Source organism: Lactuca sativa, chromosome 4, assembly GCF_002870075.4.
Source record: "Lactuca sativa cultivar Salinas chromosome 4, Lsat_Salinas_v11, whole genome shotgun sequence".
NCBI classification, from domain to species: domain Eukaryota; kingdom Viridiplantae; phylum Streptophyta; class Magnoliopsida; order Asterales; family Asteraceae; genus Lactuca; species Lactuca sativa.
In genome coordinates this window covers 33,535,041-33,600,864 of record NC_056626.2, presented here as the reverse complement: position 1 = coordinate 33,600,864, position 65,824 = coordinate 33,535,041, and the positions used below count along the sequence as shown (strand labels likewise).

Here is a 65,824-nt window from a genome sequence, read left to right as displayed (position 1 = left end):
ATTGCACATAATTCTAATGATGCTCATTTCACAATTCCAAATCCTTATTACAAGTGTAAGAATTTCAAATTCTTGTCACCACTAAATGTGTTAGAGTCTAACCTTACATGTAATATCCTTTTGTGATGACGTGGTGTCAAAGTCACCAAGACTTAGCCAACGACGTCACAAAATGCTCTATCGAAACTTTGTTACTGAAAACAATTCCATTCTAATGAAGTATCAAATTCAAGGTAACTCCTTGAACACCTTCCTTGCATCAAGGTTCCCTACTCACATGTAGACTCAATAACCAACTCCTACTATGAAAAAATTTCCATATTCGCATATGACTATCAATTCTGAACATTTTGGACTAGATAAATCTTTTTTTCTTTTACCAAAAAGTTAAAGTTTATATTTTATAAACTTGGGTTATAAAATATAAAACTATAGCCTTTCTTTTCTCTTGCAAAATCCGAAACTTGGGTTAGAGATAAGAGGTATGGCCTTTTGACTTATTTAATGTAAAGTAATTAGAAGCATGGGGAACCATCTATCTAATTGGTGCATGGATGCTTAATGGTTATAGACCCATAAGTATTGTGTATACTATATACATGAGAGTGAGGCTTTCATGTTTTAGGTATTAACCATACTAAATATCGTAACTTGTATGTGTGTGTGTTTCTCTCTAGTTTTTGTTGAAGATTTGAAGATCACACTCTTGCTTATGCTCTCTTTATGTTCTTATTTCGAAAAGAACATAAAGCTTAAGAGTCTAAAGAATTTTATACAAAAGAACTAGCATTCTACATCAAGTTGAGTCATTGTTGGTGTCTATAAAGTTCATCATTCTTCATCAACTTCCAAGCCTCGTAAGAGGACCCAAAGAACTACAAAGGTTGTTATCTCTTCATTTCATCTTGTTTTGGTGTTTTAATCTTTCTACAACTTGCAAGATGACCATAGTGACATCCCCAATTTCACGGCCAGAAAAGACCGGTTTAATTTATGCTTTTAAAATAATTTCAGAGTAATAATTTGATTAAAAGTGTTGCGGAATTTGTTCCCAGAAAAACATAATAAATATGTTATCAAATCATTTCCGAAGAAATGTATTTTATTCACTTAAACCATTGGGATGTCATTGTCAATACAAAAACATAAGCATAAACAAAACTTACATTCATTTACACTAGTGATCTACTTCTCTTTTAATCTCTGAGTGTAAAGAAACTTCGTATCGATACCTGTGATACAATTAAACCGAGTGGGTCGGGCTTGGGAGCCTGGTGAGCATATAGGGTTTTCAACCCACAATAAATAATAAACTTATTAAGTTCTCAATCAACAATAAATTTATTAAATCCATCAACCAAAATAACCCTAATTACCCATTCCCATTATCCTCACTTTACGTCCCTAAAACAACTATCATAAGGGACCTAGCCTAAGGATTATCACTAAGGGTGACAAAATTGCTTTGGGGGTTCCTCAGCAAGTTATGTCAAATAAAACAAACATCGAGGCGACAACATTGCTTTCCCTCAGCAAGTTATCTCAAACAAGACATCCTAACATAAAACAACCAACAAGGTGACAACATTGCTTTCCTTCAGCAATTTATGTCAAATAGGCACGAATTCACATCGTCGCCATGTGCTAGTCCATAGCTCTTATTCATCGACGGTATTTCCCATGGATGTTCACCCCCCCCCCCCCCGGCAATACATGTCAATGGGTTTTCCATACAGCTGATGAACATACTTAAGGGGTTTCCGCAGCCTTACATGCCCTAAAGGCACTCATGAGGGGAATAGAGTACAACGAATGAAACACTTAATCCATTAGCAGCTACAGGTTACGAGCCTGCTAGTGTTCCACAGACCGTCAAAACAGTCCATGGTTGTCATCCTTACTCAACTGAATGATGGGGGTCAACTTTGGGTAAGGGTTTTCTCATATTGCACCACTCACGCCAACATTTGGGTAAAAGCTTTTCCCATATTTCACCACTCACTTTCAACTCATGATCTATATCACTGACCATCTCATCTATCCAATTCACTTTTCATCACACACCCACTATTTAACTCATGATCTATATCACTAACTCAGGAAGCTCTTCCGATCACTTCATAAAAGAACAAAGACTCCAAAGCTCTTCCAAATAAAAGTAAAGGAAATACTGATAAAGTAATCTCGTACGCTCCCGTACCCCGACACGTAATAGTGTCAAAAGGAAGAACTAATGGATGAACACATAGTTCAAAAATACCTAATGAACATATAGTTCAAACATACGTACCGATTACAAGTCTAATAACGTTCCACTGGGCTATCTAAAATAGTCTGTGGCCGTTGTCTATACTCTGATAGATGACTGGATCATCTTAAACATCGATACCTCTCATCACTTTTATTTCATCACACATCATCTAATTCATCTACCCATGTTTTACCCAACATATTTGTAGATATATATATATATATATATATATATATATATATACATACAGTTTAAAACTTGTATAAAACATCAATTCAACAGTTACCTCAAAGAAACAATCAATATATTTACACATAGCACGTATTTTAAGGTAAATACTTCGTATCTATGTGTAAGGTGAAAGTGACTATACACTCACCTGATTTAATGAAAATCAGGCAGGAATTCGTTTCCTAAAATGATCGTTTCTAATAAAACCGGGAGTTTTATTGCGAAACCGGGCTCTGCGAGTGTCGGGCTTCGAAACCGAAAAAATAAATTTTCCGGGCTTCTCGGGCACTTCGTGGCGTATTCCGGGGGTTATAATCGATACCGGGGCTTTGGGAATGTTAAGATGAAGAAAATATGAAGAAAGGGGCTAAAAGTGGCAATTTCCCCGTTATAGCCGAGAAGGCTCGCATGACCCTTCTATTTATAGGGGGTCCGAAGGTCGGTTCAGGAGGGGAGTCATTAGGCGAGGGCAGGTGGCATCAGGAGCGAAGGCCACACGGCAGCAGCTGGGCGAGGGTGCGCATGTGCTCGCACATGGTCTGCGCGTGCGAAGCCTCGCTGTCGCCTCCTGATTGGACCGCGACCTAGGGTCCGAAGTAGGGGGTTTGTGGCACTCTCGCAAAGGCTCAGACACGTGAAAGAGAACACGCGTCGAACAAGCATTGGACTGCTTCGGATGACTCAGCCATTTTTTCGAACACGTGGCATGCTCTAAGCGAAGGTGACGTGGCAAAAACGTGACTATGCGAATTTTCTCGATTCTTGTGCAAAAACTTCTAAAATCCATAACTTTCGCATACGACCTCCGTTTTTGACGTTCTTTATATGCACGTGTAGGTAAAATTACGCTCTACAACTTTCATTTAGACTTTGTCGGCTAATTTTGACTTTAATTTTATATTATTATTTTTAACAGAACGGGACAAGAAATCCATTAAAAATTCATAACTTCTTCATCTGACGTCTGTTTTCGTCAGACTTTTTACCGTTGAGCTACTAATGACGAGACCTTCGATTCTCGTTTAGGTCGTGTCGGCTAAAAATCAATCGATCTAAAATTCGAGTTTTTAGCTGTCTACTGCTAAACTGAAACTTCGAAAAATCATAACTTCCTCATACGAAGTCAGATTTTGGCGTTCTTTTTATCGAACTTCTCAGTTTAACGAACACTACGAGTTTCGTTTAGATCACTAAGGCTAAAAAGTAGTTTATCAAAAACTCACTTTTTACGACATTCAGCACCGAACTGGTTTTGTCGTGAAACTTCGACAAGTCATAACTTCTTCATTATAACTCGGATTTCAGCATACTTTATATATCCATAAGCCTTGTCACGCCCACTACAAGCTTCTTAATAGATATCGGCTTTATCTAAAATTTAATTTTTGACGCTAATTTCTATTCTTAATTAATTAAACCCTAATAATTAAGCATAAAACACATAATTCACATAATATTCACATAATTCCTTTTCATTTCTTCTAAATGAGTTACAAAGGTTAACCTAGACCATTATGTCAATATTAATGCCTAGCCTAGAAACACGAGCGTTACAACTCTCTCCCCCTTAGAATGATTCTGTCCCCGGAATCACACATCAGCAAACAAATATGGGTAGCGACTCATCATGTCACTCTCCGTTTCCCAGGTGAGATTTGGTCCATCCGTATGTTTCCAATGCACAAGCACTAAATTGACCACTTTGTGTCACGACTTCTTAGTCTTTCGGTCAACGATTTCCTCAGGCTCTTCAATCAACCTCTTGATTTCATCCAACCTTAATTTAGAAATGGGAATTATGTCGGGCACATCTCCCGTAAATTTTCTCAAATAACACACATATAAGGTATTACGAATACCCTCCAGTTCTTATGGTAATTCTAGCTTGTAAGCTTGATTCCCGATCCTATGAAGAACTTTAAATGGTCCAATAAATCTTGGACTCAACTTCCCCTTCTACCAAATCTTATAAGTCCCTTCCACGGTGAGACTTTAAGTAAAACCGAATCTCCAACTTTGAATGATATCGGTTATCTTTTCTTGTCAGCATAGCTCTCTTGATCAGCTAACATCCTTTCCCTAATCACTTTCAACTTTTCAACAGTTTGATGGACTATTTCAAGTCCCATAAACTGCTTTTCCTAGCTTCCAGTCAACATGACAGCATTCAACACTTTTCCCCATACAAAGCGTGATAAGGTGCCATCTAGATGTTCGATTGGAAACTGTCATTATAGGAAAATTCTACTAGAGGTAAGTGTTTACCCCAGTTACCTTGGAATTCCAGGGTACATGCTTTCAACATATCCTCCAATGTTTGAATTGTTCATTCGTTCTTACCATCGGTTTGTGGATGGTAAGCTGTATTCAAACACGACTTGGTACCCAATTCCGCTTATAGACTCCTCCTAAAACCTTGAGGTAAAACGGCTGTCACAATCGGATACAATCGTTAACGAAACACTGTGAAGCCTTACAATTTCCTTCACGTAAGAATTCACAAGTTTATCCATAGACCATTTCTCGTTGGCTGCTATGAAATGCATACTCTTAGTGAAGCGATCAATGACCGCACAAATCATGTCGTGACCGTTCCTTGTTCTGGGCAGTTTAGTCACAAAATCCATGTGATATCTTCCCATTTACCCATGGGTACAAGTAAAGGATCTAAACTCCCATATGGTTTCTGATGTTGTGCCTTAACCCTAGCACAAGTTACACACTCAGCCACATACTTAGCAACATCGAGCTTCATCGTCGGCCACTAGTAATAGGGTTTTAGATCCATATACATTTTCGTACTGCCGGGAAGAATCGAGTACATGGTCTTGTGAGCTTCTTCCATCAGAACATCTCTTTCTCCTCCCATCTTAGGTACCCAAATCCTACCTTTGAATACGTTCAGTCTTTGACCGTTTGTATCAAACACCAACGTTTTATCCCAAACGTTCCTCCTTTCGGTCATTTTTCTCTAAAGCTTCCTCCTGAGCTTTCTTTTATACTTCCCATTTGTAGAGACAACTTCAATTCTCAACGCTCTTGGCCTCTTCCTTTCAAGATTCACCTTTCGACTAAGAGCATTAGCAACAACATTTGCTTTACCAGGGTGGTAAAGTATCTCACAGTCGTAGTCCTTGAGTAACTCTAGTCAGCGCTGTTACCTCATGTTCAATTCTTTCTAATTAAAGAGATATTGAAGACTCTTATAATCAATGAAAAGTTTTCATTTAGTACCATAAAGATAGTGCCTCCCTATCTTTAAGGCAAATACTACCACTGCCAACTCCCGATCATGGGTGGGGTAGCTCTTTTCATGCTCCTTCAATTGCCTCAATGCATACACTATCACTTCATCCCTTTGGGTCAGAATACAACCTAACCCAACTTCTTTAACAACGAACGCGATACTTCTATTGATCGCTTTGATCATCCTTTACTTCGATTTGACTTAAGTCAAATACTACATCAAACTTGGTTCTCTGAACCACGTAACAAACTCATCATAGTCGGACTCAATTTGATATGACCACTAGGGTCGGAATAACAATCATCTTCTTAGTCATTACCGAAACGATGGTAACGACAAACTAGAATAAGACGGAATCAATTACGAGTTCCTTGGTAACCTTGTGACTTTCCCTGATCTAAGTGTGAGTCATGTGCTTCCAGTAGTATAGATCTCTACTACTATCCACACTTACTCATACTCGTCCCAAGTACTGTCTCGCAGTCCCCAAATCCTAAAATCACAAAACAATTTAACACATACGAATGTGTCCAATTAATCATAGAATTTTCCTAGACTCTACTAGGACTTCTTCCATGCATATCTTCAGTCATCAATTCTACTTCAACTTAGTTGGTGATGGAAATTTCAGACGATGGAACAACTTCAAGAATTACACCAACCATTCCATCGTACTTCAGACGTACCGTACCTCTCCAAACGTTCTGTTATTTTATTAGATATATTCTAAAGGAAAGATACCACTCTTACAATATCTTCCGATAGGTATCATTCACTATCATAAGCTTTTCATTTCCTCCATCCACTCAATTCTCTACCAGTCTTTACCATAACGTTTTGTACACCCAAGCAGACGTTCGGTGTACCGAGCGAGAATTTAAGATAAGAAAGCTTTAATTACGATAAACGTATAAATCTCCTTATCACTTCGAAACATTTCCATGTTAGTTCTAATATCGTAATCGTACGCTTAGAATCCTACACACATAAGGTTTCTAGATCCGGTCGGCAACAGACCATAGATCCGAACAAATAATGGAATATATGGAAAACATATAGCATTTAGCACATAAAAGCATTTTAGGCATCATTCCTAAAATGAACTAGTGCTCATGTCTAAATTATGGTAGACACTCATTTCACAATCATCACTTAGCATTTTAAGTTTAAGTCTAGAAATCCTACAAATTTCTAGTTCGCTTAAACTAATGCTCTGATACCAACTGTGACATCCCTAATTTCACGGCCAGAAAAGACCGGTTTAATTTATGCTTTTAAAATAATTTCAGAGTAATCATTTGCTTAAAAGTGTTGCAGAATTTGTTCCCAGGAAAACATAATAAATATGTTATCAAATCATTTCCGAAGAAACGTATTTTATTCACTTAAACCATTGGGATGTCATTGTCAATACAAAAACATAAGCATAAACAAAACTTACATTCATTTACACTAGTGATCTACTTCTCTTTTAAGCTCTCAGTGTAAAGCAACTTCGTATCGATACCAGTGATACACTTAAACCGAGTGGGTCAGGCTTGGGAGCCTGGTGAGCATATAGGGTTTTCAACCCACAATAAAAAAAATAAACTTATTAAGTTCTCTATCAACAATAAATTTATTAATTCCATCAACCAAAATAACCCTAATTACTTATTCCCATTATCCTCACTTTACGTCCCTAAAACAACTATCATAAGGTACCTAGCCTAAGGATTATCACTAGGGGTGACAACATTGCTTTGGGGCTTCCTCAGCAAGTTATGTCAAATAAAACAAACATCGGGGTGACAACATTGCTTTCCCTCAGCAAGTTATGTCAAACAAGACATCCTAACATAAAACAACCAACAAGGTGACAACATTGCTTTCCTTCAGCAATTTATGTCAAATAGGCACGAATTCACATCGTCGCCATGTGCTAGTCCATAGCTCTTATTCATCGACGGTATTTCCCATGGATGTTCACCCCCCCCCCCCCCGGCAATACATGTCAATGGGTTTTCCATACAGCTGATGAACATACTTAAGGGGTTTCCCCAGCCTTACATGCCCTAAAGGCACTCATGAGGGGAATAGAGTACAGCGAATGAACACTTAAGTCCATTACCACCTACAAATTACGAGCCTGCTAGTGTTCCACAGACCGTCAAAACAGTCCATGGTTGTCATCCTTACTCTGCTGAATGACAGGGGTCAACTTTGGGTAAGGGCTTTTCTCATATTGCACCACTCACGCCAACATTTGGGTAAAAGCTTTTCCCATATTTCATCACTCACTTTAAACTCATGATCTATATCACTGATCATCTCATCTATCCAACTCACTTTTCATCACACACCCACTATTTAACTCATGATCTATATCACTTACTCAGGAAGCTCGTTCGATCACTTCATAAAAGAACAAAGACTCCAAAGCTCTTCCCGATAAAAGTATAGGGAAAAATACTGATAAAGTAATCGCGTACGCTCCCGTACCCGACACGTAATAGTGTCAAAAGGAAGAACTAACGGATGAAAACATAGTTCAAAAATACCTAATGAACATATAATTCAAACATACGTACCGATTACAAGTCTACTAACGTTCCACTAGGCTATCTAAAATAGTCTGTGGCCGTTGTCTATACTCTGCTAGATGACTGAATCATCTTAAACATTGATACCTCTCATCACTTTTATTTCATCACACATCATCTAATTCATCTACCCATGTTTTACCCAACATATTTGTAGATAAAAATATATATACAGTTTAAAACTTATATAAAACATCAATTCAACAGTTACCTCAAATAAACAATCAATATATTTACACATAACACGTATTTTAAGGTAAATACTTTGTATCTATGTGTAAGGTGAAAGTGACTATACACTCACCTGATTTAATGATAATCGGGCAGCAATTCGTTTCCTAAAACGATCGTTTCTAATAAAACCAGGAGTTTTATTGAGAAACCGGGCTCTGCGAGTGTCGGGCTTCGAAACCGAAAATTTACGTTTTTTGTCTATATTTTTTTTAATTTCATGGTCAATGTAATCATAATTCATAACATAATCCAGCCACAAAAGTTATGATCTTTTTGACGGGTTTTGAGCATAACTACATATCATATGTATGCATGCAACCCTAATTGTTTGGATATAAGTTTTCTCTAATTGAACATGCAAACAATGAACACAATACAAGAATCCCTAGGAGGTATCTACATATTTTCGAAAATCACAGAAAAACAAAGTTAAAATTCACACCTTTATTGTTATATTGTAATAACAATGATTCCTTGATCATCTTGAGCTTTGAGAGCAAGTGTCACACCTCTAATGGCTCATAAACACACCAAGCAAGATAATGATTATGAGAGGAGGAGAGGGGACATAATTTGCGGTTTCTTCTTCTTAGAAATCATGACCAAAATTTAGAGGGTGAAATACCCTTTATATGGTGCACCAATCATACCATGGATAAGCCTTATCTGAATAAAATATTAATATTTCAAACTTGGTAATTATCCACCTCCTTAATTATCCATATAAGATATAACAATCTAGAAATTCTAGAATTATCTTATATATATATATTCGTCCACCACCTTGTAGGAAGGTTCTAGACCCTTTTGCTCAACTATTGAACAATTGTACTTTAGTCCCTGCACTTTTATTTAATTCCTTTAATCCCAAAATTAATTCCAAATTAATTTCCGATTAAATATTAATTAAATAATATGATTTCTAATCAATATGTTATTTTCATAATACATTAATAAATCATTTATATCAATTAATTATTCCAAATAATAAATTCATCATCTCTCTCTCAATGATTCATCTTGTCTAGTGGCTAGTGTGAAGACAACCCAAAAGGACTATGCTACTATCCATTTAAGTACATACCAATTATAGTTATGGACTTAGACACCTAATCTAACAGTCTCCTACTTGGATAAGTCTAATAACTATAGCTGCAAGTACGAATTCAAAATTGACTAGCAAATTGTAGCTCTCAAAGCCATTGTCGAACTCTGACCTAGTTAGTTACGCGTCCTTAGATAAGTGATCAAATATTCCTCCATTCTACAAGATATCGTATAGACATGAGACATGGATTATAATCATTTTCTTTGTCCAAGATTTGTTTCCCGATTTCTGATTTATGACGAATGATATCATACTACTAATTGAACACATGAATTCAGTCCAGGCTTGGCCAGAGCTTTAGATGTCATCATCAAATCATCGAGGGGCCCTCAAATATCGTTTTTCTCGTTATGGCATAAGGAACGGATAAACTTCGACTCATATGCTTACACTATTTACTCATAAAATCACGCACAACAATATGTTTTATAACATCAAGTTATTGATGCATTTACGTATTATCAATGCACAAATGACTCGTAAACAACAACTCATATATCTCCGTTTCAAGAATATAAGATATTATTGTCTCAAAATTACTCGCGATAAAATCCATGAAGTAATTCTTTAAGTGTAGGTTAATCCAATACTTAAATCCCCATTTCAAAAGTACTCTTGAATACTGCAACAAACCATTGTTATGTCTAACCCCTTAGACAATCTACAGTCTGATTCATGACAGTCTTAATTCGCTACTTACTTCCAAAAGTACGATCGATTGTGGATGTTTGAATAATCCAATTATTCGGGAAGTAAAACATGCTAAGTGAAACACAATAATAACCTAACTGTGGTCTGAAAACTAAAACTATTGAAAATAAATAAAACACTTATTATTTAATCACCATATTAATTAGACTTTATTAATTGTATAATGTTTCGATTAATCAACTAAACACTTGAATTAAACATCAGTCATGACATGTTATGAACATGTATACTATGTCTCTCTATGGTCCTTTGTGAACAGATCAATTGCACATAATTCTAATGATGCTCATTTCACAATTCCAAATCCTTATTACAAGTGTAAGAATTTCAAATTCTTGTCACCACTAAATGTGTTAGAGTCTAACCTTACATGTAATATCCTTTTGTGATGACGTGGTGTCAAAGTCACCAAGACTTAGCCAACGACGTCACAAAATGCTCTATCGAAACTTTGTTACTGAAAACAATTCCATTCTAATGAAGTATCAAATTCAAGGTAACTCCTTGAACACCTTCCTTGCATCAAGGTTCCCTACTCACATGTAGACTCAATAACCAACTCCTACTATGAAAAAATTTCCATATTCTCATATGACTATCAATTCTGAACATTTTGGACTAGATAAATCTTTTTTTCTTTTACCAAAAAGTTAAAGTTTATATTTTATAAACTTGGGTTATAAAATATAAAACTATAGCCTTTCTTTTCTCTTGCAAAATCCGAAACTTGGGTTAGAGATAAGAGGTATGGCCTTTTGACTTATTTAATGTAAAGTAATTAGAAGCATGGGGAACCATCTATCTAATTGGTGCATGGATGCTTAATGGTTATAGACCCATAAGTATTGTGTATACTATATACATGAGAGTGAGGCTTTCATGTTTTAGGTATTAACCATACTAAATATCGTAACTTGTATGTGTGTGTGTTTCTCTCTAGTTTTTGTTGAAGATTTGAAGATCACACTCTTGCTTATGCTCTCTTTATGTTCTTATTTCGAAAAGAACATAAAGCTTAAGAGTCTAAAGAATTTTATACAAAAGAACTAGCATTCTACATCAAGTTGAGTCATTGTTGGTGTCTATAAAGTTCATCATTCTTCATCAACTTCCAAGCCTCGTAAGAGGACCCAAAGAACTACAAAGGTTGTTATCTCTTCATTTCATCTTGTTTTGGTGTTTTAATCTTTCTACAACTTGCAAGATGACCATAGTGACATCCCCAATTTCACGGCCAGAAAAGACCGGTTTAATTTATGCTTTTAAAATAATTTCAGAGTAATAATTTGATTAAAAGTGTTGCGGAATTTGTTCCCAGAAAAACATAATAAATATGTTATCAAATCATTTCCGAAGAAATGTATTTTATTCACTTAAACCATTGGGATGTCATTGTCAATACAAAAACATAAGCATAAACAAAACTTACATTCATTTACACTAGTGATCTACTTCTCTTTTAATCTCTGAGTGTAAAGAAACTTCGTATCGATACCTGTGATACAATTAAACCGAGTGGGTCGGGCTTGGGAGCCTGGTGAGCATATAGGGTTTTCAACCCACAATAAATAATAAACTTATTAAGTTCTCAATCAACAATAAATTTATTAAATCCATCAACCAAAATAACCCTAATTACCCATTCCCATTATCCTCACTTTACGTCCCTAAAACAACTATCATAAGGGACCTAGCCTAAGGATTATCACTAGGGGTGACAAAATTGCTTTGGGGGTTCCTCAGCAAGTTATGTCAAATAAAACAAACATCGAGGCGACAACATTGCTTTCCCTCAGCAAGTTATCTCAAACAAGACATCCTAACATAAAACAACCAACAAGGTGACAACATTGCTTTCCTTCAGCAATTTATGTCAAATAGGCACGAATTCACATCGTCGCCATGTGCTAGTCCATAGCTCTTATTCATCGACGGTATTTCCCATGGATGTTCACCCCCCCCCCCCCGGCAATACATGTCAATGGGTTTTCCATACAGCTGATGAACATACTTAAGGGGTTTCCGCAGCCTTACATGCCCTAAAGGCACTCATGAGGGGAATAGAGTACAACGAATGAAACACTTAATCCATTAGCAGCTACAGGTTACGAGCCTGCTAGTGTTCCACAGACCGTCAAAACAGTCCATGGTTGTCATCCTTACTCAACTGAATGATGGGGGTCAACTTTGGGTAAGGGTTTTCTCATATTGCACCACTCACGCCAACATTTGGGTAAAAGCTTTTCCCATATTTCACCACTCACTTTCAACTCATGATCTATATCACTGACCATCTCATCTATCCAATTCACTTTTCATCACACACCCACTATTTAACTCATGATCTATATCACTAACTCAGGAAGCTCTTCCGATCACTTCATAAAAGAACAAAGACTCCAAAGCTCTTCCAAATAAAAGTAAAGGAAATACTGATAAAGTAATCTCGTACGCTCCCGTACCCCGACACGTAATAGTGTCAAAAGGAAGAACTAATGGATGAACACATAGTTCAAAAATACCTAATGAACATATAGTTCAAACATACGTACCGATTACAAGTCTAATAACGTTCCACTGGGCTATCTAAAATAGTCTGTGGCCGTTGTCTATACTCTGATAGATGACTGGATCATCTTAAACATCGATACCTCTCATCACTTTTATTTCATCACACATCATCTAATTCATCTACCCATGTTTTACCCAACATATTTGTAGATATATATATATATATATATATATATATATATATATATATATATATACATACAGTTTAAAACTTGTATAAAACATCAATTCAACAGTTACCTCAAAGAAACAATCAATATATTTACACATAGCACGTATTTTAAGGTAAATACTTCGTATCTATGTGTAAGGTGAAAGTGACTATACACTCACCTGATTTAATGAAAATCAGGCAGGAATTCGTTTCCTAAAATGATCGTTTCTAATAAAACCGGGAGTTTTATTGCGAAACCGGGCTCTGCGAGTGTCGGGCTTCGAAACCGAAAAAATAAATTTTCCGGGCTTCTCGGGCACTTCGTGGCGTATTCCGGGGGTTATAATCGATACCGGGGCTTTGGGAATGTTAAGATGAAGAAAATATGAAGAAAGGGGCTAAAAGTGGCAATTTCCCCGTTATAGCCGAGAAGGCTCGCATGACCCTTCTATTTATAGGGGGTCCGAAGGTCGGTTCAGGAGGGGAGTCATTAGGCGAGGGCAGGTGGCATCAGGAGCGAAGGCCACACGGCAGCAGCTGGGCGAGGGTGCGCATGTGCTCGCACATGGTCTGCGCGTGCGAAGCCTCGCTGTCGCCTCCTGATTGGACCGCGACCTAGGGTCCGAAGTAGGGGGTTTGTGGCACTCTCGCAAAGGCTCAGACACGTGAAAGAGAACACGCGTCGAACAGGCATTGGACTGCTTCGGATGACTCAGCAGCTCGGATGACTCAGCCATTTTTTCGAACACGTGGCATGCTCTAAGCGAAGGTGACGTGGCAAAAACGTGACTATGCGAATTTTCTCGATTTTTGCGCAAAAACTTCTAAAATCCATAACTTTCGCATACGACCTCCGTTTTTGACGTTCTTTATATGCACATGTAGGTAAAATTACACTCTACAACTTTCATTTAGACTTTGTCGGCTAATTTTGACTTTAATTTTATATTATTATTTTCAACAGACCGGGACAAGAAATTCGTTAAAAATTCATAACATCTTCATCTGATGTCCGTTTTCGTCAGACTTTTTACTGTTGAGCTAATAATGACGAGACCTTTGATTCTCACTTAGGTCATTTCGGCTAAAAATCACTCGATCTAAAATTCGAGTTTTTAGCTGTCTACTTCTAAGCTGAAACTTCGAAAAATCATAACTTCCTCATACGAAGTCAGATTTTGGCGTTCTTTTTATCGAACTTCTCAGTTTAACGAAAACTACGAGTTTCGTTTAGATCACTAAGGCTAAAAAGTAATTTATCAAAAACTCACTTTTTACGACATTCAGCACCGAACTGGTTTTGTCGTGAAACTTCGACAGGTCATAACTTCTTCGTTATAACTCGGATTTCGGCATTTTTTATATATCCGTAATCCTTGTCACGCCCACTACAAGTTTCTTAATAGATATCGGCTTGATAAAAAATTTAATTTTTGACGCTCATTTTTATTCTTAATTAATTAAACCCTAATAATTAAGCATAAAACACATAATTCACATAATTCATTTTCATTTATTCTAAATGAATTACAAAGTTTAACCTAGACCATTATGTCAATATTAATGTCTAGCCTAGAAACACGGGCATTACAATCATTGGTGGGTATAAACTTGTTTTATGTTATTTAGATTATAAAGTCTTCTGTTGCCTAAAATCATGTTTTTGGAACTAATTTTGAGTAAAACCCCAACAAAAATGGAGGTTCTTAAACAAAATAGGACTTGGAAAGTTACTGCTTCACATTATAGGAGAAAACCCACAACGCATAGGATGTACATGGCTTATAAGATTATATATAAACCAACTAGTGAGATTGAGCGTTTTAAGGCTAGACTTGTTGCAAATGGATATAATCAGCACAAAGACCTTCACTTTGATTAAAAAAATTCACATTTTGTTCAAATTGTAACTATTAAATGTGTGTTAAGTATAAATAAAAATTTTGTTAGGTGACAACAAAACAAGTTAAGCACTCCAGACAACTGTCAAACAAACTTTGATGAACTTGCGGAATAAAACTTCTAAAAAAAACATAAATCAAGAACACAGTATTTAACGTGGTTTGGTCATGGTGACCTATATCCATAAGCGAATGAGAGAGAGGATTTTATTAAGCTTCCAAGAACAATTACAATCACACACAAAAGGTTACACCTCACTTGAGCTCTCAAAACAAAAGAAACTTTCTTGGTTAAAAACTGCTCCAAAAGATATGCTCTCAACCTCAAAATGATTGCTCTCTTGAAATTTATGTGCATCTAACAATGAAGGAGATATGAACCTATTTATAGGCAGGCATTGGAAACTTAATTATGATGAGCCAGACCTATCCATAATTATCCTATAAAGGGGATGCCCAAATTTCCAACCAATCATAGAATGTCATGTGGGCGCTTCTAGAACCTTCAACATCATGAGCATCTTCCATGAGCATCTTCCACGAGCATCATCGATGAGCATCATCAACTAATGAGCATCCTCATTGAGCACCTTCAACCTCTGAGTAACATTTGAACAATCTTAAGCTTCCTAGTGAACCTAACACCCGAGTGGCACATCAAGACCCATGATGGCACACCATGAACCTTGGCGGCACATCATGCTCCATAATGGCACATGTACATCTTGAATGACTCATCCTAGCTCCTTTGTTCATCAGCAACACTTCAACACTCATGAAGCACAACAAAGCACACATGAGTAGCACATCAAGCAACAATGTGGCACACCTTAATCATAAGTGGCGCACCTTGTGTGTAGGTTACACACCTTGTGCCAAATGTGGCACATCATGCATTTTAAAGGTGCATCATGATGCATAGCTCGTCACTGATGCTCCATTCTACTTCTTGATGCTCCATTCCACCTCCAAATGCTCCATTACAACTCCAAGTGCTCCACTTGATTCTAAGTGCTCCATCCAAGTGATCAAATTGATTCTAGGTTCTCAATGCAACTCTAATTACTATATGTTACTCTAAGCGCTCCACTTGATTCTAAGTGCTCCATCCAAGTGCTCCATGTTGGACAAGACTTCATATCCCAACATATTGAACTATAAATTATATCAAATGGATATTAATAATGAATTTCATTATGGTTCTATTAAATAAGATGTGTATGTCTCTTCCTCAAGGATATTTTAAGAAAATTGATAATAAAATTTGCAAGCTTGTTAAGTCTCTTTATAGGCTTAAACAAGCACCAAGAAAATATAATGAAAATTTAATTGGATCACTTGTAGAATATGGGTTCCAACAAAGCATAATCATTTTTCTCTTTATAATTTTAAATATGCATGTGTGTTTTTAATTTTACTTGTATATAATTATGATCTGGAACAGTGTTTGCATAAATTGAAAAGGTTAAATTGATTATGAAAACATAGTTTTTAATAAAAGATTTAGGTACCTTGAAATATTTTCTAGGTGTAGAAATAGTTGAAACATCTGATATTTGTGTTTATCGCAAAGGAAGTTTGTTTGGAGTTGTTATTTAAATATGATCTTTTATCCTCAAACCCTATTATTGCTCCTCTTGATTTGAAAGTTGTGGTTAGTAGTAAGGTGTAAGCAAAAGATTTCATGTTAATAAATGTACCAGAATATTAGAAGACTAAAGTTGTGGTTAGTAGTAAGGTGTAAGCAAAAGATTTCATGTTAATAAATGTACCAGAATATTAGAAGTTAGTCGGGAAGCTTATATATCTAACTAACACTCGTCCAAACATTTCTTTTGTTGTCTAACCACTTAGTCAATTTATGTATTTTCCACAAAAGTCTCATATTAGAACAATTATTCGTGTTTTTCGATATCTTAAGTCTTGGAACTTTGGAGTATTGATCTCTAAAAGTGACAATCTTACATTGTCATCATGGCAAGATGCCGACTAGATGTATCACTTCTAAAAGGTATATGATTGGGTATTGTCTTTTTTTTGGAAGTCTTTGATTTCATCGAAGAGTAGAAAAACGATCAATTGATTTTAGATCTTACACGGAAGCTGTATCGGGCTCTTGCAACTACAACTTGTGAAATTTTATGGGTTTTAAGTATTTTAAAAGATTTGGATTTAGAATTTAAATTGTATGTTAACATGTTTTGTGATAATGCTTCACCTATTTTAATTTTTTAATTCTTGTAATACATGAAAGAACTAAATATATTGTGAGTAGACAAAGTAATATATGAAGTTATAAAACATATTGTGAAAAATAAATATAAAAATAAAGAAAATGAAGTTGCGAAAACATATTTTTTAAACATGAAAAAACGTTGTAAAAAGTAAAATTATTAAATTGAATTATGACAAAAACAAGTAAAAATGAAGTAAAAGAATAAAATTATAAAAAGTATTTAAAAAGGAAAAAAAAATAACACGAGTAAATATAATTTTAAAAGTTTAGTGATAAGTAAGGATGAGCATATGACCCGTTGGATCCGATTGGACTGGAAAAAGAATTGGGATCGCATCTAGACTGGACCGGATATTCATATTAGTGGGCCGGTTTTTGGGCTTTGATTTTACCACTAATCGGGTTTCATGTTTGGACCGGATCGGACACGGAATACTGGGTTTAACCCGGACCGAATCAGAAAATATTTTTACCTTAATTATTTTTATTGATATCACCTAAAAGTATTTATTACTAATCTAATCCTATATTTATAACATTTCCAAGTAGAAATAAATAAATGTTAAGGATCTAAGTCATTTTTATCATCCTTTAATAATTATAAAAGTCAAATAAGAATTTTTTTTAGGTGCATATGAAGTAATGAAATATGTAATAAAAAATATATGATTAATTGATTATAATAGTACTTTATTTTTTCACCAAAATATATTGTATTTGTTTTGAAGAACACAACATAAAACTTATTACATTTATTTCATTACAATACATTAAGTGACATATAATTTTACGAGATATTGATTTAAAAAATAAAATCAGAATGATATAATGCTATTTATTACCTTTGCATTCATCTTCATTTATTTATTCTTTTAGTTGAAGTGTGCAAACAACAAAGATACGAATCATAGATGTGACGTAGTAAAATTATAATTTGAAATAGTATTCTAGAGACAAGAGCCACATGATAAACAAAACCCGAAACCGTAAACAACAAAGATGTGAAACCCAGTTTTGTGTCCGGAATAGGGCCAGACCGAAACCGTAAACAAGACCGTCAAAGTTTTATTCGGTTCAAAATCCAAAACCCGGTTTAGAACCTGAAACTGGACCTAACACACCCAAAAACGGTCTGGTTTTCAGATAAGATAATTCACAATTTTCTGTCTTCAGACCGGTTGCTCATCCCTAGTGATAAGTTATAGCCCATAAAAAGTTTGGTTATCTTAAATAACTAAAAGAAGTTGAACTTAGATAGCTCAAAAAATATGGAAATTTAGTGTTTGCTTGTTATAGTGACCACTGGCATAATTATCAAACGGTCAACTCTCTTCGTAACGTATCATACATACTTATAAAACTAACATTTTTTCTTGAATCTCATGCATTTGAACCCCTCTTTTTAACATCCTTTCACCACATTCATTTGAAACTTCTATGACTTTTCAATTTCTTTATAATAATATTATAAATAAGTTAAATAATGTTCTATAAACAAGATAGGGTGTTTTATTACAATGTCATCATCCCACATCGATGGTGAGAGTAAACAAGTGAAATTTTCCTCTTCTATAAATAGGAAAGGTTGTGAAATGTTTCAAAGGGACCAAACCATGAGAACTTCCTCATGCCTACCTTTGTAGGATTTTGAAGGTATTATTTGGTAAGATTGTTTATATTGGCAAGTATCCAGTTAACTTTTAGAATTCCAAAATTGTTTTTGAACCGAATTTTTTGAGGTTTAAACCATGTTTCAGTTAGAAAAAATTATGTAGTTAGGTATATTGAGTTGAACCGGAGCTGGATCATTTTGGACCGATAAAAGAATCATTTTCCTTTCACAACAAACATTAGAAACTCCCATGATTTTTCAAATTATTTATAATAATATTATAAATAAGTTACATAATTTTATATAAATATAAAAAAACATCTATCTAAACCTAAAATTATAATTGTTTGAAAAATCACTTTGATTCAAAAGCACGAAATATATACAAACCGGGTTTCACTAGAAAAAAAAAAATAAGTAGTTTGGTATATTTAGTTGAATCGGTCCGAGTTTGATCTATTTGGACCACAAAAGAAACACGTTCCTTTCACTACATACATTTGAAACTCCCATGATTTTTCAAATTGTTTCCAATGATATTTTAAAAAGGTTACATAATGTTACATAAATATAAAAAAAAATCTACCTAAACATAAAATTATAATTGTTTGAAAATTCGATTTGATCAAAAGCACGAAATATATACGCATATTATATTTTATAAATGAATTCTTTTTATAATGAACTTTTGAATCTTGAAAATACATATAAACAAACTTTCTATATAAAGTACCTAACTGAATTTATGATTTTAGAATTGAACAAAAACTTATTCAATAAAAACTTACTTTTTTGGATAGCAACTTACGAGATTATAAAAAAATGGAACTATTGAACAATAAAGAAAGGGTAAACAAAAGAAATGGAATGAATTACTAAATAAGTTGAATAATGTTTTATAAACAAGAAAGCGCGTTTTATTACAATGTCTTCAGCTCACATCGATGGTGAGAGTAAACAAAAGAACGTTTCCTCTTTTGTAAATAGGAAAGGTTGTGAAATGTTTCAAAGGGACCAAACCATGAGAACTTCCTTATGCGTACCTTTTTAGGATGTTGAGGGTATTCTTTGGTGAGATTGTCTTTATTGGCAACTGTCCGTTTAAGTTTTAGAATCCCAAAAATGTTTTTGAACAAGATTTTTTTAGGTTCAAACAGAGTTTCAGTTGAAAAACCGTTATGTAGTTTTGTATATTGAGTTGAATCGGTCTGAGTTTGATCAATTTGGACTGATAAATGAAGCATTTTCCTTTAAGCACATACATTTGAAACTCTCATTATTTTTCAAACTGTTTCTAATAATATTATAAATAAGTTACTTAAACATAAAATTATAATTTTTTGAAAAATAAATTTGATTAAAAAACACAAAATATATACAAATTGGGTTTCAATAGAAAAAACATTATGTAGTTTGGTATATTAAGCTGAATCGGTCCGAGTTTGATCAATTTGGACCGATAAATGAAGCATTTTCCTTTTACTACATACATTTGAAACTCCCATGATTATTCAAATTGTTTATAATAATATTACAAGTAACATAATGTTATATAAATATGAAAAAATCTACCTAAACATAAAATTATAATTGTTTGAAAAATCATTTTGATTCAAAAGCACGAAATATATACTCGATTATATTTTATAAATGAATTCATTTTATAATGACATTTTGAATCATGAAAATACATATAAACAAACTTTCTTTATTAAGTACTTAACTGAATTTATGATTTTAGGATTTAACAAAAAGTTCATTCAAAATGAACAATAAATGGAACTATTGAACAATAAATTTTTTAGATAACGTTTTATTTTTATTATTTAATATTTTATTTAACAAAATGAAATTATTGGCAAATAAAGAAATGATTTTAATTAAAATGTCTTCATCCCACATTGATCGTGAGAATAAACAAGATAATGTATTCTCCTCTATAAATATTAAATAGAAAAGGTTGTGAAATATTTCAAAGGGACTAAGCCATGAGACCTTCCTTGCATCTAACTTTGTAGGACATTGAGTGTATTCTTTAGTGAGATTGTGTCGACAAGTGACCAATTAAATTTCAGAATTTCAAAAATGATTTTGGACCGTATTTTTTAGATTTGGATCCAGTTTAATAAGGATCCGAGTGTTTTCTGGCTCAGTTAGGCAAACTCGCTTCCATTGGAGGTCGAGTTTAAGTAACATGTCGAGTATTTGGTTGTGTTAGCCAAGTTTTACAACCCTGTATCTAATACAATTTAAAGTTTTAACCTTATAAAATACGTCACTATTTTCATATGTTCTACATAATTATGTAATGAAGGACTTCATGAAGGGGTTGATATTGTCATAGAGGTCATGGATAGAAATATAACTACTGGTAATTTTGAAAAGGATGTCAGTGATGACTCTTTGGGCTACTATGGGTTGCACTTTTTTTGTAACACAGTTACACTGAAGTGCAAGGCTTGTAAAGATTGTTTACTTGGTTGAAGGCCCGGTAAGGTGGTCTAGTCATACTGAAGACTTTGTATGTATTTTATTAGAAATACGTTCATGTATTGAGTGTGATGCTGTGTTGTAGCAATCAGTAGGTTTGTCTCCTGGTATTGAGCATTCTGCTTTGTGATAATAACATGTGGAACTATACGTTATTTTTGCTTGCTGGTTTTCACCTATGGAGTGCCCTTAGGGATTGTCGGTGGTCATGTAAGAGAGCTTGAAGATTCTTGAGCAGCAATTTGTTCTATATGGAAATCGTGTATGGTAGGATTTCTGCATTGTGATGCTTGTTTGGTGTTGTGTGGGACGACGATTCGGTCCCCTCAAGGCAGTGAAATGAAGAGAGTATCTTTAGAACTCATGAGGATGGGCAAGCAGTGTAATAACGACAGGGTCAGTATGAGACCAGGAGCATTCCGTCCATGGACTGAGGACCTGGTAGGGGCATTCCATTCGTGAGATGTAGGACAAATGGTCATGATTGATCATTTAATCTCTTTGCGATACTCTCAATATTGATGCATTGATGGAGATCGGAAGACCCATTAATTAGTCAGTTTGGATAAGGAACGATCAAGAGCCGTTGGGAGTGTCAGTCGGGTATCGGAATGAATCTGTGAAAGTTTGCCCCGTATTCCTGGTTGTTCGCAAATTGTTGTTAGGGGTCGAATGAAATGTTGAAGTTCTTGATTTGATCATCTCCCTTCGTCACTTCGAAGGTTGGTAATGGCATGATAGAGAGTCAAGGGTATACTAAGGTTTTTGTGTAAAATATGGATTCAGATTGGTAAAGTTCTGCTATCGACCGGTTTGAGGATCTTTTCCGCATGATCGGTGGTGTCTTCTATCAGAAACTTGGGTGTATTCCTGGATGGCGATTTCGAGATGGCTTATAGTGGAAATTTGCGATGAAAATCGCGAGCCTATCCATGTGAGGCAGGCATCCTGGAGGACAGTGAGGTGAAAGGGGAAATCTTTTGGTTTCTGGTGTGAGTCGCGAGTTTCAGGCGGAAGGTATGATGTCATCGATGGTGAAATCCAGGACTGTTGGGTTAGAGCGTCCCTGTTTTTCAGGTTCTGTGAACCGGGTTATATCTTTCTCCTGATTGTCTATGGCAACACATTGGGTTGGAAGGGTTGAGGCGGTCCTGCTCTATGCAGTAGGCCAAGATACCCGGTGCGGGGCGACTGTAAGTCGTAGGCACGGAGACTCAGGAGGAGCAGTAGGGTTGAGGCAGTAGGCCAAGATACTGGTGCGAACCAACTGTGAGTCGTAGGCACTGAGGCTCGGGGGGAGTGTTAGGGTTTAGGCGATAGGCCAAAAAACCCTGAGAATTTCAACCCTTGTGGTTGAATTGATTCGACATGTTGGTATTCCAGCCCGAGGATTGATCGGGCCAGTCATGGGTGTTCATGATTATGAGCTAGAAGTAATGTGTATATTAGTTCAGGGGTTAATGCACACGTTGTCGATCGAAACGAGAAGGTTCATCTCCCAGTTTGTCTCCCATTGTTCATCATATCATGGGAAATTTTGTCACCATTATTAGCTTTCTCTGGAAGGATTATCGAATCTCTTTGTCTAGAAAAGAATTTTGGCAGCAGAATATGATCTGCGGTTATGTTTTCTGGTAAGAATTTTAGGTTTCTAGGGTTTTCTAGTCCGTTTAGGGAATAAAGGGAATGGAATTAACAATGGCTAGTATGGGCGGTTTTTTGGGGAGTCAGACCAAATTCAAGTTTCCGGATTACCAATTTTCAGGTGAAGAAGAGTTGATTGGCTGCATGGGATTATGGATTTGCTTTCTTCAGATTGGAAACTTTCTATTGGGTTTGGACGCCTTGGAAAGTTCATGGTATGTTCAAGGTTGTGGGTGTGTCCCTAAGGATGTCGGGCTTGCCATGGATGGCAAAGGATGATTTCGAGGACGAAATTAAATTTAAGTAGGGGAGAGTTGTAACGCCTTGTTCCGAATCGTTTTCCTAATTCGGGACTGTGGCCTGAAGATTGGTTATCATAAGGCTTAGGGCCTTTGGAAAATAGATATGTAGACCCATTTAGGAACATATAATATAATTGAGGTTATCCGGGAGTTCGGGTTGTGCCTTGGAGCCAAGCGGTATATCGGTAAAGTGGCAGTTTGAGTTCTTTATGAATTTGGATTTTCATTCTGAAGGTTTTGAGGTAAGGATAAGTTGATAGATGTGTAGAGCTTCTCGCCACCTTTTCGTGGATATAAACAACGTCAAAAACAGAGTTGAAGCAAAGAAGTTATGGCCCTTTGAAGTTGGAGTAGTTCGAATGAGTGATCGTTGACTTGTTAACCAAGCTCATTTAAGGCTTACGGCATGAGCATAAAGTGCTCATGACGTGAGGAGCGCATGATGCACCAAAACCCTAATTTCCGGGTATTTAATTTTATGAGATGACTAGGGTTGCTAATCCTCGACCTCTTTCACTCCCAAGACCTTTGGAATCCCTAATCTCACCCCCCCCCCCCCATTGAAGTCATTGGTCATTCTTGGTGTTATTCAAGAGATTTTGAAGCTTTGAAGCCCTTGGAAGAAGAAGAATATCATTGGTGGTGCATTTTTTAGCTTCTTGGTTGCTTCATCAGCTAGTTCTGGAGCATTTGGACCTTTGTAAGTCCTCAAGCTCATGCTTTTCCTTTCCTTGTTTGCTAGATCTAAGTTTCCATGCATTTATGGCTTGCAATGTTGGTTAGCATGCATGGAATCAATAAAGTTGGCAACTTTATGGATTATGATGGTATCTTAAGTCATATAAGTTCTAGATCTGGATTATGATCATGGTTTTGGACTCCAAGTTTGAGTCTTGGACCTTTTTCCTTCATTTTGTGCCCAAGTTGATATTGGGACATGTATTGGACATGCATGTCCAAAATACTTTGATTTTTATGGTCCTTTGGGTCTAGAAAGACCCTCTAGACTTTCCCATGTCAAGGCTTAATGGTCAGATTTGGATTCATAATGTGAGGGATAAGACCTCACGACGTGAGAACGTATCCAAGGAAATTTTTGGGCATAAATCACGACCTCACGACGTGAGCATAAGGTGTTTACGACGTGAGCATCTCCTGTACATGTTTTGGACTCGTTGAATGTTGGCTAGTTTGGTCTTGGACTTATCCTTTGGCTTGGGCTCATAATGGACTAAGGATTTTAAAGTAATGGACTTCTAGTTGGGCTTATCTTGTTGGGCTTGCCCTAATGGACCTTGGATGGTGATTTGGGCATTAGTGGGCCCAATGGAGTTGGGCCTTGTTTAGGCTCAATGGGCTTTGGCAAATTGTGGGCTTGGTTAGTTGGACCATTTATGGGATTAGTGCTTAGTGGTTTTTTCATGGGTAATTATTAAAGAATGGTTTGGTTGTTTGGTTCAGTTCGTGGTGAGTTGTCCTCACTATACTAACAGGGTCGAAGGCACCAATGTCGGCCCTTTTCGGATTTGTATCCGAGTTTTTTGTATGTTGATATGCTTAGTGACCTGTTAGGTCAGTATCCTGGTATGTAGGATGATGTTATATTAGTGACCTGCTAGGTCGGTATCCGGGTATCTAAGATGATGCTATGATTAGTAATATGTTAAATCGGTCTGACTGTTTTACATGCTAGCTAGCTTATGAGATTTATGTGTTGATTGTGTATGTGGGGATGGGTTGAGGTAGGGCATGCTTTGTGCAGAAGGCCAACAAACCCAGGGCATACCGGATAGACTGCAGACCCATTAGGGCATATCAGTTAGGCCGAAGGCTCGGAGAACGGTCCAGACAGGCTGAAGGCCCGAGCGGGCGGACTAGACATGCTGGAGGTTCTGAGAGTGAGGCAGTTAGACTGTAGGCCCGGTAAGGGTAGTCTAGTCTTACTGTAGACTCTATATGCATGTTGTTTGTTTGCTATGATATGGTTATGATTTGTATGGTGTTGGTATTTAGGGGGAACTCACTAATCTTCGGGCTTACAATTTTGGATTTTGTTTCAGGTACCTCGGATGATCGCGGGGAGGCGAATGCTTGATCATACACGTCCTCATATTTTATGTTTTGATTTCTGGGATACTCTAATATGAAACTATTTTGAAAACATTTTGTAATTAAATGGTATATTTGAATGGTTGAAAAAGTTCTAAATTTCCATAAATTTTTATGGATGTTACACGATCGATCCAATTACGAACCGACCAATTAGATTGGATATCTAATTACAATTGAATTGGATCGTATGCGAAGTTTCAAAATCCAATTGGATCTGATCGGTTATTGGATCATCCGGAAAATCCAATGGATAACCGAACCGATCGGTTCCAATTAGATACCCAATTTAATCCAATAAACATACAATATTACAATCCAAATCTAATTACTATCATACATACTTATAAAACTAGCATTTTTTCTTGAATCTCATGCATTTGAAACCCCCATTCTTTTTTCCTTTCACCACATTCATTTGAAACTCCCATGACTTTTCAATTTCCTTATAATAATAATTATAATTTGGTAATTAGGTTAAATAAATATCAAATCTAAATTGTATTCATATATAAACTAAATTTCAATATTAAAATAATATCTTTAATTTTACTTATAAAATTATGTTTTTTAACTTTTAACATATTATACTTAATTTATTAGTTTTAATATATTGTTGGATGTAAACCATTATCATTTTAAAGGTATAATTTTTGAATAATTTTTATAAAATACTTAAATTATTAATTAAAATATAACATTATAAGCTCAACTTAAATATAAATTTTATTTAACTTAAACAACCCAAAGATTATTTTATAAATAGTTAAAAGTGATAAATTGTAGTGTCTTTCTAATAATGATTGTAAGTTGGTTAATAAGGTTAAATAAATATCAAACCTAAAGTGTAATCATAAATAGACTAAATTTCAATTTTAAAATAATATCTTTACTTCTATTTATAAAGTTATGTCTTTAAATTTTAACATATTATACTTAATTTATTAGATTTAAAATGTTGTTGCATGTAAGCCATTATCAGTTTAAAGCTACAACTTTTGAACAGTTTTGACAAAATACTTAAATTGTTAATTTAAATATAACATTACAGTGTCAACTTAAATATAAATTTTAGTTCCACTAAAAAAATCAAATAATATTTTGTAAATAGTTAACAGTGATAAATTATAGTGATAAATGAAAAAACTAAATTGTAATATCAGTTTAACTAAAATATTTCCTAAATATATTTATATAATCGTTAAAAATTTTCAAATAAGTAGGTTAAAATAACTTATAATAACAATAGTTAAAAATAACTCTATATAAATAATTATATTGTTACCTTTAAAATCAAAAAAATAATATTTGATTTTTAAATAATTATAATGATAGAAATTAAAACATTAAACAAATAAAATTTAAAAAATTAGTTAAAAATAACAATTATAAATAATATTAAACCATATATAATATTTAATTTTATTGATGTGTAACTCGCGAGTAGAAGTCATTCAAATGATTGAGATTATGACGTTATAATAGATTTATATCTTATCATATAATTAAAAATAATCAAAATTTTATATCAAATTAATATACGAATTATTATATCAAATTTAACAACAACATTATTGTTATATTTTAAAAAATATATATTTGTAAAAACTTCAACTATATAGGTATTTCTGCGCATTACAATGTCAACTAAAATATAAATTTCAGTTCCATTTAAAAAAACTAAAGAATATTTTGTAAATAGTTAAAAATGATAAATTGTAGTGATAAAAGCAAACACTAAATTGTAATTTCAATTTAACTAAAATATTTCTTAAATATATTTTTATAATCGTTAAAAGTTTCCAAATAAGTAGCTTAAAATAATTTACAATAATAATAGTTAAAAACAACTATTTATAAATGATTATATTGTTAGCTTTAAAATAAAAAACAATGTTTGATGTTTTAAATAATTATAACGATGGAAGTTAAAACATTAAGCAAATAAATTTTAAAAAATTAATTAACAATAAAAACAACTATATATAACATCAAATCATATATTATATTTAATTTTATTCATGTGTAACTCGCGGTAAACAATTGAGATTATGAAGTTATAATAAATGTATATATTATCATATAGTTGAAAATAATCAATATATTATATCAATTTGGTATATACAAATTATTATATCAAATTTAATAACAACGTTATTGTTATATTTAAAAAATCATATATTTGTAAAGACTTCAACTATATAGGTGCGCAACGCGCGGACATTCGCCTAGTTATTATATATTCAATAAAAATTAAGTTGAAAACTTGAAGTTAATGTTACTTTGTTAGTCTTATTTAGCGTAATTATGTGCGATGTTTTTTTTAACAACTTAATGCATTAAAAAACTCTAGCAAGAAACAAGAGAATATAAAATTAAAATTACAAAGTGGTGGCATTAATTTGATTTTTTAACCAATCAACCTAAGAAAATACAATTTTTCGGTTTCTACTTTTGAACCAAATGAACGAAAACTCATTAACAGAGTTAAGAATTAATTATTTCCTAAACTTATTTCTTCCAAACACATTATCATTTCTAAAAATCCAAATGATCCAAAAAGTAGTATCCAATATCAATTCCACAATATCCTTTCTCTTAGAATTACACGTCAGCAACTTCATTTTATTAAACCAATCAAAAATATCTAATGGATAAAACCAATCCAATCCAACATCAAATTGGATCGATTCGGTTCGTATTTCTTTACTAAATTGGATTGGATCGGTTGAAAAATCCAAAATCCAATGGATGATTGGGTTGGACTATTCTATCGAAATCCATTGAATTTAAACTGATGAACACCCCTAATTTAAATATATTCAAACAAAGTGGGTCTTAGCTCATAGGAGATCCTTAAAAAGGTCAAGGTCATTGTTTTGATTCGTGCTCCATTAATTTATTCATTATGTTTTAAGGTAAGGCACTAATACATTATTTACATATGTTCAGCAATATTTGCAACAAAATCCCTGTAGCTTAGTGGTAAGAGTCAGATTTATATGTTAGATGTTAATGGTTCCAAGCCCACACCTCCAAAAACTTCGATTTTTTCAAACAAATGATATGAGTTGTTTTGGGTATGTCACGTAGCTGGCACGTTAACCGAAGCCCAACCCTCCAAAAACTCCGATTTTTTTTCAAACAAATGATATGAGTTTATGTGGGTATGCCACATCAGTCGGCACATCAACCACTTTTCCACCTTGGTTTGTCACCTAAGCAAGTAACCTCCTTGAAAAGGTGAAAAAGGGCCAAAATGCAATATTTTACTGGTTTTGAAGACATTTTTATATTAAAAAAAATTGGGGACTAAAACGTAAATTGGCCCAAAAGTTTGAGACTTTACTAAAGATTTCCCTAAACTAAACAAAATAATAAGGAGACATAATAAGAATCCATGATTTTGATTTTCAAGAATTTTAGGGTTCAAATTGATTAAAGCATAGGAACAGAAGAACATGTATAGAATAACATGAACCAGATCTTGCTAATAAACATGAAAATCTTGATAATTTGGGAGTTGATTTATCGGCTTGTAAATTGGAAACTCCTAATGGCTAAACTTGGAATGTGATTCCAACATGCAATGAGTACAAAGAGAGTAAAATGGATATAAGGGTAGATGTGGAGACGATTTCAAAATATTTTCTCTGATATCGTTCAACTCTTATTTCATAAATTCAAGAACATAAACTTCATCATTCATCAAATCACCATGGACAGAAAAAATACCGGAGAACTTTGGATGGCAAAATCGACCAAGAAGTAAATTTTTGAAAATTGAAAATTGAAACTGCTGAATGCAGATCGAGATTACAATTCAAGATTTAAAACTACCCAAAAATTAGCTTGATTATATAATCGGTATATACTACTATATTTGAATGCAGAGAAGGATAAAATCCACTTTTTGTAGTGAAATAGAAGTGGGCATGAAAAACTATTCTTTTATTATTATAAAGAGAAAAGATCTAATGTTTATAAAAATATTAAAATACGATAAGATATATTAAAATTTGTTAAAAGGTTTCTTTAAAAAATATAGTAACATTGATATATTTTTGATATTTGTTATATAAAAGATTAGGTTTCATTTGGCGGGTTAGGTTACTAATGCGTGAAAAAATTATGTTTGATTAAATGGTGTAGATATAAGAGAAAGGGGTATTTTAACATGTAATTGGGTTTAGTTTGACTGCAATATTATTATAAAATTTTAAAACTAAAAAATATATCAAATACAGAAAATAATTTATATTTGTAACTTTAGGATGATACACAATCCTGCCCCCAAATAACTCTTTTAAAATAAAATTTGAAAGATATATATTTATTTTATATCATTTTAATAATAGCAATTTGAAATATATATGACAAAGTATAAATATATTTCTAATTTAATTCTTTGTTTTTATTATTCCTTTCTATTATACATGTAAGCGCAACTTGAAGATCCCTAATAAGTGGGGGTTTGTCTAATGTAAGGAATATGGTGACGTGTAGTGTTGGTGTGGCTCCGATGATAGTGGGAGGTGAATGTGGTGACGGGGATAGATCCTGGTGGTGGTCAATCTGAAAATGATTGTAATAAGATGATGATGTCTTGGTGGTGTCGATGTTTGGTTATGAAGAATGGTGTTTATGTGGCTAGAGATAATGGATGGTAACGATGATTGAACCTTTTGGGTTTGTGATGGTTTGAATTCCCCTTGATCTCTACATGTATATACATTTTTATACACATCTGCAAAACATTGATCCCCTTATGCGGTTCTATTTAGATGGGGTTAGTGGGTTGGACCAACATTAAAAAAAATTAGAAACTATACGGACGAAAATGATACAAAATGAAAACTATGACCAAAAATGTGATATTCGCTAAACCATAGGACCATTTTTTAATTTTAGTCTAATAATTATAATAAAACATAGAGTAAGATACAATTATGGTCTTTGAGGTTTGCCAAAATCACACTTTTAGTCCTTTTATTCGGCTATTGGATCTTCGTCATGAGTGGTCTATATGCATGGTTTTGGTAGCACACTTGGTCCTTAAACCTAACCATACTAACATCGTGGCTGTTAATTAATAAAAATGACAATTTGGCCGTCGTACCAAATCAACAAAAAGCACCCTCGGTCCCCCAAATGTCCAATTTTTTTGACACAATTAATGGACTCGGACATGATTTATGGCATTTCATCAACCACCTAATAGAGAGTAAAACTCCCTAATAAAGTTTTTAGATGATAACCAATTTAAAACAATCAACTGAATGCAAAATTCAAATTTATATAAAGGGGATGTGATGTACATATAGAAAATAACCAGGAAGAAAAATATTACAATCCTTAAATTGTGGTGAGCTTCCTTGCGATATTTGATGATTTCAAAACAAAAGTGATGAATTTTCATTCCATTCTTTATGAATCGATTTGGGTATGTAGAATCGTAAAGGGGTATGTACGTGGTTTGGGGGCACCACAACCATTACCACCGCCAATCATCACCACAACACCGCCGATCACCACCGCCAATCACCACCATCGCCACCAACAACCAACACACAACTATCTCACCAATCACCATCAACCCCACCAGTAATCACCACCATCACCAACACCAATCAGCATTATCACTGTTACCAACCATCATTAGATATGTCGGAAAAACAATAAAAAGTAAGCTAAAAACAATACTAATCACAGAAGGGGTTAATAATATTTCCATGAGCGACAGGTGGATTCCGACTGGAGGCGTTGGAGTCGACAGTTGAAGCTTCTTCCAATCGGAGAGGAAGATGGAGAGACAAGGATGGTGGTGGAAGAGCAACAGTGAAATGTGAGAGAGCAGTTGTCTTCGATCGGAGGGAGGTAGTCAGCATCGACGCTGACGTTGAATCGATTTTTAGGGTTTAAGAATGAAAAGTGGGGGTATTTTTGTTATTTGTCATCTATGAAGGTGAGCACCGATGTCATGAATACCCTCTTCATGGAACACCATGACAAAAAGTCAATACTAGGATCAAAAGTGAAATTTTGGTCAAACCATAATCACCATTCAATATATTTCTAATATATTTTCTTAATGATATAATTAAACCAAATATAAAATGATAAAATTTGTTATAATTTGAATAGGTAAGAATATTTGTAGGGGTAATTAGACACTCTTACTAAAGGTATACAAAAAAGGGCAAACTTAATGGGGCCTTTTAGTTCAGTATCGGAAAAGGGGGAATTGAATCAGATATACAAATTAGACATTTATAAAAACCCCGCCATATAACCTTATCTTTGCTTCCATTCTTGTCATCGGCGGTCTTTCAAGAATTCAACTCCGAAAGTCCCACCCACAGGAACCCTAGGGCCTAGAGCTAAACCATTCAGGTTTCCTTTCAAACTTTTGATCATTATCTCAACTTCATTGTTCTTTTCGTTATTATCTGTATTGACTATAAACACCGGACCTAATTTCATCACTTTTTATATATTTGGTAGATATTATTAAACATTTACGATTTTAATCATCAAGAAAGGGGAATGTTATCCTCTTTATAGATGTCTAATTGTGTAATTGGCATATAACATGCTATATATAGCAATAATATAATGCTTTTGGAGGGATAGACACAGGTAACGTCTCTGGGAATTATGTATTGTAACATAGATATAAGATTTATGTGGTGATCACCTATAATGGGTATAATAAGGAATTTAGAACTCTAGTAGTTAGACAAAATATACTAAGATAGTATTACTGATCATGTGCATGTTTGTTGTTCATTTGTATATTTGTCTTCTAGTTCTAGCTAGATATTAGTTGTATTTTTCTTTGAAGTAACCGGTTCATATACGTTTGAAGCAAATTAAGATTCATATTTCCTTCTACTTTACAGCCTTGTGAAGTATCCAACCTTTAGGAACTATGAAAGCTCAACGCCAAAGTTTCGGATAGAATCAGCATTCTCCCTCAAGATATAATTGAAAAAATTCTGACTTTTATGCCAATCAGAGATGCATCGAGGACAAGCATTTTGTCAAAAAAATGGAGACATTGCTGGAAAGGCATGCCTAAACTTGTATTTGATGAAAGTCTCATTAATGTATCATCTGATATTGAAGAAGTCAAAACATATAAGCTTGTCATTACCATATCCCATGTTTTGTTGCTACACAGGGGTCCGATATCGGAACTCTGTATATGTATCACTGATGCATTTATTAAGAATGAGTTTGACCTGATAATACTTCATCTTTCATGGAGCAAGAATATCAAGAAATTCATTTTCAAAGTTTATCGATACGGTGAATATTACAAGTTACCGTGTTCATTCTTGTCATTGCAAGGATTAGAACACCTAGATCTCAGATGTTGTGAAATTGAGGTCCCATCAATGTTTAATGGATTTAGTATGTTGAAGAGTCTGAAATTTTATGAGGTTAACATCAATGCCACTATGCTTCAGCGATTCCTTATCAGTTGCCCACTACTTGAGGAATTTACATGGGTAAATAAAGTTCATATAACATTTTATGTACCTTCGTAAATTAAAAACCTTCTTACAAAAGGTATTTATGCAGATTGGACAGTATGTTACAGACTTTAGAGGAGAAAACAAGTTTACATTTGCTGACTTGTGTAAGTGTTTACCTTCAGTTCAAGTTGTGAACATCTCTGGGGTTTATATTGAGGTAATACATACTTAACTTGGTTCTTTTATCTCATTCAAGAATGTTTGTTTTAATCATTAATGTTCTGGGATCTGGTTATAGTACTTCTTGGCAGGTGTTATGTCACAAAAGCTCCCCACTTCACTAGTCTACTTGAGGGTACTTGTTCTTGAAGTGTGTTTTCATGAACAAGATCAGATTTCCTCCACTCTCTGTGTGATCAACAGCTCCCCGAATTTAGAGAAGATTAAATTGAAGGTAAATGAAAACTGTATGTTATCACATGCATGTGGTAATAGATATTCATAATTTTATTGACAATTTTGACATGTTTTCTGATTAGATGGTTGGTTTATATGTTGAACAAACTTTGACTGCTTTGCTTGATCCTCAAGACTATTCGGGGCTCAAGTTGGATCATCTTAAAGAACTGGAGATAACAAGTTTCCATAATTATGCTCCTGAGATGGAATTTCTGAAGCTCGTCATTGCTAAGGCACACGTGCTAGAGAAAGCACGAATCGAGCTTTGTACATTTGTTTCTGTTGATAAAGAAAATAAGATGCTTCGAGATTTGCTAAACTTGCCATTTCCACGTGCATCACCAACAGCCAGGTTCATTATCGAAAATGAGGCAAATTAAGTTTTTAGTGATGTCATTTTAATTGTTAAAAATATAAGGGTTGTTAAAGCACAATGCCTTAATTTATTGTCTATATTGAACCTGTTTAGATGTCTTTTTGGATTATTATGACAAGCGTTAAATTCCCAAATTCAATGTATCCATCTATTTTGATGCTTGACCAATAAACCCAAGTAAGGGTTATAAAATCAATGTATATGATTTCAAGACTAAAATACAGAATGTAAATACAGTCACAAAGGAAAACGCAAAATACATGTTATGCATTTACATGCATGTCTATCAAGCCCCTTCTTGTCATGCTACACAAATACAAAATATTTTTAATTTTCTTAAAAAATCAAAAACTGTATTTAGGTGTAAATTAATGCAGTCTAAACTTGAAATAATGGAACCAAAACTATAAATTAGCCATTTACATAAACCAACCAGAAACCTTTTCATTGCTATTTCAAATCCTTTGGGTCTGTTCCTGAAAAAGATCAAAAGAACACCAGAGGTAAATTTATTTGCAAATTTTCTTTTAGCATCTTATTTACCTCAAAATCAAAAACTTACATGCACTACATATGATTATAATCCCTTGCATGTCATGATTTTGACGAGTTTGATATTCAATATAATACATTTGTTGCTTCGAACAAGTAAACACAAAGTTGTTGTTTCAATTTTGATCTTAAATTTACATATATGGTATACCATAAACGCGTGTCAATTCATTGTTTTGTTGTTTCGGGCTGTGCTGGCAACTCCGCTTTTGTGTGTCTTCCAGTGTTTCATTTGTTTTATTAGAACTCTTTCATAATAAAAATGCATGTGCTTCATCCCAGACATAACCAAAACATCTAGAATAAGCAAATTCATCTATCCGAAGCCTGAAGCCAATACATGTCTTTTTGAGACGAAAACTAATCGGCTACATAAAACTTTTATTAAAGAGTAAATTACACGAATGGTCCCTATGATTTAGGGTAATTTTTACGTTTGGTCCCTAACTTATTTTTTTAACTCGGAAGGTCTCTACTGTTTGATTTTGTTACGCACTTGGTCCTTGTCTTACCTAAAAAGACTATTTTGTCATTGATTTTTTAATTTATTTAAATAAACACATTCCAACCCTACCCCGACCGCACTACAAGAAATGTTGGCATTACCGGCAATGTTTTTAACGGCGACACTGGGCAATAGCGGCGACATGTAATTGACGCATTACATGTCGCCGCTATTGCCCAGCGTCGCCACTAAAGATGTCGCCACTAATGCTCACAAATAGCGTCAAATTACCCCAGTCTGTCCGATTTGTTTCCAATCCAATGATTGTAGAGGAAAGCGAAAATGCGTTGATTTTTCCCTCCAAGGTGTCACCGCTATTGCCCTATTGTCGTCGCTAATACCTTTTCATCGCCGCTAATGTCCCTTACAGATAACCCCTTCCAGTTTCCTTTTCTGTGACATTTTTTTTGTTCTCTCGATTCTGTTGCTGCTTCTCATTTTCATCACTTGGACGAGTCGACTAGGTGGAGGACGAAGGTAAAAGCCGGTGCTAGTCCCTCCTGCCGCCACAAGACCGCCACACCTTCCCCCAAAACCTCCAAAACCGGCGACCCTTGAGCTCAATTCCGAAATTGCCCACATTCAAGGTCGAATTCCTCTTATTTTCTATTATATTTTTGTTTGGGTGCTAATTTGGACGATAAATTGTTAGTAATTTTCAATTTTTTTGAGTGATTATGTTTGTAGTTTGAGATAAGAAGTGTTTGTGCATTTTGTTGGATTGTATGCTTTTCAGATTTGTGGGAAGTGTTTATGCATTTTATGTATGTTTTTGTAATTTATGTTTATACCACATTGGCTTAAAAATGAATTTGGCATGAAATTGAAATTGGATATTGAAATTGGATGTATATATACATTTGTTTGATTTTGTATTTAGATGTATAAATTTGTATATATTTGACTTAATTGTATGAAACTGGATGAACCTGGAATATGGAAATTGGATGTATACATTTTTGCTTAATTGTATGAAATTGGAATATCAAATTGGATGTATACATTTGGCTTAATTAGGTTATTAATAGCAACTTACTTCTAGTAATGTATTGTATATGGTTTCAAAGTGCTTAATTTTGTTGGTGACTTAATGTTGGTCATTACAACTTTAGCTTTAATTAGGTTATTAATAGCAATGTACTTCTAGTAATTTTAAAATCAAATTAAATCAATTATAAAACCAACTAATTAATGTACCTTTAGAATCAAATTAAGTTACCTTTATAAGATCAAATTAAATCAATTATAAAACCAACTTAATAGCAACATACTTTTAATGACTTAATGTTGGTCATTACAACTTTAGCTTAATTAGGTTATTAATCACAACGTACTTCTAGTAATTTTAATTTAATTATAGAATAAATAAATTAATTTTAAAAATATCAATAAAAAATAATAAATTAATTGTAAAATCAAATTAAAGTAGTTTTAAAATCAAGTTAATGTTAATATTAAAATAAAATGAAATTAGTTTAAAAAATTAAACTAAATTAATAGTAACATACTTTCTCTTTGTTTCTCGGGTATATATATATATATATATATATATATATATATATATATATATATATATATATAGCTTATTGAATACTTTATCCATTTCTGATTATTTGTTCATGTGTTCCCGTGTTGGGATATTTGTTGAATCATCAACTTTATGAATACTCTTCTTGATTTTTGTTTCCCGTAAAGTAAACCTTAAACACTAAATTATGTTTTAGTTGCATAATGTCTAATGATAAAAGTTGGACTACTAATCCACATCGTCAATCTCCCAAGTTCCAGCTAGGACTCGACTCTTTTGTCGAGAGATCCATGTTACACCTAGATTGTAAAGGTGAAACCAGATGTCCGTGTGAGAAATGTGATAATCGTTACTTCATGGATCTGAAAGCAATGATACGTCATGTTCGTATATATGGTTTCAGTCAATCATACAAAACGTGGATATATCACGGTGAACATTTAATCCCATGCAGTTGTAGATGTTGTATCGCCAAGCAACGAGATGGTTGATGTTATTGACGATGTTATGTGGGAGTCTAGAGAAAATGATACAAACCTCGATGAAGGAACCTCGAATACAAGGGGTAGTGGTGTCGATGATGATTTTGAAGAGTTGTTAGAGGCAGTCGAAACCAAGATTTTATGAAATGTTTTGTAATTTGGAAGAATACTTTAGGTTGTGGTATGGATTAATATTTTGGATTGGTTGTGTATGGATTAATGTTTCTATAAAACGTTATCAGATTTTATAAATGTTATATTGTTTTTTATAAATTTAATGTAAAATTAAAAAAAAAACAAAACTGTTTTTGCAGCGACATCTGTTGTGGCGACACCTATGTATTAGCGGCGACAAGGACCCTTTAGCCAAGGCCGGTCTGGTAATTTTGAGGGCCCTGTGCTACAAGTAATAAATGGGCCCTAATATAAGAAAAATAATTAGTTTAAAAAATCATCTTAAAGGAGGTGGTTTGAACCTTGGTCTATTTATGAGGAAGCTAAAACGAGCACACCTTAAAGCCACCTGAGGTACTGGATTTTTTGTTAAGATTGTACGTTAATGTGTGTGTGTGTGTGTGTGTGTATATATATATATATATATATTATAAAGCCTTTATAATATATATATATATATATATATATATATATATACATATTATAAAGGCATCAGTTAAAAATAAAAAGAAAGGAGTTGACAGGAATCGAACTCTGGGAGTTTGGCAGGAAACAGCAAAACGCGGCTTGTAGAGCCAACTAAACTAGAAACAATATGTTAATGTTATTGCGTAACATGATATATAATATATAATAAATATATAAATTGGCTAGAATACGGGCCCCATTTTTTCCCCGGCCCTGTGCGGTTGCACACCTTGCACACCCTCAGGGTCGGGCCTGCCTTTAGCGGTGACTAGATGCGTATTAGTGACGAAGCATCACCGATGACACATTTGCAGCGACATGTCGCCGCTAAAGGTATTAACAGCGACAACCCAACCCTTTAGCGACGACACACATGTCATTTTCAGATGAAAACTAATGGGCTACATAAAACTTTTATTAAAGAGTAAATTACACGAATGGTCCTTATGGTTTAGGGTAATTTTCACGTTTGGTCTCTAACTTATTTTTTAGAAAAAACATCATAAGTGGTCCCTGTAGTTTCCCCAAATCTGAAGTTTATTCCCCGTGGTTTAGAAACTTCATAGCTGGTCCCTATGCTTCCAAAACTTTTGACGATTGGTCGTTGCTAACTCCGTAAAGTTTTGTCCGTTAACTGAAGGGTATTTTCGTAATTTCTTACCACAGGAACCATTTATGATGTTTTCTTTTATTTTTTAAAAAAATGAAATAATATACAAAGAGGGTCCCACCCTCTCTCTCTCTCTCCTCTCTCCTCCCTCTCTCTCTCTCTCTCTCTCTCTCTCTCTCTCTCTCTCTTCCCTCCTGTTTTCTTCTTCGTTTAACACTACACAAACACCCCCGATACTTGATATTGTTGTCCAAATTTCTTCTTCATTAGACTGCCAAGACTCACCCACCGGAGGTGGGTGGTCCTCCGATCGTCGGAAAATGCGAAGATGAGAGATATGAGGTTGTTGCCTCCATCCAAACCTCAAACAGATCCCTTCCCGTCGAAGCTCAACCCCTAAACACCCCATGTCGTTGCTCTCATTTTCTTCTCCTTAAATCTAAAGAAGACGAGGTCCCACGCCCCCACTCGACTTATGAATTTGTCAAGTTCTTTCTCAAACAGGTAAGGGCCAAAATCCTCCCTCCCCCTTTCGCGTTAGCCGGAAACGAACAGACAAGAGAAGGGCTATCAGAAAATCCAACAGCCCATCTTATTCTTCATCGATTTCAGTCGTCGGACCACCACTTTTGACCAATCCGTTCGATTTCCATTCCGATCAGATGAAGACGATGTCGAGGGCGAAGTGAAGGCTCGTCGGGGATCAACTATTCCCTCCTCGTGATCTGTTAAACCCCACCAGACCACCTCATTTGCTGATTTCGTTCGTACTTTACCCTCCCAATCAGACGGAAATTGAACCCACGAGGGTCGCCGGAGTTCGAAGCCTGCCATTTCTTGTGATCTCTCAACCTCACTAGAGATTCCTGATTTTTCCTTATGTTCGTTTGTTTCTTCATCGACCTAATGAAGACGACGATTACTTTCTTAATTGTTTTTACCAATTAACTCAATCCCCACCTCCTTATAAGCAACCACAAAGTTTCTTCCTTCCATTCCTATTCATCGATTCAAGAACCCAAAATTCAGAATATGTTTAGTACGTTAGGGATTATGGTGGTGTTCATACGAGAGAGAGAGAGAGAGAGAGAGAGAGAGAGGGTGGGTGGGACCCTATTTGTATATTTTTTCATTTTAAAAAAAAAATAAAAGAAAACATCATAAATGGTCCATGTGGTAGTGAAATGACGAAAATACCCTTCAGTTAACGAACAAAACTTAACGGAGTTAGCAATAAGGACCAATCGTCAACAGTTTTGAAAGCACAGGGACCAGCTATGACGTTTCTAAACCACGTGGACTAAACTTCAGATTTGGGGAAACCACAGGAACCATTTATGATGTTTTTTCTATCTTTTAACTCGTAAGGTCTCTACTGTTTGTTTTTGTTACGACTTGGTCCCTCCCATACCTAAAAAGACTATTTTGCCATTGAGTTTTTAATTTATTTAAATAAACTCACCCCCAACCCCACCCGATCCCTCACCTCACCTTACCTACCCCATTATTTTTCCCTATTTAAATGATATTATTTTTAGGTAAGACAGAGACCAAACGTGTAACAAAAACAAACAGTAAGGACCAAACGCATAACAAAAAACAAACACTAGGGACTTTCCAAGTTAAAAAAATAATTTAGAGACCAAATACGCTAATTACCTCAAACCATAGGGACCATTCATGTAATTTACTCTCCTTAAATGTTGGTTAAATGGCCCAATAACGGAAAATTGTTTACAATGTCATTTGCAACGTCATTAGGGAGCTTTTTCGAATTTAATTACAACTTTGATTTGGAACCGAAAGTTACTTTATTTGTGTAGAAATGTTTATTTTATTTTTCATAATAACTACTAGAAAGTATATATTATAAAGTATAAAAATTTACTACTTTAATTATTTATTTATATTAGAGTTAATCACATAAATTACCTTATATATTGAGTGTCTTTTTTTTCCGAATTAAACATCCACTTTATTTTTTTTTCCTGAAACAACCCTTATATTTTTTCAATTTTTCCCGATTTGGCTCTTATAATTTTTTATTTTTTTGATTTAGCCCTTACATTTTCATTTTTTTATTTGGCCCATACATTTTTCCGTTTTTGGGATTAAATATCAGCTTTAGCTTTTTTCTTCTAAAAAAACTCTTAGAGCTTTGTTATCTTGGACGATTTCTAGCATTATCATGCTAGATGCTCTCAACTTCATGATGGTTTGGAGTAAATATAAAAAAAATGGTTATGTAAATCCATTTCTTGATGGTTGGTCAAGAACATTGTAGGTACATGTAACGATATGAAAAACTTGTAGGTACATGTAACGATATGAAAAACTTCAACCTAATCAAGGGTTATCGACATTGAATTTTTTTTTTTTTTTTTTCTGTTGGTTATGAAAAATGAAGGGTGAAAGTTGTTATTAGACTAGGAAACTTTTGTGTCAGCTATGGAAATTGTCTATTTGTCAAGGTGACTTATTAATATTTGAATTCACTTTATAACTATTTATAGTGTTGATTAATGAGATTACGCACTTCTTTTGGCCAATTCTATTATTACAGAACGATCTCTGACACTTACAACCCTAGCAGCCGTTTTTTTTTCTCTTCTTCTTCAATCGATCACGACCCTTTTATCCCCTGCTTCTTTAATCGATCCACCACCCAAGTTCTAGTCTCCATGGCCTCTCTTCATCTACAGTTGACAATATAACCAATATCAAAAACTTCATCCTTGGAGATGGAAAACGGACACTACACCTCCTGACTGGAATTGTTCAAAATTCATTGACGTGCTTATGACGTTATCGACCGCATCATCCCCTTATAAATAACTTCACCAAAACCTATAGAGAAAGACAAAGGTGTAGCATCATATATAACATTATGGAATAGGCTTGATTCAATCGATCTACTATTGATGTATAAGGTTGTTGGATTTCAGAAGTGCTATAATGCCAAAATGGTACTTCCCTCCGGTGTTTCATGTTTGGCCCTGTCTGTACATAGTGGTTCAAAAGTATTGTTTAACACTTATAAAACAATATTGCTCGTAAATAGTCGCTATAAATAATAGACTAAAATCTAATGGTAATTATACAAGGCTTCATCGAAGGAGAATAGAGTTGTTAGAAGCAAAGCGTTGCCCGAGTTTAGAATCATCACTTTTACAAGTGAGTGCATAGTCCCTTTCATGAACATGATTTTAATACAGGTATTAAATATATGTTTATGTGTGAAATATTTGATATTTCCTAGGATATGTGTTAAGAGCATATCTGATAATAAATGATAATTTAGAATACAGAGTAAACCCTAAATTAACTAAGATGAATACTGGGTAGTATATTCTTATGAGTACGGGTGAGATATACGCAGAGGGTAGAGCTTTGAGATTTGTCATTGATCCAAGAGTATGAATTAGACATAGTCATTTGTCCTTAGTCTGAGACTATGAAGAGGACATAATTATTTGTCATTAATCCAGGAGCATGGATTAGACATAGTCAATTGTCCCTAGTCTGAGAGTATGGAATGAGCATAATTATTGATCTGAGAGCATGGATTAGACATACCGAATCTGGGAGTATGGATTAGGTAAAAAAAGGTTACTTTTATATCTAAGAGTATAGATTGGGTCGTTGTGAGGATTGACAGGGTGGGGTAAAATTGCTTATATGAGCTGAAATTATATATATATATATATATATATATATATATATATATATATATATATATATATATATATATATATATATATATATATATATATATATATATATAACATAACATTAGGGGATTGAAATCTCTATGTACTCACCAGGTTTCCCAACCTGACCCACTCAGTTTATTTGTATCACAAGTATCGATACGAAGCTTCATTACACTGAGAGACTAAAGGAGATGTAGATCATTATTATAATTGAATGTAAGGTCTGTTTATGCTTATGTTTTTGTATTGACGATGACATCCCAAAATTTTAATATAAACAAAATACATATATTCGGAAATGCTTTGATAATATATATTTATCATGTTTTTATAGGAACAAATTCCGCAATATTATTCTTTAAAAAGGATACTCATATTTTCAAATAAGCATAAATAAAAATTTTAAAATAACCGTGAATTTGGGGATGTCACAGTTGGTATCAGAGCATTAGTCTAAACGAAATAGGAATTTGTAGGGAAATTTCTAGACGAATGCTAAGCGATAATCGTGAGGAGTGTGTCTAATATATTTTAGGTAGTACACCTAAATAGACAAGAACTAGCTTATTTAAGGAAGATGCCTAAATTTCTCTATGTGCTAAATGATTTATGATGCTTTATGGTGTCATTATTTGATCGGATCTATGGTCTATTGCCAACCGGATCTGGAAATTTTATGTGTTCAGATTTCTAGACATTTAATTACGGTATTAGAACTGACATGTGACATTTGGAGTAATAAGGAGGATTGCAAGTCTAAACCTTCTCTCTATATATTCTCGCCCCGATACACTAAACGCATTCTTCCATGAATATAATGTCATGTGAAGACTCATAGAATTGAGTAAATGATAGTGAATGATACCTATCGGAATATATCTTAAGAGAGGTATCTTGCCTTTAGAATACGTCTAAATAGATAATACGTATGGTACGGGAGAAGTACACTTTCGATTGGCAGGAAGAATGAATTTTTGGTATAATCTATAAAGTTATCTAATGATCTGGAATTTCCACTACCAACCGAGTGGAAGTAGAATTGATGATTGAAGATACGCACAGAAGATTTCCTAGTAGAGTCTAGGGAAATTTTTTATGAGTATTTTGGACATATTCGTATGTGTTAAATTGTTTTGTGATTTTAGGAAATAAGAATTTGGGGACTCCGAGACAATACTTGAGACAAGGATGATTAGGTGTGAAAGGTAGTAGAGGCCTATACTAGCGGAAGCACAGGACTCGCACTTAGATCATGGAAAGTCACAAGGATACCAAGAAGCTAGTAATTGAATCTATTTTGTTCATGTCTGTCGTTAACATTGTTTCAGTAATGATTGATTAAGAAGATGATTGTTATTCCGACCCTAGTGGTCATATCAAATCAAGTCTGACTATGACGAGTATGTTACGTGGTTCAGAGAACCAAGATCGATGTAGCATCTAACTTAATCCAAAATATTGAAGTGAAAGATAATCGAAGCGATCAATAGAAGTATCATGATCGTTGTTAAAGAAAGAAGCTTGTAGCTAAAAGTGCTTTTTGCTATAAAGTGATTATATCACATTAGAACATAAAGGAAGGTATATTAAATTCTGGAATTTGAATCTAAAAGACCTGAGTCTAAGAAGCGCATCATACGATGAGAAGTCATTATAACATTACTCATCGGTCTGTCATGATAATCGAAGTAATGAACTTCTCTTAAGTTAAGTCTGTTTAAGAAGAAGTAGGAGTCTCCAATAAGGATTGATTTTGTAACTCGAAGGTTACGACTGAAATTCCAACATATAATAAAGAGCGGGTGCAAGATTGAGCACCGCCTACAGTCAAGAAGTCCAAGAGTTAGATACTCATTCAAATGAACATAAGAGGTACGGTTATTACCTAGGATGAAAAGATAACGTATGAAGTCATTATACAAGCCCTGTTTTGTTGATGATTTCGGGACGTAATCATCCTAAGGGGCATATAATTATAACGTCCGCATATTTAGGCTAGTCAATTTAGAGATAATAAGCGTTAAAATTGACTTTTTTATAGAATATTATTTAGAATGAATAATATGAACCAAGTTATATTATATGTCACAATGTTTCCGTACATATAAAGAATGCTGAAATCCGAGTTATAACAAAGAAGTTATGACCTGTCAAAGTTTTACGACAAAACCGGCACGACACGGAGAATCATAAAAGTGAGTTTGTGATAAATAATTTTTAGCCTTAGCAATCTACAAGAAAGTCATAGTATACGTTAAACCGAGAGCGTGCATAAAAAAGAACATTAAAATCTGACTTCGTATGAGGAAGTTATGATTTCCTGAGATTTAGCATAGCAGTGCATAGCCCGTAATTCAAAATTTAGATCAATTGATTTTTAGCTGACACAATCTAAATGAGAATTGAAGATCTCATTAATAGGAGCTCAACGATATAAAGACAGTCGAAAATGGACGTCGGATGACAAAATTATGAATTTTTAACGGACTTTAACTGTCTAAGTTTGTTAAAATATAACTTTAAAAATAAAGTCAAAATTAGCTGACGGAGTCTAAACGAAAGTTGTAAATCGCGCTACCGCTTACACATGGATATAAAGAAGGTAAAAAACGGAGTTGGTATGCGAAAGTTACGGATTTTAGAAGATAATTAGTTTTTGGAGTAATCTGAGAGTGACACGTGGCACAATCCTGACCATTACTTCCTCCCCATGCCTTGCCAGCAGATGGTTACACTTGGCACTCAACTCGATGAGTTGGAGGCTCAGAACTCGCCAAGTTGGGCCATTTCTCAACCCATAAATAAAGGCACAAATCTTTCATTCCCTTCACACCTCTCAATTCTTTCTCTCTCAAACTTCTCTCTAAACCCCTCCCAACCCTTAGTACTTCCCAAGTGCTAAGAGGCGAGTCCCGGAGCACCAGAAGGCTCCAAGAAGAAGAGCTTTCGGCTTGAAAGTTCTGTCCCCGTAGAGTCTGGTTCCTAGCCAAACCTCCTAGTAAGTGAGTAACTGTAATAGCCCGAAATCCAGGTATTCTTCTTTTGGCCTTGCATCTTGGTTAAGTTTGTGAATTAGGGTTTTCATGGTAGGCGAGTACGTTGGGCGTACAAGGCGTACGCTGCGCGTACTCGCGCGCCTCATTTTGGACGCGTTTTCCCTCAGGTACACGGGGCGTACCCAAGGTTACGCCCGACGTAATGTATTCAGACCCAAACCTTAAATTCCTTTGATGGGGCTATATAAGGAACATGTGGCTGGTCTTTTCAGCCACCATCCCTCATAGTGAAACCCTAAAAAGAGTGTACCCTCGTTCCTAGGCCATTGTGTGTGTATTCTAAGCTTGGTGGTGCCATTTCAAGGCTGCATAGAAGAAGAAGAGCTTGTTGGAGAGGCTAGAAGTGGTGCTCAAGTGTAGATCTGAACTTTGCAAGGGCTAAAGCTTCATTTCCAGGTTTAAAGTTCGGATCTTGTCACTTGGTTCATGTTGTATGCTTAAAAGGTCATTTTCTAGGGTTTAAGTCCCAAAGGTGGAGACTTTTGTGCAAATGGCCTCCATAAGCTTATATACTTCATATTCCTGATCTATTGGAGTTGTAGACTCATAAAAATGGCATCTTGGACGTGGGGATTTCACCATGCATGAGATCTAGGTCCTTGAGTTTGAATAAAAGGTTGTATTGTGATGTTGGAGCCTTTACAGTCGTGCCAAGGCTTAAAGGTCTCGACTTTATGGGTTAATACACATTAGAAGAGTCGGATCTAGAAGTGGAAGTAATGGCTTAACCGATTAAGACCAGAAATGGAGAGTGGCTGATTCTGTGGGTTACGCTGGGCGTAACTCCCAGTACGCGCAGCGTACTGGGTGGAGACCCCGATCAGGGAGGGGTTGGCGACGTACGCCCCGCGTACTCTCACGGTTTGACTTTGGTTGACTTTTAGGGTTTTGGTCAACTTGAGGACCTTAGGTCAAGGAAGGGTAAAATGGTCTTTTACCCTCTGAGGAATGATGATAAGGAGTAAAGTTCTAAGTGGTGGAAGTCCTTGTGTAATATATGATACTTTTATGTTTAGGCGAGGTTGAGCCGTCGTTCGGGGTCGGTGTTAGCAAGGACTCGATATCTTAGACTTTCCACGAGGTGAGTCTTCTCACTATACTACACCCAGAAGGGTTTGACTGTGTGACCGGAAGGTCGGATTTGGTATGAGATATATGTGTGATAAGTTAATCGTTATATGTGCCATGTATGATATGCTTGATATAGACCGGAAGGCATTATGTATGGGCCGGAAGGCGAATATGTTATTGGCCGGAAGGCGTTGTAATATGGACCGTAAGGTTGGCATGGGTAGGACCGGAAGGTTTACCCAGTCAGGACGGAAGTCCCCTGAGACACAGGGACCGGAAGGTCAGGGCCTGGAAAGGTGTATGTGTGTAGGTTGTATTTTGGGGAACTCACTAAGCATTTATGCTTACAGTTGTTGTGTTACGTGTTTCAGGTACCAGCGAGGACCGTGGGAACGCGTCGGCATGATCTGTACACACTGATAGGGGATTTATGATCTTGGGATTTGTATGACTTGTTTTATGACATGTTACATTGGATTTTTATGCTTTATTTTGGATGTAAATACAATTTTTAGAATTTAAAAAAAAATGTTTTAAAATTTACGTTGTTACAAGTTGGTATCAGAGCCTTGGTTTGAGGGATTCGGGTACACCTTCGGGCGTAACTGAACTCAAACCGAGGATTTGAGAAAATCTTTCAAAAACAAAAGCATAAAATTTTTATAAGGGATTTTGTGGTAATCAAGAAGGAAGCAGTGTCTACGATCAGCTAGCGCCCGAATGGTAAAAATCCCCAAATTACTCTTACAACATGTGTTATGAGATATGATATGATATGATACGATATGAAATGCATGCCAGAAGACTAGGTATTCATATTAGGACTAGAGTGGCCTGATTTGAGATGCCTTAGTCTAGGAAATCTGTTGCTATGAGATGCTTTGATAGTGAGCAGGTAACTAGTGCATGGCAAGAATAGAGTACTCAGAATCCGGGGTTTGGGGAGGAGGACTTGGGGTGAATGCTGATGCGGTGTAGTCGGTAGTATTGGGCCCGTACTACCGAAGACACCGGGTCAGTGGGCAACCCAAGTAAGAATCCCTAGGTATCGGGGACTGAGTAGGGTTGCGTTATCGAGTGCGATTATGCTCGATAGAGTCTCTGATATTTCTATGTTGTATTTCAGAGGCATCATGGTTGGACCACGCCACAGACCTAGTACGAGCAGTGTGAGTGACGAGGAGATTCGTCAGATGATTCATGAGGAGGTGGCTGCAGCGATCCGGGCTGAGATTCCGGAGATGTTCGGGTCTATTAAGACCACTCTGATGGAGACATTTGATGAGCGGTACACCGCGTTGACTGAGGCTGCAGCCGCTGCAGCTACCGCAGCTGTGGCCGCTGCCAGACCACAGGGAGGTGACTCGTTGCTGTTTCGGGAGTTCAGCAACACGAAGCCACCTGAGTTTGACGGGACGCAGGATCCGATCGCTGCGATGAGATGGATTGCTGATATCGAGGGATGCTTCTACACTTGTTCATGTCCGGAGCATCTGAGGGTACGGTTCGCCTTGAACCAGCTCCGCCTGGGAGCGAAGGATTGGTGGAAGTTCGTGACGGCGAACTTCACCTTGGCAGAGGTTTCAGCTGTGACATGGGAGATATTTACCGTCATGTTCAGAAATGAGTACGTTCCCCCGGTGGAGAGGGAACGGTTGGTTCAGGAGTTCTTGACCCTCAAGCAGGGTAATGATTCTGTCACGGTGATCACATGGAAGTTTCATGAGAGGGCGATGTTCTGCCCTGAGCAGGTGTCCACGGAGCAGGCTCGGATGAGCCGGTATTTGGGTGTGTTGAGGAGGGATATTCGGGAGTTCGTATCGAACTCGACATATCATACTTTTATTGAGCTTCAGGCGAATGCCAGGAAGCGCGAGATCGAGTTGGAGACCCAGGCCAGGGAGGAGGCCGAGTCTCAACGGGTGGATTGGCGGCCGACTCAGTCTCAGCCGGCAGCCAAGCGGACTAAGTCTGCCGATTCGAGGTCGGGAGGTTAGAAGGGCCGCACTTGCGGAAAGTGCGGCAAGGGTCACGAGGGGACATGTCGATCAGGTGCTTGTTATAAGTGTGTCAAGGAGGGGCACATTGCTAGGGATTGCCCCAAGGGGTTTATGGTCTGCTTTCATTGCAACCAGACCGGCCATCGGAAGGCCGAGTGCCCTCAGCTTCTCCAGGGATCTACACCAGCTGCTAGGACTACTGAGACTCGACCAGTGAAGGCCGAGGCCCCGAGGGCTCGTGGGAGAGCTTTCCAGTTGACTGCAGAGGAGGTTCGTGCGGTGCCTGATGTTGTGGCTGGTATGTATTCTTTCATATATTTATTATTCTTTTATGAGATGTTATGCTTAATTCATGATATGCGTCGGTACTTTCCTTGTGAATTCTGTACCTGCCTAAGTATTATTGACTCGGGTGCGAGTCGGTCTTTCGTATCTCTGGCTTTTAGTCAGCACCTTGGTACTGATCGGGAATTGATGAGTCGACCTCTGAGGGTTTCTATAGCTGACGAGAAAGTGATATATGCCGCGGACGTGATTCGAGGATGTGTGCTCGAGATTTTTGGTGTCGAATTCCCTATAGATTTGGTACCTATAGCTATGGGGGATGTCTGCGTTATCGTGGGTATGGACTGGTTGAGTAAGTTTGGGGCAGTTATTGACTGCGAGAGACAACTGGTGACGATTCGAGATCCTAGTGGGGGAGTGCTTTCGGTGTATGGCGAGGGGACCCGGTGCGGGTCCGCGTTTTGTTCGGCTGCCAGGGCGAGGCAGAGTTTGCAGCAGGGCTGCAATGGATTCGTAGCCTACGTGACGGATACTCGAGTGGCCGCGGGGAGGCCCAATTCGGTGGATGACGTTCCTATTGTATGCGAGTTTTCGGATGTGTTCCCCGAGGAGTTACCAGGTGTGCCTCCGGAAAGGCAAGTGGAGTTCCGTATCGATTTGGTTCCGAGAGCGGCGCCCATTGCCAAGGCGCCTTATCGTCTCGCTCCACCGGAAATGCAGGAGTTATCTTCGCGGCTTCAGGAGCTATTGGGGAAGGGGTTTATCCGGCCGAGTAGCTCACCTTGGGGAGCGCCGATTTTGTTCGTCAAGAAAAAGGATGGTTCACACCGGATGTGTATCGATTACCGGGAGTTGAACAAGTTGACGTTTAAGAACCGGTATCCGTTACCTAGGATCGATGATCTGTTTGATCAGTTGCAGGGGGCATCTTGGTTCTCCAAGATAGACTTGAGGTCGGGTTATCATCAGATGAGGGTTCGGAATGAAGATATTCAGAAGACTGCTTTCAGAACTCGTTATGGACATTATAAGTTTGTGGTGATGCCTTTTGGGCTCACCAATGCCCCAGCTGCGTTCATGGACCTCATGAACAGGGTGTGCAGACCGATGCTGGATCGGTCGGTGATCGTTTTCATTGATTATATTCTGGTATATTCGAGATCTAGGGAGCAGCACGAGGAGCATTTGAGGGAGATTCTTGGAGTTCTAAGGTCGGAGAGGTTGTACGCCAAATTCTCCAAGTGTGATTTCTGGTTACGAGAGGTCCAGTTCCTAGGGCACCTCGTTAACCAGAACGGAATTTTGGTCGATCCGGCCAAGATAGAGGCAGTGATGAGATGGGAAGTGCCGAGATCGCCCACAGAGATCAGGAGCTTTCTGGGTTTGGCTGGATATTATCGCAGGTTTATCAAGGATTTCTCCAAGATCGCCGTGCCACTCACTAGGATGACTCGAAAGGGCGTCGCATTTTCGTGGGGACCGGAGCAGCAGTCCTCATTCGAGACCCTTCGTCAGAAATTGTGCGAGGCCCCGGTGCTTGTACTCCCGGAAGGGATGGAAGATTTTGTGGTGTACTATGATGCATCTATATCGGGTTTAGGGGCGGTGCTTATGCAGAGGGGGCATGTGATAGCGTATGCTTCGAGGCAGTTGAAGCCTCATGAGTCGAGATATCCCACCCACGACCTGGAATTGGGGGCTATGGTATTTGCCCTCAAGATCTGGCGGCATTATCTTTATGGGGTTCGGTGTACCATCTACACGGACCACAAGAGTCTGAAGTACTTGATGGATCAGCCAAACCTGAATATGCGACAGAGGAGATGATTGGATGTGGTGAAGGATTACGATTGTGAGATCCTGTACCACCTGGGTAAGGCTAATGTGGTAGCCAACGCGTTGAGCCGTAGGGTGGAAAGCGCCCCGATCTTAGATATTTGTATGAGGTTGACGGTGATGACCCCGATTTTAGATACCATTCGAGGAGCTCAGGCTGAGGCTGTGAAGCCAGAAAACCAGAAGAGGGAGCGGGTTGTGGGTCAGGTATCAGGATTCGTTACGGGTGGTCGAGGGCTTATGACTTTCCAGGGTCGGATTTGGGTACCGTTTGTGGGCGGTACGCGCACTATTTTGATGGAGGAAGCGCACCGATCGAAATTCTCGATTCATCTCGGGGCTACGAAAATGTATTTGGATCTAAGGAAGGAGTATTGGTGGCCCTGTATGAAAAGGGATGTTGCATGGTTTGTCGAGAGATGCCTGACTTGTCGGCAGCTTAAGGTCGAGCACCAGCGTCCACACGGTAAGTTGCAGCCACTAGAGATTCCCGAATGGAAGTGGGAACAGATTACCATGGATTTTATCACCAAATTGCCGCGGACTGCGAGGGGAGTCGAAGCGATTTGGGTGATCGTGGATAGATTGACGAAGAGCGCTCATTTTCTAGCCATCAGCGAGAGCTCTTCTGCGGAGAAGTTGGCGGAATTATACGTGAGGGAGGTGGTATCGCGACATGGGGTTCCGATGTCGATTGTGTCAGATCGTGATGTGCGTTTTACTTCCAGGTTTTGGAAGTAGTTTCATGAGGAGTTGGGTACGAGACTGCATTTCAGTACCGCATACCACCCGCAGACAGACGGACAGAGCGAGCGGACGATCCAGACGCTTGAGGATATGCTCCGTGCATGTGTTTTAGATTTTGGAGGGAGCTGGGACACCTATCTGCCTTTAGCAGAGTTTTCATACAACAACAGCCATCATTCGAGCATTGGTATGCCACCCTTTGAGCTGTTGTATGGTCGGAGGTGTCGTACCCCCGTCTGTTGGGGAGAAGTGGGGCAGAGGGTGATGGGTAGCACGGAGATTGTACTCCAGACGACCGAGCAGATTCAGCAGGTCAGGCAGAGGTTGTTGACTGTGCAGAGTCACCAGAAGAGTTATGCGGACAGGCGGCGGTCCGAGCTTGAGTTTCAGGTTGGCGACCTTGTGCTCCTAAAGGTCTCTCCTTGGAAAGGGGTGACACGATTCAGGAAAAGGGGCAAGTTGGGACCCCGGTATATTGGACCCTTCAGCATAATTGCTAGGGTGGGCCGGGTAGCCTACCGGTTGGAGCTACCTGTTGAGTTGGGGCAGATTCATGATACCTTTCATGTCTCGCAGTTGAGGAAATGTATTGCCGACGAGTCGGCAGTGGTGCCATTGGATGATATTCAGGTGGATGCAGGCCTGAACTATGTGGAGAGACCAGTAGCGATCAGGGATCGGCAAGTTAAGATTTTGAGGAACAAGGAAATACCCCTGGTACAAGTGCAGTGGCAACATCGGATGGGGTCCGAGCTGACGTGGGAGACCGAGTCTGAGATGCGGGATCAGTATCCGGAGTTGTTTTCGGTATGAGACTTCGGGGGCGAAGTCTGATTCTAGTGGGGGAGAATTCTAACAGCCTGAAATCCAGGTATTCTTCTTTTGGCCTTGCATCTTGGTTAAGTTTGTGAATTAGGGTTTTCATGGTAGGCGAGTACGCTGGGCGTACAAGGCGTACGTTGCGCATACTCGCGCGCCTCATTTTGGACGCGTTTTCCCTCAGGTACGCGGGGCGTACCCAAGGTTACGCCCGGCGTAATGTATTCAGACCCAAACCCTAAATTCCTTTGATGGGGCTATATAAGGAACATGTGGTTGGTCTTTTCAGCCACCATCCCTCAGAGTGAAACCCTAAAAAGAGTGTACCCTCGTTCCTAGGCCATTGTGTGTGTATTCTAAGCTTGGTGGTGCCATTTCAAGGCTGCATAGAAGAAGAAGAGCTTGTTGGAGAGGCTAGAAGTGGTGCTCAAGTGTAGATCTGAACTTTGCAAGGGCTAAAGCTTCATTTCCAGGTATAAAGTTCGGATCTTGTCACTTGGTTCATGTTGTATGCTTAAAAGGTCATTTTCTAGGGTTTAAGTCCCAAAGGTGGAGACTTTTGTGCAAATGGCCTCCATAAGCTTAGATACTTCATATTCCTGATCTATTGGAGTTGTAGACTCATAAAAATGGCATCTTGGACGTGGGGATTTCACCATGCATGAGATCTAGGTCCTTGAGTTTGAATAAAAGGTTGTATTGTGATGTTGGAGCCTTTACAGTCGTGCCAAGGCTTAAAGGTCTCGACTTTATGGGTTAATACACATTAGAAGAGTCGGATCTAGAAGTGGAAGTAATGGCTTAACCGATTAAGACCAGAAATGGAGAGTGGCTGATTTTGGGGGTTACGCTGGGCGTAACTCCCAGTACGCGCAGCGTACTGGGTGGAGACCCCGATCAGGGAGGGGTTGGCGATGTACGCCCCACGTACATCTAGAGTATGCCCCGCGTACTCTCAGGGTTTGACTTTGGTTGACTTTTAGGGTTTTGGTCAACTTGAGGACCTTAGGTCAAGGAAGGGTAAAATGGTCTTTTACCCTCTGAGGAATGATGATAAGGAGTAAATTTCTAAGTGGTGGAAGTCCTTGTGTAATATATGATATTTTTATGTTTAGGCGAGGTTGAGCCGTCGTTCGGGGTCGGTGTTAGCAAGGACTCGAGATCTTAGACTTTCCACGAGGTGAGTCTTCTCACTATACTACACCCGGAAAGGTTTGACTGTGTGACCGGAAGGTCGGATTTGGTATGAGATATATGTGTGATAAGTTAATCGTTATATGTGCCATGTATGATATGCTTGATATGGGTCGGAAGGCATTATGTATGGGCCGGAAGGCAAATATGTTATTGGCCGGAAGGCGTTGTAATGTGGACCGTAAGGTTGGCATGGGTAGGACCGGAAGGTTTACCCAGTCGGGACGGAAGTCCCCTGAGACACAGGGACCGGAAGGTCAGGGCCTGGAAAGGCGTATGTGTGTAGGTTGTATTTTGGGGAACTCACTAAGCATTTATCCTTACAGTTGTTGTGTTACGTGTTTCAGGTACCAGCGAGGACCGTGGGAAGGCGCCGGCGTGATCTGTACACACTGATAGGGGATTTATGATCTTGGGATTTGTATGACTTGTTTTATGACATGTTACATTGGATTTTTATGCTTTATTTTGGATGTAAATACAATTTTTAGAATTTTAAAAAAAAATTGTTTTAAAATTTACATTGCTACAGTAATGCTTACCCTACTTTAAGTATAGTTTATGTTTAAGTTCAATATTGTTATTATGAACTTATAAACAATAAATATATTATGGAACAAAATTAGGACAGAATAGCAAGAAATCACACACATATCTTCTTCCTCTCTCTTACACACACCTGGATGGGGAGTTCTTCCTAGGAGGTAATGAAAATAAATCCACTAAAGAAGGTAACATAGATGCATAAAATTTAGGTTTTCAAATTGTGGTCCCCTAGGACCTGTTTTTGTGTTTATTTATGATGTTTTTCTCTGTTTCAGCTCCGACATCTCATGTTTCTTCACCTCCAGATTATCAGTTACCCTCTTATAAGTTATAACTATCATATGATCAACTAATTGCATTTCATTTTTTGTGATGAAGGACTTCATGAAGGGGTTGATATTGTCATAGAGGTCATGGATAGAAATATAACTACATGTAATTTTGAAAGGATGTCAGTGATGACTCTTTGGGCTACTATAGGTTGCAATTTTTTTGTAACACAGTTACACTGAAGTGTAAGGCTTGTGAAGACTGTTTACGTGGTGGATGTAAATCTGTAACACATTTTTGGCATTCCTAACTTTTTGTAATTGTTTGTATTTTTCATTTAAGACCTCAAACTCATTGGAGGTCCATTATATTATGTATAACGGAAAAAATTTATGACGTTAGTATTCACGGCTAAGGAAACTCCAAGCATATGGTGAATAGTTACCAAATAACGATATTTATATATTCATGTTATGTGATCATGAAATTTGCCACCTTATTCCTTATGTATATATATATTGGTCAATTAGTTTACAGATAACAAATTAAGGAGGGTGTCATATTATATTAGAAGCTTAGAAAACAAGAAATCGTTGTTAATGGATTGATGGCAAGAAATGGAATTTGAGCAATAATTGTTACAGAATACTTTTTATAACATCAAACAATGTTAAAAATAAATTGTAAACCAATTTATAGTATATACTACACATCAAATAAGCAATCAACTTATTTTATATTAATTCTCCCGTTTATCCCTTGCAAAACGGAATTAAACGCAAGGATGAATTAAAAATATTAGTTTTAGATTGCGAATGTAAACTTAACAATACCACATCTAATGTTGTATTCAATAAATCTTTAGAAATTTGTGATTAACGACAATTTTTAAAAATATGTCTAATAGTTTTTTTATTAGTATAAATTAAGGTACTTATTTATTTATAATTTTGGTCGTATTTATTTTAAAATTTTACTTTAAAATAATTAATGTTTATGAGATATTATTTTATTAGAAAACAAAATTATGTTTCTACTTCTAAAATCTATGTAATTTTAATTTATCAACCATAGTTTGCACGGGTTTCAACATACTACGTTAATGTAATAATTATGAAATGGTTCTGTATGATGAATTTGAAAACATTACAGAAATAGTCCTCATAAAATAATAAAATTAAAAAAAATGTTTTGTCTTTTATATTTTGCAAAAATTGACAAAATTAAATAAGAATGTTATTATATGTATCTCTCATTCACATAAAAACTCATGGAAACAATTGGAAGGGGGTTAAATATGTAGAAATTAGCCTTAAATAATAATAACAAAAAATATAAAAGTTATAAAAAGTTACAAAAAATATAAAAGTTATAAATATGTATCTCTAGGCGTGTTTGTCAAAAATAAATAGTAGCGGGTAGCTTTTAGCTGTTAAACACTATGTTAAATAGCATTTGGATTTAGAGCGTTTCATTTAAACTAAATGCTAGAAATTTGTAGTGTCAAACGAGACTTTTTATTTAAAACGGAACGTTTTGTCAAACGTAGAAGCTAGCTTCAAACGCTCCCAAATACTCCATACCAAACATGCAAATCTATGAAGTAATAAAACTATAGAAATTGTCCATCTGTAATATTGTAAAAAATATTTACAAAAATAGTCCATATGTAATATTCAAATTACAAAAATGGTCCTTATGTCATTATACTTTCCATTAAATAACATTTTGTATTAGTTTATTCACAAAAAATTTAGGATTAACACATCACCGCAACATTGGCCATCGCCTCTATTTATTATACATATATAAATAATATGCATTAAAAATATTTTGTGTTTTCCTCTAATTGAATTTTTCTTTTGATCGAAACAAAGCAAGAAAAGAAAATTCGTCGAAATAAAGATTGAAAAAAATGCCAGCAATCGAAAAGTGATTGGGTGGAAAAGCGGTGAAGAGAACGGGCGAAAAACACGTAGCATCAAAAATCGTTCAAATGGCATAAATTGACCAGAACACAAAATCGGGAAACAAATGCCAAAAGAAACCATGCCCCCATAAAAGAAGGACTATTTCTGCCAACCCCTTAGCTACTTTACTGTAGCTAAGGGTGGATAACTTATATATATATATATATATATATATATATATATATATATATATATATATATATATATATATATATATATAATTTACATTGTACAAGTGTTGTGTTTAATGGTAAAGCATCAAAATAAGTGGATAGATGAGTTAGAGAATATAAAAGAGTAAAAAGTAGCAGTACTCATAATCAACCTAAAAAAACAAGTTGGGCTAGCCCACTTGGTTAATATGATGTCTAACTAGGAGTTTCTAACCAGGAGGTCCTGGGTTCAATCCCAGGCAAGTACTAACATAGCCATTCCAAAAAAAAAAAAAATCTTAGACAGTAACAAAAAATCTTTGACACAATTAACCTAAAATCACTTCAACTTTCTATGCATTTACAGCTAATCAATATTTACGACGTTCAATGGTGAAGCTCGCTGCTGGTGATGCACGTGGTATTGGCATGTGCAGCAAACATCGAAGCATCTTTACTTCTTCATTAACAGAAACATGAGAATGAAGCTCTATCCGTGCTTTCTTTAGCACAGGTGACTTAACCATGATGAGCTTCACAAACTCCATCTCAAGAACATGGTTATGGAAGTTTGTTATCTCCAGCTCTTTAAGATGATCCAAGTTGATGCCCAAGTAGTCTTCTTGAATATCAGGCAAGTTATTGAAAGTTTGTAGACTACACTGCCGATCATGGTCCCAACAAATCTAAATCAGAAAAACATGTCAAAATTGTAAGTAGAATCATGAAGATCTATTAAAACCATGTGTGATAGTATGTGGTTGTTGATATTTACCTCCACTTTGATCTTCTCCATATTTGGAGAGCTATTGATCACACATAGAACAGTCGAAAGCTCAAGGAAACACACACCAAGAACAAGTACTTTCAAGTGGGGTAGTGAAATGGGGAGCTTATGTGGCATACTACTACTACCTGCACCCAAGTCCTTTAACCAAATACTAAAAATAAGATTAAAAGTTTAAAACACGAATTTTTTTTTTTCGCATGAGACAAAACAATAGGTTGGGTTTTACCTTGATATACAACTTGTGGATTTTCAGAACCTGAACTAAAGGTAAACACTTAAAAAGCTTAACCAAATCACACTCGGTAAGCACTGTACTTCTATAGTCTCTAGCCTGCATTTAAATAATAAGGTATTTTATTTAATTGAAAAAACTTAGTTCATAAGTAGTTATACGCATTGATGCACCTTAATTACTTACCCAAGTAAATTCCTCAAGGAGGGGGCAATTGGTAAGGAATCGAAAAAGCATCTTGTGAGTGATATCAACCTCACAAAAGCGTAGGTTCTTCAACCTACTAAATCCCTTATTCATTAATGGAAACTCAAAAATACAATACGAGAGATCTAGGTGCTCTAATCCTTGCAATGAAAAGAAGGAACGGGGTAACAAGTAGCTGTCAATTCCCAAAATCTTGAAGATGAACTTCTTGATATTATTGTCCTTTGAAAGGTGAAGTATTATCTGATCAATCTCACTATAAATTTCAGTTTCTATAATAACATGGAAACTGAATTCCAATATTGGAGCCCTGCGTAACAACAAAACGTGGAAGACGGCATTGACAAACTTATATATATCGACTTCTTCGTTTCCAGATAATACAACCATAGATGATGCAACCATAGCATCCCGATTCACGTTCACATCAAATGCAAGTTTCGGCATGCTTGTCCAATAATACCTCCATTTCCTTGATAAGATGCTTGTCCTCACTGCATCTCGGATTGGCATATAAGTAAGAATTTTCTCAATTGTGTCCTGAGGAAGTGCGCTAATTCTATCCCTCCTCTTGCCTTTACCTTTACCTTTCATCTCTTCTCTTGATGACTTGACTTTCTCTAAGGCTGCAAAACCAAATAGATTTTCTTGCTTAATTTAATACAAATCTAACACAATATTAAAGGGAATTGGAAGTGGTTGCTTCAAACCAAGATACAAATAATTGAACTAGAAAACAAATATATTTTAATGAATAATCAAACATGTTCATGCTCAATAATACTAAATATGCTCTACCTTAATACTAGAGTCATAAATCCCTTATTATATCTAACATGATGTCTGCTTTACAATACAAGATCTCCAATAAGTAATCGATACTCATGCCCGCTGTCTACATCTAAAATAAATTATATATCAAGGGTAACACCAGAGGTGCAGAAATATCAAGACGAGAGGAGGAAAAACGAAAGGAAAAGACTGCTGAAGTAGATTTGCCCTCTTTAATATTTACGAGTGTGATTGTTTGTGGTTTGAGTCGGTTTATTAATCCTATATATTCCACTAAATATTATAATACATTCCTCAAAAGAATCGAACCCAAAAGAATGTGATTGTTTGTGAAATTGCGTTCGTTTCTGTAATTGAGTAGGAGAATCGCCGACAGAAGTTTATCCAGCAAATCCGAAAACGATGAAGAGCTAGTAGACTTGCCTTGATCTGTTGGTTTTTTCTGATCGTTTTTCGAACGTGTTGAAAGCGGAATGAAATCACTCTAAGCTGTTGAAGTCGGAACTAGTATAACTGAAATCACCGGCGATTGTGCTAGGGCATGGAGATGACGTGTGGGGAAAGGGGCCGGTCGATGGCTTTTTTTTATTATTTTTTTAGTCGTTAAATCAGATTTATGGACTGTTTGGCAGGATCTGAATTATTAAGATCTGAATTTTTAAGATGTCTGAATTTTTAAAAGAGTCTGAATGTTTAAGATCTGAATTTTTATCATGCTGTTTGGTTGAAACATCTGAATTTCTGTCTGAATTATAAAAATGACCATTTTACCCGTCTGTATTTTTTTTCCGAATTCAATGTTTCTGTTTATAAAATAATTGTTTATAAAATAACCAGACCAACTTCCTGAGTAATTATAAAATACATACAAGCACTATACAAAAGCCAAATTAAACAAAAATCAAAATTAAACATAAATATTTGACAAATCTATCCAATAAAGAAATCTATAGAAGTACATTGTTATTTCTTAGCAGAATTAAACATAAATATTTGACAACACAGCTCTTGGTAAGTTTTTTCTTTCCTACCCCTTCATGTTCCTTCTCTTCTTGCATAATCATTCTCCATGCTCCATCTATGTCTAGTAGAACTTTGAAAAAACTTAAACTCATCCTGGTTGTTGTAGCTCACGGAAAAATACATACAAGCAACATAGAAAAAGAAAAATGTCTAACCAAATTAAGTATCTAATTTGAATTTACAGCTGAAAAAGAAACATACCTCAAAAGTTTATGCAAGCAATGACACAAAAACTTTCTTTGGTGTAGGGACCTTTACTGGAATCATCTTGATTGAAATGAAAAGTGAGATATCAAGCACAAACTCCGGCCCATTTTTCCTAATTCCTACTTTTCTATGTATTCAATCTCATAAATTTGCAATCATTTCAAAAGTGAACCACAAACTTTATTCATACGATCTCAACCAAAGTTCTCATACAGAAACGAAATTGAATGTCTCTTAAGAAGGAGAAAATGCCTACGGGAATAGAATCAGTAAATGACAAACCTAATTTGTTCTCTATGGGATTTTAGACAATATGTGATTTTGTTAAAACATTATGTTGGGAACAGAAGGAAAAAAAAAAACATTACCAAGAGTTGTTGTCGACGACTTTGAGGGAGCTAGAGGGTGGCACTCCCGACGGCGTTGGCGGAGGCGGCATCGCGGGACGAGGCAGTCGCCGGCTGGTGGAGTATTGCAAATCGGAGATGAAAACGGAGCATCGATGACTGGGAAAGGGGAAAGGGAGGAAAGTTTACCTGTTGTTGCCGATGAAGGGCTAGAGAAGTGGAGAGTCGACGAACGGCAAGGGGCGAGGCGGTGGCCGGCTGATGTCGAAGGGGATATCAAATCTTGTACGATCGATATGCAGTGGGAAGGATGGGTCGGCGTTTGTAAGAAAAAGAAGAGGGAAACGAGTGGAATACAGGGCAAAAGAGGAAGACGCGTTCTATTTTTTTAATTCAGACACGTCTCAAGATCTGAAATATTAAGAGGCATCTTACAAATTAAGAGCCATAAATTAAGATGTTACCAAACAGTCTGGATCTTAAAAATTAAGAGATTGTCTCTTAATTTTTCAATTAAGAGGCTACCAAACAAGGCCTTACACTATTCGGGATTGCTTTTCAAAATATTTTTTGTTTTTTTTTTTCGAAAAATCGATAATTTCAATTTTTTTTTGGGCAATTTAAAATATTTTTTATTTAGTTTTTTTTTAAAAAAATTATGTAAAAGTGTGACTTTTTGAAATCCTATTTAGCTTTTTAATTCTAAGAGCTTAATTTTTTTTGAAGTGAGCACTTTTAAATTTATTGGTTTTTGCCGCAACAAAAACTAATTTAAAACTTTTTTTCAAATAAACTAATTTTACCACCATCCAAACTCAATATGCATTTTTATCCAAAATTATTTTTGAAGTTTAAAAAGCAATCTTAAACTCCCTTATAAACTAGGCAAATACATTTTGAATTTTTTTCATAAAAAACCTCACATTTTGATTTTTTTTCTTTTCTTTTTAGACCAAATTTTTTTTTCCTTTTCAAAAAAACACTTTATATATATATATATATATATATATATATATATATATATATATATATATATATATATATATATCATCCAATCCGGTTGCCAACAGATAATTTGAGTTTTTTCCATAAAAAAAACCTTATATTTTGTTTTTTTCATTTTAGGCCTATTTGTCTTTTCAAAACAAACCAACTTTAACATATTCTTTGTTAATAGAGTTGGTTATGAACAGATAACCCTATCTCCTGCTCACGTTTGCCCTAAGCATCGATACCAAAAAGAATAATTGATTATAAAACCCTAGATCATGTTCTTGTGTGACATCCCCAAAATCTCGGCCAGAAAATATCATTTTAATTTATGCTTTTAAAATAATTTCAGAGTAAATTCATTGATTTAAAAGAGTTGCGGAATTTGTTCCCAAAACAAAATATGATAAAATAAAGTTTATTAAAACATTTCATCAAGAGATGCATTTTCATTATATAACAATATTCGGGATGTCATATACCGATAAACAGACCAAAAGCATAAACAACAAAAGATAGACCATACAAAAGTTACATATAACAACTGGTCTAATATCAAAAGATCTTGATAAGTCATCCAACTTATGCTCTCGCGCCACTACCTGTAATACAACAAAACTGAGTGGGTCAGGCTTGGGAGTCTAGTGAGCATATAGGGTTTTCAACCCACAATAAATAATTATATTTAATTTCACCAACCAACAATAACCCGATTACTCATTTCCATTATCCTCACTTTACGTCCCTAAAACAACATCTATCATAAGGGACCTAATCTAGGAATTTCATCGAGATGGACTTTACCGAGAGGGGTTTCCTCAACAATAAAAGTCTCAAGGCAACCATGAGGGGGATAGAGTACACTGGTGAACACATCGTTCACAACACCTACAGGTTATGAGCCTGCTAGCGCTCCACGGGACTGTCTAGAAAGAGTCTGTGGTCGTTATCCATACTCCGCTGAATAACTAGATCAACAACAACAACATCGAGGCCTCTCATATGTTTATCACACATCAACTATCTACCCATGTTCTACCCAACATTTTAGTAGATAAAAATATATATTTTTATACATAGTTTAAAACCTGTATAGCATTCTTATTCAATAAATATTCCAAACAACGGATGAGACACATATACATAACACGTATTTCATAGAGAATAAATCATATATATAAGATAGAAGAAAGTGAATATATATTCACACATATAACAACAAAATATACACATAACACGTATTTCGTATAAAATACTTCATAATTATGCGTTAGAAGAAGGTAACTACACACTCACTTGATCAGAAGATGATCGGACAACACTATGACTTGTAGAAGTAGTATTCTTCGGTAGATCTGGAAGATCTTCACAAAAACCGGGCTTCTCGCGAGCAGTGCTTCGGCTCGGGAATTGCACTCCTCGGGATCTCCGGGGCTTCGGGACTTGCTTCGGGGCTCGGGATTGATACCGGTTCTGTCGCGAAACTTCGACAGATCATAACTTCTTCGTTATAACTCGGATTTCGGCATTCTTTATATATTCGGAAACCTCGTTTCAACTACTACAACATTATCCATAGATATCAGTTTTATCTAATATTTCATTTTGACGCTTATTTTTATTCTTAATTAAATTAAGACACACAATTCAGCACAAAACACATAATACTCAAATAATACACTTCTATTATTTCAAAACGGGTTACAAAGGTTAACCTAGACTATTGTATCAACATTAATGACAAGCCCAGAAACACAGTCGTTACATCTTGCTTCTTATTTTTCTTCTTGTACACCATATTGGATCCCTTAAAATTGATTTTTTTTTATTAAACTAAGAGCAGAAAGTTAGTAAGAAATGAAGAAATAGAATCATGCTATTGTGAGGATGAAACTCCATTATTTACCTTATGTCTCAAGGCTAGAGGTGTACATATACTAATTTTGATTTTTTAGAAATTGATTTTTAAAAAAAAACTATTTTGTCTATACCGGTTTTAGTTACAAGTGTTTAGGTTTTTCGGTTTTTTTAAATGAATTTGTATTAAAAATAATTGGTTTCATTGGTTACAAAAAACCAGTTGGACTTTGGTTCGATTAGAGTAAAAAAGAATCGGGAAAAAACCGGTTTCATATATTTATTAAAACCTAAAGTGAGGCAATTAAAAAGCCCATGAATTTTAAAACCCTTAATTACGGCCGTTTCCGTCTCTTCCTTTCGTCCGTTTCTTTCCTGGTATTTCGTTCGTTCTTTTTTGCGTTTGGGCTGCCAAGGGGAGAAGTACTGCACGACTATTTTGGTGGATTACACTTGATACGCAAGAGAAAAAAAACATGAATGAAGTGAGGCTAAGGGTGCATTTGGTTGTGGAAAATATTCCAGCTTTTTAGGAAAATTTTCCAAGAAAAATGGAAATTTTGAAAATGCGTTTGGTTCGTTCAGTTTTCCAAAGTTTTATAAGAAAATGAAAATTTTCAGTTTTCCAAATTGTATGTAAGTTAGAAAAGCGAGTTCTACAGTTTTCCAAAGTTTTGCAAATTTCTAAGGCGGAAAATGAAAACTCCACTGCTTCCAACCAAACGCATTTTCTAAAATTTTCATTGCAAACTAAAAATCAAAACTCAACTCTCTTTTCTGAAAACATTTTCTTAGAAAATAAAAACAGTTTTCCACAACCAAATGCACCCTAAGCGGTTTCCGGCAAGTGGAGAACTCCGGCGATTTGATCCTATTTTCCAGTGGCTCCCTCTTGCAAACAGATCATCATCTCGTGTTTTGCTACTGTACGAATCATTAACCTGGTAAGTTTTAATTTCTCCCCCACTTTTATTTAATCGAGTCCCAAGAAGACTTCATGTGTTCGTGAATACCTTGCTGCCCAAATTCAACAGCTATGCAAGTTATGTGCCTCTCTTTCTGTTAGTGATCTTAAACCCTAACCCTCGACCGAGACATCGATTACATGTTTATGGTGTCCTTCTGTTCTTTCTAGAAAACCCAAGAATATACGTAAGTGAATTCCAAGTGTTATATGTTCCCAATGATGATTGTATGACTACTACCCTTGTCTTGTTTCCCGTTTAAAACAGAAGTACTGGAGGTGTTTTTCCTCTTTTTGTTTCACGTTGCTGTCATAGTCCCATTTATTCTAAGTCTTGAGATCAGAGACATACACCGAGTGAGCCATGAGTCCATGCAGCTCCAAGATGGGTCTATATCCTATGCAGTTGGTCTCATATCATGCCAAATTTCTTGTTACACAACTCTACAAGAAGAGATGAAAAAAAAAACGAAGTTATATGGTCTTTGGCGACCTGTTGACGGATGCCCCATGCCCATTCTGTTGATCTGTTCATTTTCTAGGTGAATGGGATGTATATACAAATTTAATCTGTTTAAAAATCTTAGACGTGGCCATTATATGTCCATAAGTAAACTTAGGTAAATTATAATTTGGTTAATTGTAGATATAAAGAAAGGAGGACTGTGACAATTGACTATGTATTGGCTTTTGTTTCTTGTTATTAACTCTAATTAGTAATTATTAATTAAAGTGACATGGGATTGGTTTTGAGCTTTATGACTAATTGTTGTAAGGCCATTTTGGGATTATAGTAAAGAAAAAGAAAATACATGCAAATTATATGCACTCATGACATTTAAGAGTTGGAAGATTTATTTAAACAAATTAATTATCTAGAATGTTGTCATAATATTACATGGATGTTTGGGTTAATAAACATTAGTTTATGGTATTAATGCCTAAACTGATTAAATATATTTTTTGATTTTCATTTTCGGGTGTTTTTTTTTTTTTTTTTTGACTAACTAAGAGATTACAAATGAAAAGTTGAATAAGATGTTCCAAAAGCGAAGATAAGTCGATAGACTTTTCATAAAGCATGTACATAGTCAAAACTACTTTCTGGAAACGGCTCGATCGATTAGTCAAATTAGGATAATATTAATTGTTGATTATGTCAATATGTGCAATATGAGATATGTTATTGTTTTGCCTTGTGACATTTGTATGCTTACTAAATTTGGTTGATATGCCTACCTTGGTACTTGATACGATTAACTGCAACTATGATATTCTATATGAATTGTTTGATATTTGATTATGATCTTGATGAGTATCTTTTACAGTATACATGTTATGAATCTTGATTATGATTATACGAATCTTACATGCTTGTACTTGATTTACGATCAATTATGCGGGGTTATGCGTAGAGGATAAGGGTAGAACCTAATACTTAGCTTGAAACCCTATCCAGATATCTTCGAGCATGGTTGGTTGAAAAATACCTTCTAGGAAAAGAGCTTAAGTCATTTACGAGTTGTTCGGTCTTTCTAGATTCCTGTGCGACACATGGTACGTGTACACTTCAGTGTTTGCAGACCGGAGTAATGTTGGGCATTCGAACGAGGCTTGTACAAGCATCACGTAAGTGTTGGGAGGTGTCGGATGAATGTCACCGCTTCACCAACATCAGAATGACACCGTGATTTGTTTGTACATTGCATAGTCGGAGTAGTGAAAGTGGAGTCTTGGGGTCGGTGTTACAGGTGGGAGTCGCGAACCACCTAAAGCATTTGGTTGGCCAGACACACAAGTAGCGAAAGGGTTTTCCCTTTGTGGTTAGGTATCACTATGAAACTACCTACGACTATACGATTATGATACATACTTTTGATATGACGCTATATGATTACACTATGATTATGCATGAAATACGATCGATGCGAATAGATGATACAATATTTGAATGATTGGATGATATGTGAATGATGATTGGTTAATGATTGATATGCAAGTTTTGTTTATATGGTTATAATTTGAATGATTGACCCGTTAGAGGATGGTAAGTTTTCCCTTTGATTGTGTATAAACTCTTATTGGCTCACGAAGCATTTGCTGACACTTGTTTCTTTGCTTTGTGCCTTTATGATTGGTACAGGTAGCTTAAGAGCTAGCTTGGTGAGATGGAGTCACTTTTGGGTAGTTTATCCTTAGAATAAAAATGTCACTTGGATCTGTGGCGGATCCAGGATCAAAGTAAAGGGGTATCCCAAATACATAAAGGGGTATCTCGACAAAAAAAAAATTGTGTAATACACAATAAGAAAAAAAAAATTCCAGAAAAAATTACACTACTAATTTTTTTTTTAGGGGTATCCCGGGCTACCCAGGATACATAGTAGTTCCGCCAATGACTTGGATACATTATTTATTTTTTGATACTTATCCTTCCACTACAGTTAAATACTTTTGATATTTTGGTTTTGGATTGAACGTAACATTGTGGTTTGAAATAAACAATGTTTATAGGCTTCCGTTGCATTTTCCGTAAAAAGATTTTAAAAATAAATGAATAAAAATCATGAGTTACACTAAAGTAAAAAATAACTAATGTTTAAGATCCTTCGCACATACAATGCCTAATAAATTTACTGTTCGTTATAAAACATTGATAAATATTTGAAACAAAATGAGTTTAAAGGTAAAAAAAATATCAATTTACTTGTAAAACTGTCAAATACATTCTTAAAATA

General features: G+C 35.9%; 1 protein-coding gene across 1 annotated transcript; it reads right to left on the bottom strand.

Annotated features, from left to right (window-relative positions):
• Window positions 1–55,815: 55,815 nt before the first annotated feature.
• LOC111896492 (F-box/FBD/LRR-repeat protein At1g13570) lies at window positions 55,816–58,252 on the bottom strand. The gene is made up of 4 exons (XM_052771329.1): window positions 56,886–58,252; window positions 56,694–56,798; window positions 56,453–56,605; window positions 55,816–56,363 (listed from the first exon to the last, which is right to left on the bottom strand). The coding sequence occupies exons 1-4, from the start codon at window positions 57,498–57,500 to the stop codon at window positions 56,049–56,051; spliced, it is 1,188 nt and encodes a 395-aa protein (XP_052627289.1). The 5' UTR covers window positions 57,501–58,252; the 3' UTR covers window positions 55,816–56,048.
• Between the last annotated feature and the right edge of the window lie 7,572 nt (window positions 58,253–65,824).

Coding starts and splice junctions, on each gene's coding strand:
- LOC111896492 (XM_052771329.1), bottom strand. CDS start 57,500: ATGAAAGGTAAAGGTAAAGGCAAGAGGAGGGATAGAATTAGCGCACTT. Junction 56,606..56,693: donor TCCACAAGTTGTATATCAAG/GTAAAACCCAAC, acceptor ATTTGGTTAAAG/GACTTGGGTGCAGGTAGTAG. Junction 56,364..56,452: donor TGGAGAAGATCAAAGTGGAG/GTAAATATCAAC, acceptor TTTCTGATTTAG/ATTTGTTGGGACCATGATCG.